General features: G+C 36.9%; 4 protein-coding genes and 1 long non-coding RNA gene across 7 annotated transcripts; 2 read left to right on the top strand and 3 right to left on the bottom strand.

Annotated features, from left to right (window-relative positions):
* Positions 1–11414: 11414 nt before the first annotated feature.
* Positions 11415–24190, bottom strand: LOC132092135 (estrogen-related receptor gamma-like). Its single transcript, XM_059498226.1, has 7 exons — positions 23917–24190; positions 21304–21683; positions 20206–20322; positions 19535–19639; positions 18371–18553; positions 13873–14142; positions 11415–13337 (listed from the first exon to the last, which is right to left on the bottom strand). The coding sequence occupies exons 1-7, from the start codon at positions 23973–23975 to the stop codon at positions 13093–13095; spliced, it is 1359 nt and encodes a 452-aa protein (XP_059354209.1). The 5' UTR covers positions 23976–24190; the 3' UTR covers positions 11415–13092.
* A 4302-nt stretch (positions 24191–28492) lies between these two features.
* LOC132092134 (G patch domain-containing protein 2-like) lies at positions 28493–39020 on the bottom strand. Of its 2 annotated transcripts, none has more exons than XM_059498224.1 (10): positions 38862–39020; positions 36637–37359; positions 35755–35819; positions 35492–35665; positions 34276–34322; positions 34136–34191; positions 32134–32167; positions 31983–32047; positions 30925–31013; positions 28493–29567 (listed from the first exon to the last, which is right to left on the bottom strand). In XM_059498224.1, exons 1-10 carry the CDS (start codon positions 38909–38911, stop codon positions 29398–29400), a joined length of 1473 nt encoding a protein of 490 aa, XP_059354207.1. In that variant the 5' UTR covers positions 38912–39020; the 3' UTR covers positions 28493–29397. The 2 variants fall into 2 exon arrangements, with proteins under 2 accessions (XP_059354207.1, XP_059354208.1); XM_059498225.1 differs by having other exon boundaries at positions 36640–37359.
* Positions 39021–39965: 945 nt separating this feature from the next.
* Positions 39966–52134, top strand: LOC132092132 (phosphatidate phosphatase LPIN1-like). The gene is made up of 20 exons (XM_059498223.1): positions 39966–40011; positions 41712–41912; positions 42015–42110; positions 42943–43157; positions 43496–43582; positions 43776–43890; positions 44408–44675; positions 44760–44853; positions 45734–45894; positions 46037–46130; positions 46220–46289; positions 47162–47254; positions 47350–47405; positions 47486–47621; positions 48398–48546; positions 48619–48705; positions 48788–48940; positions 49816–49930; positions 50045–50148; positions 51495–52134. Exons 2-20 carry the CDS (start codon positions 41721–41723, stop codon positions 51649–51651), a joined length of 2442 nt encoding a protein of 813 aa, XP_059354206.1. The 5' UTR covers positions 39966–40011; positions 41712–41720; the 3' UTR covers positions 51652–52134.
* LOC132092133 (uncharacterized) lies at positions 45736–51610 on the bottom strand. The gene is made up of 3 exons (XR_009422191.1): positions 51487–51610; positions 47011–47377; positions 45736–45866 (listed from the first exon to the last, which is right to left on the bottom strand). It is a non-coding gene; the product is annotated as an uncharacterized LOC132092133 (long non-coding RNA).
* Positions 52135–52941: 807 nt separating the features above from the next.
* On the top strand, positions 52942–62834 carry LOC132092130 (dihydroxyacetone phosphate acyltransferase-like). Of its 2 annotated transcripts, XM_059498221.1 has the most exons (16): positions 52942–53068; positions 54604–54795; positions 54877–55053; positions 55128–55257; positions 55461–55588; positions 56379–56454; positions 56531–56682; positions 56778–56908; positions 58711–58934; positions 59781–60029; positions 60817–60896; positions 60965–61105; positions 61959–62058; positions 62179–62272; positions 62371–62432; positions 62546–62834. In XM_059498221.1, exons 1-16 carry the CDS (start codon positions 53057–53059, stop codon positions 62587–62589), a joined length of 1992 nt encoding a protein of 663 aa, XP_059354204.1. In that variant the 5' UTR covers positions 52942–53056; the 3' UTR covers positions 62590–62834. The 2 variants fall into 2 exon arrangements, with proteins under 2 accessions (XP_059354204.1, XP_059354205.1); XM_059498222.1 differs by lacking the exons at positions 52942–53068; positions 54604–54795 and having other exon boundaries at positions 54889–55053; positions 55128–55261.
* The last annotated feature ends 8264 nt before the right edge of the window (positions 62835–71098 follow it).

The raw sequence follows: 71098 nt of genomic DNA, 5'->3' as shown, positions 1-71098 counted from the left end.
TGATGTTTGGAGACAGTGCTGATAATGAAGGTCAAAGGTTGGTGTCGGTGAACATGGTGTGTTCCTTCCTGACTGTGCTGAAGCCTTTGATGGTGTCCACAAACTCCTCACCTTCAAACTGACAAACATACAACACATCATTAATGTCATATTTCAGGAAAAAAAGAAAAAAATGTTGTCCAGCAGCAGTAAGTGATGTTCTCACCAGGCCGCTGTCGAGGCGTCTGAAGTGTGGCTCCCATGATTCCTCGTCTTTCTTGTCAATGAGCTGACTGACGCTGCGCTGTAAAGGGTTTTGTGTGTACAGACCTGAGACTGTCACCAAACCATCTTCACCTTCATCAGAACGGTCCTCCATCACTTTACTCTCAATCATCTCCTTAACACGTGAGAAGAGGCTTCAGCAATCCTTCAAATGACTTTTAGAGCAACAGCTTCTGAACAAACTAAAATGGAGCTAGTAAAATAAATTTTTTTTAAACGCATTTTAATTTGATTTCATTTTTGCCTTTAAAAAGTGGAATTTCAAATGTATCATATAATGCATTTACAACTATATTAATATTTCAAAAATATTTAAATAAGTCTAAATTAGCTAAAGTTTTAGATTTCTGTCAATTTAGATCTAGTATTTATTTGAGAAATTATATAATCTGTAATAATAATTATATAATAATGGTTATAATACTAAATTTATGATTAACTAAAATTAAATTCATAAAGATATTTTTCCATTACCTAAAATAAAATAAACTTTAAATCATTTCATTATCTCCTTTTAAAACAGTGACAAAAAATCGAAAAAAGCTTAGGCCTACATTTTAGATAGACATTAATTTAGATCTATATTTATGTTGAAAGCAGAGCTACTGTTGACAAACTAAAACCAGTACAAAAAAACGTTGTAATTACCAGAAATAATTAAAATTTAAAAAAACTATAGAAATATTTCAAAAAGAAATGCAAAAAGCACAACAAAATTATGAAAACTTTAAAACTAAAAAGAAAACAGAAAATATATAAAAAAAAATCTATTAAAACATTAACAAAAGGTCAAGTGGGTATTTCTTTTCTTTTTGTATATCAAAATTGCACCTCCTGTTCCCATATTACTGTTTACTCAGAGACAACTTATGTTTGGGGTCATTATTTATTCCACTTGGTGTCGCTAGAGGTGCAGATTTTTTAACAATTTTATTGTTAAAGCTAACAAATATGACTATTTTTGCAACACGTGTATTTAAATAAAATAAATGTCTGACCTCCATGTGCATAGTGAAGGCTTTCAGTGTGACGCTGTTCGGAGAGCCCACGGTTTCTGGAATCGTGTCGAACTGTGAGGAACAAACCTGTCATTAGATAAACCCCTCACCCTCAGGAGGATCAGAGGTGACTTACAGCCTCATCGGTTTAGGACAAAATAGAGAAATGTTGAAGAATTGTTCCAGGACATTGAACAGAATTCCCTAAGGTAGATAAATTATGGGCACAAACACATTTTTTTTTTTTTTAAATAGTTCTACAGAACTAATAACCCCACTCCGACAACATCCATTTATCATGTTTAAATTGAAAGAACGTTGTCCATTGTTTTTCTATGTTATGAACAAACATTCTTCCAGTAGCGTAACATTTATAAAACATTGTTCAAAGTTATCAAGTTCTCAAAACGTTGTTTATACATTGTAAAGGACATTCATCTCATCTAATGTATATGTTATTACTTATAACTTGTTTCAGAACGTTGAGAAAACATTCAAAGGTTCTCATGTTTGCAAAATGATAGATAATAAAACATTCCCTTAATGTTTTCTGTAAAAAAAAAAAATGTAAAATTAAACATAAAAAATTTATTTAATCTAGTAAGGCAACGTTTCTAAAATGAAAAAGCTTTGAACATTTCACATTTGAATGTTTCATTATTGGATTGTTAGCAAAACACTCTTAGAACATTTTTATTTAGTTAACCTGGTTGAAAAATACACAAGCGTCCTTCAGCCACATGTTTACATAGAAAATAAATGGAATTCAAAATCTCTTTCTTTGTGAATGCTCCCCATTTCTCAGACTTTCACCATAGTTTGAATGTTTCCTGTTCATTTATCTCCACACTGTCTGCATGCCTATTAAAACCTGAAAAATGTAAAATAAGGATGTTCTGGCCTCACCAGGTAGGAGTTGCTGGGCGGGTAAACGGCCCTCGGGCTGCGGCGCTGGAGGGGCAGTGGTACGAGGGGCGGCCGTTCCCGGGTGAACGGTGGTTTATTGAGGGCCTTGTGTAAAACTATAGCAAGTATGAGAGCCAACAGCAATAGCGCGACTCCAGCCATCAGCACAATGAACCACAGCTCACGGTAGAACGGCGAACCCCCCGCACCTGCACCGAGCCGACCGCCGGCAGGAGTGGGAGCCTCGACACCTGAGATCACAGACAAGAGAGACAAAACACAACACTGTCTGGTTTAGATTCGATTCGAAAGACCTAAGTTTTACTTCAAGAATTAGTTCACCCAAAAATGACAATTTGACTATAAAATAATCATCCTCAAGTCATCCTAGGTCCATATGACTTTCTTCTTTCAGACTAATCCAGTCTGGGTTATATAAAAATTGTCTTAGATCTTCCAAGCTGTTTAATGTCACTCAGCAGGTGTTGCAGTGCATCAGTCCAAAAGAAGTGAAATAAAAAGCGCCCATCCATAATAAAAAACAGCTCCGGGGGGTGAACAAAGACCTGTATCAAATTGATGCGTTTTTGTAAGAAAAATATCCATATTCAAAACATAATAATCACTTTAATGTAGCTTGCACCAACAGTTATACATGGAAGCAGCTCTGTACTGATGACATATGAGGTCTACTTTTCACATGCGCCGGTGAGTCTTGTGAAAATAAAGTTTGTTAACAGGAGCAAAGGAAACAATGTTTCCTTGCTTTAAAAGTTTCCTTACTTTTTAAAGTTTCCTTACTTTAAAAAAAACATTCTCCTCTTGGTTTATATCGAAATCCTCCGACATTCTTTTTTACAAATCCTTTTGTACTTGTAATTAGTGACTGTTGTTTTGATCTCTCCATCCACTTCTGCGTTCGTTACTTCTGAGCGGGGCAATGCCAACAACTGCTTCTTTTTACAACAGTGAGCACAAGCTAGATTTAATTGATTATTACGCTTTAAATGTTAATATCTTTCTTACAAAAACACATCAATTTGCTACAGGAGGACTTTGTTCACCTCCGGAGCCGTGTGGGAGCCTTTTTTTTTAATGGATGGGCGCTTTTTATTTTACTTCTTTTGGACTGATGCACTGCAAACAGACGCTGAGTGCCATTAACCAGTTTGAAAAATCAAAGACAATTTTTTATATAACTCCGACTGGATTCGTCTGAAAGAAGAAAGTCATATGCACCTACGATGACTTGAGGGTGAGTAATTTATGGGCTAATTAAAATTTTGGGGGGAATTAACCCTTTCAGTTATGAGGCTCAGCGCATGCGTAACCGAACACTGAGCCTTACCACACATGCACAATACAGATGATCAACCTTGTGTCTGCTCTTTTTCTATCCCTAAATTAATCTCACATTCTTTATTCACCATTATCTAGAAGTAAAAAAACAACAACTATATATATATATAGAGAGAGAGAGAGAGAGAGAGAGAAAGATTGTTTTGTTTTGTAGAAATGGTACATCACAATCTTGCTCTGACCAATGACTTGAACTGATGTCCCAATTACAACTTCCCAGGTCTTAAACGCACTAAATACAAGTATAGTGTGTTCATATACGCAGTATGCAACGCTATTATTGAGTGCTGATAAGAGGCTGAATGTCACATTCTCTAGTATCACTGAGGATCCGTTCGGATCTTTCTTAGCAGTACTCATATAACCAGAGATCTCTGTAATGAGACACGTTTGCTCTCTTATCTCTCTCTTCCAGGTGAAGATGTTAGATAGTTGTCCGCATCATGCTCTTTAACATTTAAATATGAAAGCCTATTTTCACCATGGAATAAAAATAAATAAATACAGATAATTACACATTTTTAATTTCACAATTATTATTTTTTTTTAACAATTGCAAGTTTATATCTCATATTACAAAAAATCTGAATTGCGAGATTTAATATCAGAATTAAGAGATTCAAACTCAGAATTGCAAATATATAAACTCGGAATTCTAACAAAAAAAAAAGTGAGATATAAACTCAGAATTGTAAGTTATAAATTTGGAATTTGCAAGGCAAATATAGTTGTGAGATATAAACACAATTTTGAGGGAAAAAGTCATAATTAAGATATATAAAGAATTGCAAGGGGAAAAGAGATAATTGCAAGATATAAGCTCAGAATTCGTAGAAAAATAATCCGATTTGTGAGATATAAACTTGGATGTGCAAGATGTGAACTTCAAAAATTGTGAGATAAACTTATTTAAAAAAAATAAAATAAACTGAATATGAAAAAAAGTCAGAATTCTGAGATATAAACTCAGAACTGAAAGAATAAAATTGCGAGATACAAACTGTATTGTGTGATATTAAGAATTGCAAGTGAAAAAGTCAGGATTGCAAGTTATAAACTCTGAAAAGTCTGAATTTTGAAATATAAAGTTGCAGATATTTTTATTCCCCAGCACAAATAAGTTTTGATATTTAAGTAGTGAACAAATGAAATATTAATGTGATGGACTGATGTTTACTTCTCTTCATTTTAGCCCAAATGACGCAATGCACATGGTTTATTCATTGATGCAAACAGAAACATCAAGCATACGACAAAGCTGCATGCATCTCATCTCTCAGAGGTCAAATGAACACCATAAAACAAAACTGATGGCAGGATAAACGTCACAGAGAGACAGGAGGAGTTTTACTCACCGGTGTCTGTGTCCGTGGTTCCTCTCATGAGGATTCAGAGCCCCCAGAACTGTGTGTGACATGAGACACGGCCCTCGAACATCAACCAAGAGCACTGACCTCAAACATTTTATAGCTGTACATTCAGAAAACACTTCAGTGAAGCTATTTGGTCTGTGTAGTTGCTTCAAGGTGAGTGTGAAAGGGACAGAAACTGTGTCTCTGTGTGTGTGTGTGTGTGTGTGTGTGTGTGTGTGTAAGGTGTCTCTGCAGCTGTAATTGTACTCCAGGGCTCTATGGTAACAGGAGGTGACAGAGAGATCAGTTACCACATCATTATGACCCAGTGAACAAACTCTTTTTACCTGCTACACACTTTCAGTCTCACTCACTCTTTTCATCCCCAGATGGGACCTCGAGTTTAACCCTACTGACATTATGACATTTCAGAATATCAAGGATTAATGTGTGGAGAACATATTTTTTATTGAGCCGACATCTTTTAATCAAATTCATCATGAGTAGAATTCGGTTTGTGATTCTAAATTAACTGAAGTTACGTAACAGTTACATCTCAAATAAATGAACTTAAAAATAAGTATGAAATATGAAACTGATTTATTTGAAAAAGGTTATAAAACCAAGTCAAGCACAGAAATCTATTACCACAAGAAATTTGAGATTTGATTTGAACTGGTGTCAACAGACTTGAATTGAAACTTAAAGCAAAAGTAAAATAAAAAATTAAAAAGTAAAAATAAATTATAATAAAAATATTAACCAAAACTATAATAGTAAAAAGTATAATAGGCTAAAACGATATAGATAAAAAATAAAAAGCCGAATTTACTGAAACAGCCAACTTTAAATGATAACGTAAAAAAAAATTACATTTCAAAATATTAATAAAAACTAATACGTTTTTTTAAGTATATAAAATAATAGGCTACTTTGAGGCCAGTATTTATTATATATTTTTTTATCTAACATGTTATAGAGATTCAAAGTAATTCACGGTTATGCTAGCTAGGTGATTTACAGTGTGCACAGCAGGGTTATTTATTTATTTACTCTCGTTCCAGCAGTGTGTGGATATTGCGGTTTATTGTAATGGCGCATATTGACCACTAGAGGCCAATGCAGACAAACGCGCATATCAGTTCTGGCGCAGTTTAATTCAGTAGAAACTTCGTCAGTTCGCCAAAATACAGATCGTCGACTTAACATATTACTACTACTACTACTACTACTACTACTACTACTACTACTATTTACAAATTTGACAACATTTACAAATCACGTTTACTAGTAACTTCAACAAGTATTAAACTGAAATATTCATGACACATAATCAATCTGCTGAAATATAATCAGATATAGGAGGGCACATTGGATGAGTCAGTTCCTGATGTAAAATGCTCTCTATATCAAACCGAGCGGATTTAATTTATGATGACGCTGAAATGCTAATCCATTAATTCCCTGCTCAGCATTCATGTTTCGCCTGGTCGCGTTTGAGACATCGAGGCTTTATTAGTGAATTAATGCACTCCGGGATAAAATCATCTGCAGATGTAATTAATCACACTAACTCACTTACAGCCTGAAAGAAAGCAGCTCTATGAGCTCCTCTCCTACAGCGGTGCTGTCTGAAATAGCGATGAAAATAATGATGTGCACGCATAAATCATTTATAATGAACACTGAAATATAAAAAAAATAAATAAATAAAAATAAGAATAGTCCAATTTGATTACACGGTGTTTTTATGGTCTCTTGTTATCATAGGCTACTTGTAGAAATGTGCACGTTTTGTCTTACACTGTTGCCAACTCTCGCGAGACAAATAAGCAACCTAAGCTTAATAAATAAATAAAAGCCTAGTAGGCCTATTATTTAACAATTTATTATCATCAATATTATTTGTCAATTATTTCTCACCAAAAAAGAGCCTGCAACACATTAAACCAGGGTACTGTCTGCAAGCTTAAATTTAAGACCTTTTAAGACCTGCACAAATAAAATCAAAAACATATGAGCGGGCACGGTATGTCTATGATAACATATAAACTGTAAAACTGTAAAATGACTGTGAATAACGTGATTTACAGTTCAGATACAGGTTTTTGCAAAAACAGGTTCAGGTGATAAACGTGATAAAATGATATAAAACGGGAAGGCGGCCCCACGTGGGGCCGCCTTCCCGTGGGCTCACCACCTACAGGAGGGACTGTAAGGGGCCGGTGCTTAGAGAATCGGGCAGCAGTCGAAGGCGGGGGCCTCGACAGCCCGATCCCTGGACACGGAAACTAGCTCTAGGGACGTGGAATGTCACCTCACTGGCGGGAAAGGAGCCCGAGATTGTGCGTGAGGTTGAGAGGTTCCGACTAGCGATAGCCGGGATCACCTCTACGCACAGCTTGGGCTCTGGAACCACACTCCTCGAGAGAGGATGGACTCTTCACCACTCTGGAGTTGCCCATGGTGAGAGGCGGCGGGCTGGTGTGGGTCTGCTTATAGCCCCCCAGCTCAGCTGCCATGTGTTGGAGTTTACCCCGGTGAACGAGAGGGTCGCTTCCCTGCGCCTTCGGGTCGGGGATAGGTCTCTCACTGTCGTTTGTGCCTACGGGCCGAACGGCAGTGCAGAGTACCCGGCCTTCTTGGAGTCTCTGGGAGGGGTGCTGGAAAGTGCTCCGACTGGGGACTCCGTCGTTTTACTGGGGGATTTCAACGCCCATGTGGGCAACGACAGTGACACCTGGAGGGGCGTGATTGGGAGGAACGGCCCCCCTGATCTGAACCCGAGTGGTGTTCAGTTATTGGACTTCTGTGCTAGTTACAGTTTGTCCATAACGAACACCATGTTCAAGCATAAGGGTGTCCATCAGTACACGTGGCACCATGACACCCTAGGCCGTAGGTCGATGATCGACTTTGTGGTCGTTTCATCCAACCTCCGGCCGTATGTCTTGGACACTCGGGTGAAGAGAGGGGCGGAGCTGTCAACTGATCACCACCTGGTGGTGAGTTGGATCCGATGGCGGGGGAGGAAGCTGGACAGACTCGGCAGACCCAAACGTACTGTGAGGGTCTGCTGGGAACGTTTGGCAGAGCCTCCTGTCAGAGAGATCTTCAACTCCCACCTCCGGCAGAGCTTCAAACGGATCCCGAGGGAGGCTGGAGATATTGAGTCCGAGTGGACCATGTTCTCCACCTCCATTGTCGAAGCGGCCGCTCGGAGCTGTGGCCGTAAGGTCTCCGGTGCCTGTCGAGGCGGCAATCCCCGAACCCGGTGGTGGACACCGGAAGTAAGGGATGCCGTCAAGCTGAAGAAGGAGTCCTATTGGGCCTGGTTGGCTTGTGGGACTCCTGAGGCAGCTGATAGGTACCGGCAGGCCAAGCGGACTGCAGCCCGGGTGGTTGTGGAGGCAAAAACTCGGGCCTGGGAGGAGTTCGGTGAGGCCATGGAGAAGGACTATCGGTTGGCCTCGAAGAGATTCTGGCAAACCGTCCGGCGCCTCAGGAGAGGGAAGCAGTGCCCTACCAACGCTGTTTACAGTAGAGGTGGGGAGCTGTTGACCTCAACTGGGGATGTCGTTGGACGGTGGAAGGAATACTTCGAGGATCTCCTCAATCCCGCTGTCACGTCTTCCATTGAGGAAGCAGAGGCTGAGGGCTCAGATGTGGACTCGTCCATCACCCAAGCTGAAGTCACCGAGGTAGTCAAGAAACTCCTCGGTGGCAAGGCACCGGGGGTGGATGAGATCCGCCCTGAGTACCTCAAGTCTCTGGATGTTGTGGGGCTGTCTTGGCTGACACGCCTCTGCAGCATCGCGTGGCAGTCGGGGACGGTGCCTCTGGGATGGCAGACCGGGGTGGTGGTCCCTCTTTTTAAGAAGGGGGACCGGAGGGTGTGTTCCAACTACAGGGCGATCACACTTCTCAGCCTCCCTGGGAAAGTCTATGCCAGGGTACTGGAGAGGAGAATCCGGCCGATAGTAGAACCTCGAATTCAGGAGGAACAGTGTGGTTTTCGTCCAGGCCGTGGAACACTGGACCAGCTCTATACCCTCTACGGGGTGCTGGAGGGTTCATGGGAGTTTGCCCAACCAGTCCACATGTGCTTTGTGGATTTGGAGAAGGCATTCGACTGTGTCCCTCGCGGCGGCCTGTGGAGGGTGCTCCGGGAGTATGGGGTCCGGGGCCCTTTGCTAAGGGCTATCCGGTCCCTGTACGACCGGAGCAGGAGCTTGGTTCGTATTGCCAGCAGTAAGTCAGACTTGTTCCCGGTGCGTGTTGGACTCCGGCAGGGCTGCCCTTTGTCGCCGGTTCTGTTCATGATTTTTATGGACAGAATTTCTAGGCGCAGCCAGGGGCCGGAGGGGGTCAGGTTTGGTGACAACACGATTTCGTCTCTGCTCTTTGCGGATGATGTTGTCGTGTTGGCTTCATCAAGCCAGGACCTTCAGCATGCACTGGGACGGTTTGCAGCTGAGTGTGAAGCGGCTGGGATGAGAATCAGCACCTCCAAATCCGAGGCCATGGTCCTCAGTCGGAAAAGGGTGGCTTGCCCACTTCAGGTTGGTGGAGAGTTCCTGCCTCAAGTGGAGGAGTTTAAGTATCTTGGGGTCTTGTTCACGAGTGAGGGAAGGATGGAACGGGAGATTGACAGGCGGATCGGTGCAGCTTCTGCAGTAATGCGGTCGATGTACCGGTCTGTCGTGGTGAAGAAAGAGCTGAGCCGCAAGGCGAAGCTCTCGATTTACCGGTCAATCTACGTTCCTACTCTCACCTATGGTCATGAGCTTTGGGTCATGACCGAAAGGACAAGATCCCGGATACAGGCGGCCGAAATGAGCTTTCTCCGCAGGGTGGCTGGGCGATCCCTTAGAGATAGGGTGAGAAGCTCAGTCACCCGGGAGGAGCTCAGAGTAGAGCCGCTGCTCCTTCACATCGAGAGGGGTCAGCTGAGGTGGCTCGGGCATCTGTTCCGGATGCCTCCTGGACGCCTTCCCGGGAAGGTGTTCCGGGCGCGTCGTCCCACTGGGAGGAGACCCCGGGAAAGACCTAGGACACGCTGGAGAGACTATGTCTCCCGGCTGGCCTGGGAACGCCTCGGTGTCCCCCCAGAAGAGCTGGAGGAAGTGTCTAGGGAGAGGGAAGTCTGGGGTTCTCTGCTTAGACTGCTGCCCCCGCGACCCGGCCCCGGATAAGCGGAAGAAGATGGATACTATTAGTATAAGTCTACTTGTTTTTATTATTATAATTATTATTATTATAGTGTGTGATAATTAATACACTCCAAAACGTTGTAAAAATAAAAAATGTACCTTATAAAATAAATTCATCCCACTCTTCTGTTACATCTAGGGCTACTACTATCATCGCTTGGATTACAGCATCACACACATTCATGAATTGAAGGTGATTTTTCTCCAGTGAGGGGAGGAAAGTTTGACAAATTACGCTACAGCACTTTTATTATTGCACTGATTGGCTATTAACTGAGCAGACAGGGCTTCAATCAATGCATTGGAGAATATGGCAAACATGGGCTAAATGTAAAGAAAGTTGCTCGAGTGATTTTCCTTACAAGCAATCGTATTTGTTTTTCTCCATTCAACAACAACAAAAAAAGAAAAATAGAAGGAAACTGTGTAACATTTGTTATTATAAGCAAGGCTAAAAATTTAACAATCAATACAACAGGGTCCCTAGAGTTTTGGACAGACAAGCACAAATCTTCTTCAGAAAAAAATTATAAAATATGGTACTTCCCAACTAAAGATTGTAATAGTCACAGAAACTGAGAGCGGGATCTGTTCTGCAAGCTCAAAACACACACACACACACACACACGCACGCTCGCACACACACACACACACACACACACACGAGTTTTCAGATTTTAATTCTGTTAGCAGAGCTGTACAGGGTTCTTCCAACATCAGCAACTTTTATCCTTGCCTCATTAATGACTCATGTGGCATCTCTCAATGCAGAGACACTAATGTGTTGATGGTTCCTGACGGCCTGTGAAATGATGCAGGTGGAGCGTCTGACAGCCTGCTAATTTATCTGCATCGATTAGCTTGATTATTCATAGCCATTACAATGATCTCTCTTTCTCAGAGACAAACATTGAAAGAGGAACTTAAGAGGGCTCTACAGACCCTAGCAACCACCTAAAGTACTAATTCACACCCTATAGCAACCATAGCAAAATCACTGTCACTAATAATACATAAATATTTACTAATCTCAGTGTTTGAAGTCAAATGTACACTTCATTTTTATTTTTCATGCAGTTTTTTTTGACAAGTAAACAATCAGACTGCCATAATCCAGAAATAAATAATTTGACATTTTTGTGTTTGAACACAAATTAATGTGAAGCATGCAGCTCATAACTAGAATAATCAGTTTTGTGTATTATATACTGTATATAACCCTGACCGGTGTTTGCTCTCCAAACAGAAGTGCTTTAATTCCTACAGAAAAAAATCACAGATGAAAAACACAGGTGTCACAATGTAAAGACATTTATTTAAAAAAAGTTATTGCATATGATCAAACAGATAACGAGACAAAATTGAGAGCATTGTACAACATCCACAAACCTTTACAAGCAGAAAAACACAGAACCGCAAATAACAGAATTCCTCAGAGACTGAAGGAACATCACCAGAGGATGTGTCTGACTATCACACACAGAAAAGATCAGTCTGCTCCGTTATTCCTATTTACAGACACATTTCTCTGTAGCTCTACTGACTCATTTAAACACTCGTATCTTGTTAGTGTTATTATGGTAAACAAATTAATATTTGATCATCACTACATGTATGAAATGCCTCAGTATTGAATGAGTAAATGACTGAATTTCTCTTTCTGGGTGAACTTTTTCTTTGAGTTGGATTCAATTCAAAGACAAATTCAGTAAAACAGTGTTTCAGCAGCTCAGAAACATTGGGTTATTGCTTCAGAAGATCTCTGTGACTGGCTAAAAAAAACAGATATTGCTATGGCTTTTCCTTTCTGATACGGACTGAGCAAGAACCTTCCAATTTTGCGTGCTGAAATGTTCACAGTAAAACATTGTAAAAATGGAATAAATAAAAGCTGCAATCATCTTTGGTTGTGCAGCTGTGTACAGATCTATTTATGAGTATTAGTACAGTATCTATTATGCTATACTATCAAGTCACTCAGTAAAAGTGCTTTGGTACATCTATATTTGATGTTTGCACACTTAAATGCTGTTCATCTATACTTTATATTTCTGTCTAGACTGCATCTCTGAGCCCTTTAGCTTCAGTTCTGTAGTAGATGTTGTTTAACAGCTTTTTTCTTCATATCTGTGTAAGGAGAGCAATTATTGACTACTATTATTTGGCAAGGATGATGCTCCCTGTAATATGATAAAGCTCTTTTGAAAACTGAATAAAAATAATTACTTGAATAACTTAAGTAAAAATGCAAACAATGAATGCTTTCAATTTGAGATGTCGTTTCTCCAATAATTGAATGATATTCACATCCAGCACTCACTGATACACCACCGTTTAAACGTTTGGGCTTGGTAATTTGTTTGGAGAAAACACTTTAATGCTCACCAAGGCTGCATTTACTTGATAAAAAATACAGCAAAATCAGTAATATTGTGAAATAATATTACAATTAAAAATAACTGTGTTCTATTTGAATATATGTTAAAGTGTAATTTATTTTTGTGATCAAAGCTGAATTTTTAGCATCATTACTCCAGTCTTCAGTGTCACATGACCCTTCAAAAATCATTCTAATATAGTGATTTTGCTGCTCAAGGATGTTGAAAACAGGCAATATTTTTTTGGAAACGATCACATGTGTTGGGGATTCTTTGATGAATAGAAAGTTTAAAAGAACCGCATTCATTTGAAATTGAAATCTCAGCATTATAAATATATTTACTTGACGTTTTGATCAATTTAATCGATCCTTGCTGAATAGACTCATTCATTTCATTAAAAAACCCAAACCTTAAAACGGCAGTGTATATTTGATACTTCATTTTAAGTTATCTTATCATCCTCGACTATATGAAACTGTATTTATCTGAGTATATCCTGTATTATTGTTATATGTCCTGGCAAGTGCCTGTTGTTTCCCCTGGATTTGTGAACAATCCTTCATCCAATCGTGTGCACGAGGGGCGTCACCTCTGTTTGACGGTCCAATCAGGTTAAGGATCAGACATTGGCGTCCAGAAGTTCCAGGAAGAGTTTGTGCATGGGGACGCGTCCGTCCTGCTTGATGCTGCAGAAGTGCCGTACAGCTTTGGTGGAGGTCTGGCGGAGGAGTGGAAGAGTCATGATGAGTTTCCCCGTCCGTCGAGGATCTTCGCTGTGATGGACACACTCGTAATCCAGAAGAGCTTCATGGAGAGAGTCCTGCAGACCCTGAACGGCCTCCACGTCCTCTATATGCATCGAGTCTGAGAGAGGGAATCAAAACATCTGGTCATTCAGGTCAAAAATATTGACTGTGAGTAATGTGTTAAGGTCGATATTAGCCATTTTTGCACCCAAAAATAAAAAAATTCCTCACCTTCAGGCCATCCAAGAGTTTGTTTCTTCATTGCAACAGATTTGGAGAAATTTAGCATTGCATCACTTGCTCACCAATGGATCCTCTGCAGTGAATGGGTGCCGTCAGAATGAGAGTCCAGTGGTGGATTTGTTTCTTACAAACTGACATTAATTGATGGACTGGAGTTGTGTGGATTATTGTGATGTTTTAATCAGCTGTTTGGACTCTCATTCTGACGGCACCCATTCACTGCAAAGGATCCATTGGTGTAGTGATGGAATGCTACATTTCTCCAAATCTGTTCAGATAAGCAAACAAACAAATCTACATGTTGGGTAGCCTGAGGGTTAGTGGATTTTAAGCAACTTTTCCTTTTTAAGTGTGCTATTTCTTTAAATAATCCTTGCAGAAATGTTTTATGGAAGTACCTGTATCTTTACCTGAGTTGGCGAGAGCGATGGCTTTCAGAGTTACGAACTCTTCTCTCTCCAGCCTCATGGATCTGTACCTGCGCACCAGCTGTAATATGGCCTTGTGGAGCTCCAGAAGACCTGCTGATTTAGCCTGTTCAGCATCCATGATGTAATCCTCTGCAAACACCAGCTTGTCCTCACAGAGCAGCGAGCGGAAAGCAACACGCATGATTAGGATCTCCATCCAAGCGCTCTGCAGGAGACTCATCTGATCGGACAGACCGAGGCTGGAGAAACCTGCAAGAGTGACGGAGTGACTGATCAGAGAACTGTGTGTTTAAAAAAACAACACTGAATGAAATAAGCAACTTTTCAAAATAACTGGGTCAAGAAATAATAAAATCACCTAAATATATAAACAAGTCTGAGAAATAAATCATCAATAATCTCCACCTAAATATAGTAAATAGTAAATATTCAGCTAAAGAACTAAAACAACCAATCACCTAAATAACTAATTAATCTACTAAACAAGTAAATAAACAACTGTTTCCCCAAACAACTAAATAAACAAATCATCATGTAAGTAAATAATCAGCTAAATAACTAATCACTTTATTAAATAATCAAATAATGAGCTAAACGAGTAATACAAAACACCTAAGTAAATAATCAGCTAAATAGTTCAATAAATTAAATTACCTAAATATCTAAATAAACAAATCTAATATGATAAACAAACTAAATAAACAGATAAATAAGTACATAATATAACTAAAGCAAGCTGTCAGAGCAGTAACTCAATAGCTAAATAACCAAATAATTTAAATACTAACCAGCTAAAGTAAAAATAGTCTAATTAATCACTTAACTATTTTAAAAAAATCCCTCAAATGTCTAAATAAATTCAACTGATCAGCTTACTCCCTCTGAGATATTGAATCATACAAATGGAAATGACCCTTGAATCTGACAGACAAAACCCACCTAATTTTAAAGCTAATTTCACACTGGACTGTGACCTCTGTTGGGAAAGAAAGGTTCTCTGTGTGTGTGTGTGTGTGTGTGTGACAGAGGTTTGTTCCTGAAGAACAGCATCAATGACGGACGAATCTCTCTCATTCACGTTCTCTCACACTTAATTAAAATGCCAGTGATTAGTTTGGTGTGGTGAAGGAGGAGAGGAGCTTTGATTTGATTTCACCCATCACTGATGTTTATCAGGGGCTGTAATGACTTGTATCTCTCGCTCGCTCTCCTCCTGAGAGACGTTCATTAGCTGATTGGATCTCAGCGCTGATCGATCGCGGGCTGAATGAGACAGTGCTGACGTTCATGATGAGCTCTGGGGACGCGGCCGTATCGACGTCTGTGAAATGTGTTAACGGAATCAAAGGGCCCTCGTGACACTCAAACAACACAAATGAAGCAACCCCAGAGCCATTTAAATCAGCAATGTCCTCTTCTATTGTACGTCCTGCTTCAGACGCCGAGGAAAAAACAATGCTGCTGTCACACACTTCTGACATGAACATACCCAACTGCTCCTGTGTATGTAAAACACACATACACAAACACACACACATGTTGGGTTTTCATGTTTTGCGGGGCCTTTCCATAGACATAATGATTTTTATACTGTATAAACTGTATAGTCAAAGATATATATATATTTTTTTAAATGCATTTTTACATTTAAAAAAATAAAACAATTTAGTATGATTTATAAGATGTTTTCCTCATAGGGATTAAAATAATCCCCACAAGGTCAAAAATTTCATTTTTTTTTCTCATTGTTTCTCACATTTGGTCATCATGACATATGGTTGATCTAGACACATACACATGCACTTTAGTTATACTTTGAGGACAAAACTGTTTGCAGAAGTGAGCTAAACCCCCCCCAAAAAATAATAAGTATATATATATATATATACTGCATACATCACTGCTCCAGTGTGAGTTCACAGTGTGTGTGTGTGTGTGTGTGTGTGTGTGTGTGCACTTTGGATGGGTTAAATGCAGAGCACAAATTCTGAGTATGGGTTACCATACTTGGCTGAATGTCACGTCACACTCACACTTCATTTGAGTCCAGCTGTGTTTGATTATACTGATTGGACTTGATTAGGAAAGCCACACATCTGTCTATACAAGACCTTACAGCTCACAGTGCATGTCAGAGCAAATGAGAATCATGAAGTCAAAGGAACCGCCTGAAGAGCTCAGAGACAGAATTGTGGCAAGGCACAGATCTGGCCCAGGTTACAAAAAAAATTCTGCTGCACTTAAGGTTCCTAAGAGCACAGTGGCCTCCATAATCCTTAAATGGTCCTAAATGGTCCATAATCCTAAATCCTTAGATGGAAGCCTCTCCTCAGTGCAAGACACATGAAAGCCCACGTGGAGTTTGTTAAAAAAACACCTGAAGGATTTTCTGGTCCGATGAGACCAAGACAGAACTTTTTGGCCTTAATTCTAAGCAGTATGTGTGGAGAAAACCAGGCACTGCTCATCACCTGTCCAATACAGTCCCAACAGTGAAGCATGGTGGTGGCAGCATCATGCTGTGGGGTGTTTTTCAGCTGCAGGGACAGGACGACTGGTTGCAATCGAGGAAAAGATGACTGCGGCCAAGTACAGGGATATCCTGGACAAAAACCTTCTCCAGAGTGCTCAGGACCTCAGACTGGGCTGAAGCTTCACCTACCAACAAGACAATGACCCTAAGCACACAGCTAAAATAACGAAGGAGTGGCTTCACAACAACTCTGTGAATGTTCTTGAATGGCCCAGCCAGAGCCCTGACTTAAACCCAATTGAGCATCTCTGGAGAGACATGAAAATGGCTGTCCACCAACGTTTACCATCCAACCTGACAGAACTGGAGAGAATCTGCAAGGAGGAATGGCAGAGGATCCCCAAATCCAGGTGTGAAAAACTTGTTGCATCTTTCCCAAAAAGACTCATGGCTGTATTCGATCAAAAGGTGTGCTTCTACTAAATACTGAGCAAAGGGTCTGAATACTTAAGAACTATGTGATATTTAAGTTTTTCTTTTTTAATAAATGTGCAAAAATGTCAACAATTCTGTGTTTTTCTGTCAATATGGGGTGCTGTGTGTACATTAATGAGGAAAAAAATGAACTTAAATGATTTTAGCAAATGGGTGCAGTTTAACAAAGAGTGAAAAATGTAAGGGGGTCTGAATACTTTCCGTACCCCTTGTGTGTGTGTATATATATATATATATATATATATATATATATATATATATATGTTTTATATATGTTTTTTTAAATAAATTGTTGTTTTGTTGTTCAGTAAAAATTAAAGATTAATATAAAATAAAAATGTTAAAATATATATAAATAATCGAATTATTGAATATCTAACAACTGTAATTGTTATATAAAATTTTAAGATATAATTATATATAATATAAAATGTGTGTACACACACACACACACACACACATACATATATAGTTTTTTAATGAAATTAAATAAAATTAACTATTGTTTTGAGGTACAGACTTCACATATTATTTAAAAATATATTGCAAACATTTATGTAAAAGTGCTGAATAGTCCTTGCACACATTTTCTGAAATTAAATGTCAATTCTTTTATATTATAATGTGTTTTTATTGTACAGCATATACTGAACATGTAAATGAATAAAGACGTATTCTCTGAAAACAAGTTTTAATGTGTTGTACAATTATATTTCCCAAGTTAATTTATCTTAAAATCTTAAAGAAAAAAATCTTTAAGAATGTCTAGATATATTTACTTGAAAACGAAACAAAAAATACTGATTTAAAAGAAATAGATATTTGCATTTCATGGCATAATTAGTGTAGCCAGTATTATTAAACTTTTATAAAAAAACAAAAGAAGTCTGTTGTATGACCTCGTACTTATTCACTCAAATGTGAACTTATTTAGCAAATACTGTAATCCAGTGCCAAAACTATGGCATACAAACAGTCACGTGTTAAAGAGACACATACACACACCTGGTTTTGTGGTTTGTTTTGTAAGCATTACTATAGAGGTCAGTATCAACACAAAAACAGGTGCTGGCCAGTTCTCTGTGTATGTGTGTGTGTGTGTGTGTACTAAGATACTGAGATATAGTTGTAAAAGTGAGCAAAATCTGACAGTACAGTACAGAAGACATCATTGGATAAATGATTCATAAATAAAGCAAATGTTACAATTGGTCTGTAGAATATATATTAACATACTAGCTTTAATACCAACAAAAGACTAAAAGATAACATAAATGTGTGTGTGAATGTGTTTAGAGCTGCTGAAAGGGCTGATGACTTTTCATAATCAAATTCCTCCGAAAGCATCTAATGCATTTGACTTTCCAGTGTGTCACAGAATGTGTGTGTTGTTAGGATACACAGAAGCACATCCGAATTAACAGCACTTTATCTCTGTGTATCCAAAACAAATGGTAGATAATACATGTGTGTGTGTGTGTGGTTAAATTTTCTTTGGTCTGTTAGTACCTGGTATGTGTTTGGCCCAGCTGATGTTCAGCACAAGCTCTCTGTCGGCGAGGTCACACAGGGTCGTCAGGGCTTTGATGTCACTGTCGGGGAGGGCGGGGTCAGGCATGGCACATACCTTCTCTGGCTCCGCCCCCAACAGCAGGGTCACCACCTTATTCTCTTCCTGAGCGCTGCAGGATGCTAACGGAAAGAAACACAGAATATTAGCACTGATATGGTGATCATATATCCTCTTTTCCACCTGCAGGATTTCTAAATTGCCTAAAGTGTACAGGTAATGGCTTTGCTTTCCTGATGACATGCATGACATTGCATAGATTATCTAGTTTTATTACTTTGACCATTCTATGTAGATCCTGCCTAATTGGTTGATTATGAACACTGCCTGCGCACTTACTACTTTTCAGTCATTACCTTCAGCAAGAATGAAGCGGCTCCCAGAAGTATTTTTTCCATTCTTTTTTCTCATAGGCATTAAAAAAATAAGCTATGAACCAAACTAACCACCTATGAGAAGAATCACGATGTTACAAACTTTTAATTGAAGCAAAAAAGCATTTGAAAATTTGACAAAAAGGCGAAGGTTCAAGACTATGTGCTTAACCGGTTTAATAAGGGAAAGAACTACCATCCCATAAGCCATTGCAAATGACAAAATTTAATTAAAAATGATGGAGAAATTAAAACTATATATTTAAAGTTGCTGGTTGTATGAAGCTTATTGCAAAATTTGCATTCGATTATGTCATGGCCAGTGCATCATAGGAGTGGGCGGAGTTGCAATTTTCTTTACAGCATCATGGGTAATGTAGTTTTTCACCAGGGATTCTGCTGTTAAACTAAATTATTAAAAAAAATACTGTAAAATGAAACAATGCAAAAAGATGGCTTGATGGCTTCAACAAAAGCATTTATCATCGATTAACAAGCTCTGTTCATAGTTCATAGCAGGTCTGTCTTTAAAGGTTTAGAAGTTATTGTTAAGAGAAAATGAATTGCATTTTAACTTCCGGAATCCTGACTGTTGCACTGTATATTAAAACCAGGACAAAACCCAGACATTTTAGGCAGTTTAGAATGCTGATGGAAAAAAGAGGACATATGGTAAACACATGCACTGTGATGCAGATGTGTACGGCTGAGATGCAGTATGGTTCTTACGTTGTTTTCTGTGAGGTTCCTGGACACTGAAGTGGACGCTGGAATCAGAGTCGATTCTCCTCTTATATTTCTGCCGTCCTCCTCGAACCCGGTCCAAACGCACACCTGAATCACACACAATAAAAAACATCACATAGATTCTGGGATGATGACTGAAATAAAAAGCTGCATGAAAAGAGAAAACTGTATTTTCTACATTTTTGGCAGTGTTTTAAAAAAGCAGGTGCACTGAAATAAAATCAGGCCAGCAATAATGCGACTCCACACCTGCACTAGTATAACACCCTTTGCCAATTTGCTGACTGCATATAATTATTATTTTTATGGTTGTGTTTATGAAAGCACTTGAGTACACCTGCATATTCCAGAAGCCCATGATATATGTATGTGTGCGTTTAATCTCAGACACTTTCATAGCAAAACAAATCAAAAGAACCCGCATAGAGTGCCATTCATGTTACTTATTGCACTGCATGTAGCGAATCTCACAAAACCTGTCAAGAACACAGCAAAAATGCTGAGTGTAAATGACAATTACACTCATTACATTAGCACTCTAAACATATAAACAACATTATAAAAATAATCAAGTAAAACAGGCTTCATTTTCTTTGGATTCTGTAGTGAAATATGACTGTTTTTATGAGATTCATTAACACACACACACTCACCTTCACGCAGCATTCCCACAGACAGACACTTAGTGAAGCGGCAGGCCTGACAGGATTTTCTCCTCCTTTTAGTGATCTCACAGTCTCTGCTGACCGAACAACTGTACTCGATATTACCTGACAGAGACATATACACCACCATCATCATCAAAATATTAATCTAGCAACAACTGTGTACTAAACATGCACAGACACACTTTCCCTCTGTGCAACTAACTAGACGAGCTGCATTTATTTCAGAAAAAATACGGTAAAAATAGTATTATTGTGAAATATGATTACAATATATTTCAAAATGTAATTGATTTCCGTGATCAAAGCTGAATTTTCAGCATCATTACTGCAGTCTTCAGTGTCACACGATCTTCAGAAATCCTTCTAATATGCTGATTTGCTGCTCAAGAAACATTTATGATTATTATCAATGTTGAGAACAGTTGTGCTGCTGCATGGTTTTGAATATTTTAGTTGTGTTGCTTCATATTATTCATATTTTTGTGGAAACCATGATGCATTTTTCAGGGTTCTCTGATGACTAGAAAGTTGAAAAGAAGAGCATTTATTTGAAACAGAAGTCTTTACTGTGACTTTTGATCAATTTAATTAAATGAAATTGAATTTTAAACACCCGAATCACCCACTATATTTGTCAAAATGTGTGGAATATGAATAAAGCACATCACACTAGATACTGAGCAATGTGTTCACGATGTTCAAGATGGAAATTAACCAGAAGAAAGTTTCACTTACTATGTATTAAATATATTTAATACAGCATTTTCATCATTCACTAAAACTAAAGCCATAAAACATGTTCATTAATTGAAATAAAACAAAATCTAAAAGAATTCAAACTGATTTTATTTCAGCTAGATGACAAGGAAGCATTTTTTTGATAAGTTTAACTTGAGGTACTTAACTAAAACTAAATAAACTAAAAACTAAAACTAAACACACACAAAATAATAATAAAAATGACAAAAACACTCACAAAATAACTTTAACCCAAAAAAAAATGTAGACTCTAATTCAAAATATTAGCAAAAACAATAACAGTGTATCAATGCTCCTAAACAGACATCAGGATGACATTCTGACCTTGAATTGTACGTTTGAAGAACGCTTTGCAGGCCTCGCATGAAGCCACTCCATAGTGAAAACCAGACGCAACGTCTCCACACACCAGACACAAGCGTTTGGGGCCTGAGCTCAGCCCGTATCCACCCTTCACTTGTGTTTCCTCTAGGAGCCTGCAGGGGGCGCCGGGAGGCCTAAGATCCACCTCAGTCGCGGGGTATGAAGCAGGAGAGTCCAGACCTGTTGGGTGCCCTTTAGTTACTGAACTGTAGCTGCTCCCGGCGTCCGACGACGCTCCGGGACTGTGCTGGGTCAGACTGTCCGACAGGGAAGAAGGGCTCGAAGGTTCGGTCTTGATGTTGGCAGGACAGTGACCGTCGATTGACATCATTTCCAGAAAGCTTTGCAAATTAAGAGAATAATGAGAATTAAGACAAATGCATGCCTGCATTATCTTAATATTACATTAAAATTTGATTACTATTATACAGACTGTAAATGTTAGATATTTTAAAAGAAAGAGGTCAAATGCTACATTAAAAACATTTTTACTAAAGAGATAAAATTATAAAAATATTAAAACTTTACATTTCTAGCTGTATAAATGATATAAAACAGATTCAAAAACAATATATGTAATTTTACCGTACCAATGCATTAATTTATAGTCAAATCCATATGAAAGAAAATTTTATAGAAAATTATTTTATTTTGAACACAAAATATTTGTACATTGTTTACATTATCATGTCATAATTAGTACAAATATATATATATATATATATATATATATATATATATATATATTTACCGTTCAAAAAAGGGTTTTGATTTTTTTCACATTAAACTGATTTTGAAATGTTACAATTTACAATGTTAATTTTAAACTTTCTATTCATCAAAGGTTTCCACAAAAATATGAAGCAGCACAATTGTTTTCATCATTGATATTAATATACAATGCAAATCATCATATTATAATGATTTCTGAAGGATCATGTGACACTGAAGACTGGAGTAATGATGCTGAAAATACAGCTTTACATCACAGGAATAAATTACATTTTAAAATATATATAAAACAGAAAACAGTCACTTTAAATTCTAATATTTCACATTATAACTTTTGATCAAATAAATACAGCCGTGGTGAGCAGAAGAGAAAATCATTAAAAAAATCCTACCAACCCCAAGCTTCTGAACAGTACTGTAGGTTTGTTTAATGTTAAAACTAATAGCCATAAAAGTATTATTTTAACATCACGTGTGTCACCCTGATGGTGTTTGTCCTTGTGCAGGTCATGCTGTACACATGGTTGTTTATGTTTATAATGTTTGTATTTTTTCATTAGCCATGGTTCACGGAAAGACTATTTTTACTGTAAATTTACCAGGATTTGTTTTACAGTGCATGAAACCCTGAAATGATCTCCAATCTGACAGAACAGCAAATTAGTGGTTTTCTTTTTATCAGCACAACTATAATTCCCACCAAGTCAGACAAAATGTTTACAGCACACACAGCACCTGAACACACCTGTTTTATCACTCCATCTCTCTCTCTCTCTCACACACACACACACACACACACACACACGCACAGCGGCCAGTCACGTGATCCTAAAGCCCATCAGGGTTTTTGTCTGGGATCCAGAGGAATTACCTGTGACTCCATCACACATCTCAAATCCTTTTGCTGTGAAATGTTCAGTGAATGCTGCATGAAATTATACTAATTAAAAGCGCTCTGCCTCACTTCCATAGTTTCACGAGAAATCACTAGAATTCTTCCTTAAAGTACATCATTTTATCTGTTCAGAACAAAGGTTGGTCAATAGTTGATGGTACATCACGTTCTTCTGATCAACATATTTGTTTCTGGTCCTTTAAAGCATGATGTTTTTGAAAATATCTTGAGGACTATTATGTGTTATGTGTTATGAAGTATAAAAAGTCTTTGTGGGACTTTAACAGGTTCTCTTGTATTATTTTAGCTCTGACTGGAAACTTAGCTCTGACTGGAAATCTAAGTGATCTTAGTCTGATGATGAGGGACAGTTTGCTAGTGTAATGTGCATCTAAAATATTTATAATTGATAACAATTTGCTGATTTATAGAAAAATATGTTTACTATTTTATCTTTTATAGTCAAATTCTAACTGAACATCTATCTATCTATCTAGGGATCAATTTAAAAAACCCTTTTGAAAAATGTACTTTCATAAGCACATGTACATACGGTTTTACTCTCGATCACAACCTCTGTTTATACCAATAGAATAAAACCAATATACATCATGTATAAGTTACTCATGAACAGTATAAGTCACATGTCCCCACACAAATGTAACAGTAGTAAGAATAGTTTACACCAAAATAATTTTTACACATAATATAAATGAATATGGGATCTCCTTTAATCAGTGCAAGAACATTATAGCCTTTTTGATAATTTTTTTCTATATGATCCTGTAAATATATATATATATATATATATATATATATATATATATATATATATATATATATATACACACACACAGACACACACACACAAATCAAGAAAACCAAATAAAGTACAATACAACAGTAAAAGCCTAATTATGCTCATATAAATCAACAAAGTTACTTACGTGTTCTGTTCAGGAGGGAAGGAAAATGATTCCGGGTGATAAAACTGCACTAGATCCATTAGACAGTTGAGAATGAAACTAAAACCTGAGAAAACTCTCACACACAAAACCTCTCACTTAATTTCGTCTTTAATGTTTTATTATAATAACGCTCGTCTGTTTTTACTCACTGCGTTTCTGCAACTGCAGCACAACCGCTAAAACCCCAGCAGTGCTGCTTATTAATATTAAATAGACGTTTCGCATTGTCCCCGCCTTAATGAAGAGGTCAGCAGAAAATCGACCAATGGGAGCGCGCTCTACTGAATATTCATAAACCTCGCGCAGGTGAGGGTGACAGAAGATGATGGCGCTCCAGTTTGAGAATGAAATGAGAGAAAAACGCGAAAACAAATGACAAAGAGTATTTCTAAACGCAAGGAACGCGACAAAAATAAAACCCTGTCTTTAATAAAACTGGCTATAGTGCATGTATTTTAAGGGTAGTATTGAAATTGTAACGCGTCTCTCAGTGTAGACAGTGTATTATTTTCTAACCAGCTTCCAAACCCGTTATACAGGCTTAAAAACAGTACAATGACGGTATTAGATGGTAATACCATGGTACTTTGATAAGCACTACGGATCTTTTATATTAATATAACATGGTATTTACATTGTACTTACATTGCTCTTTCATTCAAACCATGTTACTACCGTGATATAACTTCCATTAAAGTATGAACACACAGTAATGAAGGGTACATAAAGATTTCCACTATAAACAGTATTGCAATTCTTGTCTTCAAAATTGCATTTAAAGCAAGACATTTCTGATCATCTCCTGCACATGAAATTAATGCTCACCAAACTTTTAAGAAAAAATAAAGGTGTTTATGTGAGATCAAGTGTAACTTTGTGTTTGAAATGAGAAAGCCTCCATTATGCAGGAGGTAAACAGACAGTGTTTTCAGTGGTATTAGCCAGAAAAGCCTCTGTGCACTCATGTGCCAAGAGCAAACATACACTGAGCTGAAAAACAAAGGGAGATCTCAACGCTTTCTGTGTCTAAGTCTGGCATTTACTCGATCCTGCAACTCTCTCACCATCATCATTGTCACTGCAGTCTTCACAGCAGGAAACGCTCCTCATTAAACATCCTCCTCATCCCTCCTGATCTCAACTACACCCAGATCAGACAGACAGGTCTGACCGCTGCATTACACATATCAGTTCATAACATCGGGTGAAATATTTCACAAAGAGCAAATATCTCACTGCTGGTGTCTTATAAAACATTTTATAAGCGGTATAGCAGTCCTGGATGCTGCATTAGAGCACAACAGCTTATTTACAGCAACATCGGTTAGGTATCCAAATCTGGCGTCTTAAAGGAACAGTTCACCCAAAAATTAGTTTTTGCTGAAAATCTACTCACCTTCAGGCCATCAATGGTGTCGATGAGTTTGTTTCTTCATTGGAACAGATTTGGAGAAATTTAACATTGCATCACCAATGGATCTGAATGGGTGCCGTCAGAATGAGAGTCCGAACAGCTGATAAAAACATCACAATAATCCACAAGCAACCCACACCACTTCAGTCCATCAGTTAATATCTTGTGAACCGAAAAGCTGCATGTTTGTAAGAAAAAAAGAAGTGTAAATAAAGCTTTACTTACATATAATTAGTAGAAAATGTGTATGATTCTAAATAAGATACAATTCTGCTACTAACTGCTATAAAGTGCCTCAAACAAAACTGAGTATCTTTCATAAATTCGATGCCACTAACCTGGCAAATCCTGTGATTTGGTCTTCTTCAAAAGCTTTTTACCTGGTTTAAGATGAACTAATAGAAATCACCCGTCCGACTTTACTCACTCTGTATAAAATCAGACTACAATGCAAGAGATAAAGAAGTGCTTTCTGGTTTTGTGTGACAGTCATCATGTGGTTAGTAAATGTACTGTATTTTAGGTCACAATTCAATCCTCTCATATTCCTGTTCTACCACAATTGTTATAATGAATTTGTGTGGATATGTGAGTATCTGTGACAGCCATCACCTGTGAACTGAGCCTTACGTAACTCAGGTCTCAAAGTGATGAGCTGAGCAGGATTACATGCTGGATTTCCTGTGACGATTCTCATCTCGCTTGTCTCACGCACATCTGTGAGACAGAGACAGGTGTAGACATGGCTTTTTAACCCTCGTGTTGAGTTCTGGTCACTTTGATCTGGAGAGGACTTTTGTTTTCCTGAAAATGCTATTCAATGTTATCACACTGGATTAAAGTTAGCATGTTATGCTAAGTTATTGCTTAGTTTTTTTTTATGTTGTTCTTATGACCGGCCTACAAAAAATATTGTTATGCTTCATTATTACCAAATACTGGATTGAGTCTTTTTGTAAAATGAGTTGTGATTGATTCAACTCTTTGATCATAAGCTTTACTGATGATCAGTTTATGCAATTCAATTTTTGAGTAAAAATTGGCAAAATGATCCACAAAACCTGTGCTTATTGATAGAAAACAAGTTGACAAAAAGATTGAATCCAAGATTTGGTTATAATATAGCATAGTAAGAGATTTATGAGCAATTTCTGGCAATTTTTGACCGGGAACATCAAATTAGAGAAAATATTTTTATAACAACTATAATGTTTATTTAGAGACGGAACTATTAGAACTACCTTAAAAATTTACATCAGATAAAAGCAGGTACCTTTAAACATGTCATTCTCATTTCTATTCAACAGTTCAAATTATTAACTGTATACAACTATTAATAAAAAAAAATGTTGACACCCATGAAGGGTTTGGGTCTTTTGGACACTTTCTGCAGTAAATTATGCCAATTCTATGTTCTAAGTTTTTTTCGATTATTTTTCAAGTTGTAGCATTGATTGCATTCTATTTCAGAACTAATCAGGATTCCGTTGTTCACACTGACTCTGGATGCTTTGAATGAATATCAGCTGTTAAGCAGAACAGAAAGCCGTTGAGTCTGCTGGTATAATTTTCTGCTAGATTGCACAGTTATAATTACTCTGGAGATCAGCCGGACTGATGAGAGTATATGAGTATTGATCCGTCCACTGATAGTCATCACAACAAACACACACGGAATATGAAATAATTACCAGAAAACAATCAACATGATAATTACGTTTTCTCCAACCCATAGTAAACCCATAGGACTGACAACAAAGACATTTTTAACAGACTGTTTGAGCTGCTCTTTCTATTAAAATAATGACAGGAATTTTGGAGGGAACTAACTAACAATGTAATGAAGACTTTTGCATATAATTCTTATATTTTCTGTTGCCACTTTAGTTTTAGTAACTTATATTGTGTTTTGCCAGTTTTATTTGTCTATATCATTTTATTCATTTTATTTTAACTTTAGTTATTTTAGTACATCAAGTTAAACGAAATGAAATAGAGCTATTTCCTTGGCAACTAGCTGAAATAAAAAAAAAATATTTCAGTTCACATTCAGTTCAGTTTATTTCATTTTCTTAATTTTCATTGTTTGTTTTTAGTCAACTATAAGAACTGTGCTATGTAATGTAATCTGATGGAGGATCATGGGAAAGATTCAAAGATTCAGCCTTGTGCAGAGAACGCTTTAATACTGATCTACAGTATATGAACAATACATCACTTTGACTTCAGAAGACACACGTCGAGACCATATCATCCCCGTTACTAATATGTAAAATGGCAAGAACGGAAAAAAAAAAAGATGCAAACAAATGTGGCATGTTTGTGAGTTTGGCATGTTGTACAAATCGCAGGAAGAGACAAACCTGACATGCTCCACATTCATGTCAACAACCACTTGAAAACTGTTCATTCTGCAATGAAACATGGTAAAATACAATGTGTTCCTGAAAGGGAAGTACAGCTCTGCTCAAACACCAGAGAGGAAGTGATGTCACATTCGGCTCAAAGACTCTTCCCGTCTCATCGACCGGATTCCTAAACATTCTGCCGAGATAATAGCATCTCCAATCATCTAGGATTGTTCGTAAGAGGCATTGAAGTGTTTACCCAACAATGGCATAATCTTCACCTCGTGACAACCAGAAATGACAGTCGTCAGAAGTAAGTGTGCCGCCGCCTTGAACAGTTAATCCATCTCAGCTAAGCCAATTCAGTCAATTAATCCTATTCATTACTCAAACTCTGAGAAACACGTGCATTTCATTGAATTTCGAATCATGCATGCTGGAAATAAACTGAATGGACCCTAAACCCTCATATTTCATCATTAAAACACGCGTGAGTTTACTCAAATAAAAGAGCAGCGGTCACTTGCTTCAGTCTACATCTTTTCAGCATTTCATACATGCAGTTTTTAATGAGTGTGTGATTGGCTCAGGTATTGACATTCCTTATTAGTGCATGATATTTGCACAAACGTCAAAAAACAGGATCCAGAAAAAACAACAAAAAAAAACAACTTAAGTTAATTGAAAAACTAAAATTCCAAATACCAAAAAAAAAGACTAAACAAATATTATCAGCGACATAAGATATACAAATATCAAAAGAATACACGAGACAGACGATAATTTGGACATATCTAATCTGCTAAAACACATTGTTTTTTATGAGGTGAAAATATTTTACAATTATTTTGAAAAAAATTTGAATAATAATACAAATATTTAGCTAATTTTCGCTGGTATTCACTGAGTGCTGGACTGTTGGATTGTAATTAACATCACTGATAACCACCAACAGGCTCACTGAAATATTTCTGCAGGGTGTTGAATTATGGAGTGAAAAATCAACATCAAAATAATAAAATAAATCACATTTTGCATAAAGAAAATGAAGCCTGTTTTTTGTATTTTTTTTTTTTTTTGAAAATTAAGTGCATTTTTTTTCTATTACTGTTGTTGCAATGTGAAAAAATAAAGATGGCCACTATTGTACTGAATAGAATTTATTCTCTTTATAACAAAAATCTAAAGTTTTGCATTACAGTAACACGAATGTTGAGGGAAGTGTGCTTAATTAACATGAAAATAATGTCATAAAATCTTAATGGTCTTACAAACAGGCTTCAGTTTCGTTATGCAAAATATAATTAATTATTTTTTTCCCTATGAATTTTGAAGTTAAATATTTTCCCATGAAATTCTTATTGTACTGTCTGAAAAAATAAATAATTACAAACGACAAATTCTTGACTGTAATGATACATTTTTGGTGAATAATGTTTTTTTTTCTGCAAGTTAATTTGTTTGCTTTAATGGTTGTGTTGAAATGAATCGGTGTGTGTGTGTGTGGGCAGTGAGGCAGCTCTAGAGTCAGTCCTCATCTGGGCTAGTCCAGGTGTCCCATTTCGTTTCATTCTGTCCATCATCTTTCCCCATATCTGTCACCTCAGTGCTGTCCTCTGCTGGCTGGCTGCGGTTAACAGAGAAAGGACCCAGGGCACCGTCTCTGCGTGAGTTCCTTTCTCTTTTTTTAGCTCGAGCTCAGTTGAAGCCCAGTCCAGCTCCCTTCGGCCTCTGAGACGCACGAATGGGCTCCGTGATGCCTCTGCCGTCAGGGCCCAGGCCCGACCCCGGGGTCCAACCCATACTCTGCAGCATACGGTTCCCCAAGTTTGACTCCGGGAGAGGAGCAGCACCCTCACCCACCACACCTGAGAGAGAGACGGAGAGAAAGAGATCATCTGCATTAAACGGTAAAGCTCACTGATCTCTAATGCACTTAATGTGTTGAAAGAGTCCTTACGTAAGATCTTTAAATGAACTCTGATCTGCATGAAATTGACTATTTTTATTACAATTGAGCACATCTACATCTTAAATAATTTGTTTTTTCATAGTGGAAGCTTTACTTCTGAGGATTTTATTTAAATAAAAAATATTAGTTTTTTTTGTTTCAAAACATTTTTTACTTCATATTGTTGTTGAATTAATGCAAACTGTTACACTTTACAATAAGGTTCTATACATTAATCTAAGTTAATGCGATAACTAAAAAGCACTCATAATTAACAATACGAGACTTATTAATCTTGGTTAATGTTAACATTTTAGCATTTCAAGCTGTTTAAATTAACGTGTTAATATGTTAAGAACAAACATATATTGAACAACTAAAATGCCCTTGAATGATTTTTAGAAGTTTATTGGAGTACATTATACACACACACACACACACACAATTAATGAAATGTGTTACTTGCTGATTCTTTATAAATATTTATGAAATTTACTATTAATTTCTGAGTATAATTTGTTTCCACACTCATTTTTGTTCAGGGGGGTAACAGTTTATTTTACAGTGTTTATGTTACATAAATAACATGTTACAATAATTAACCACTAGACCAATAACAAGACCTATTTGTAATTTTCATTACCTTTAAAAATAACAACACAAAGCATTATGTAGTTAACCAGAATGGCACGACAACCATTTATGTAAATACATAATGAACACTGTAAAATAATGTGTGACCAAAATGTTATCCATTTTTAGTTCATGGCATCCAAAAATTTACCTTACTGTAAAGTGTTAGCATTTAAATCAGTGTTTCTGGACATGGTTAAATTGAAAATCTCATAACTCAAGTGGAGAGTGCTTTCCTCAGCTGTGTTTCAAATAATCCTGATGTTACATGTCACAGTTCCTGCTCCTCACAAACTCTGAGTTTCTGAGAAATTGGTAATCTCAGCTCTGTGACCTCTGACCCCTGAGGGCTGCAGCTGTGTGTTCTGCGTCACAGAGATCACGGCAGGAAATTATGTTCTTTAATGAGGAAATGAGATCAACACTGATCTGCCTGCTCAGTTGCCAATCTCATCACATAACCACCAACAAGCCTCTGCCTCTTCCTGATGACACACGGGTCACATGTTTCCATGAAGTGTTGAGTTCGAATCAAGAGGGAATCATTTACATTTACTATCCAGAATGTGGGTCTGACGTCTGTTCACAGAAACATTTCAGATCACCCGACAGCTGTGATGGCAAAAATGAGTGTGTGTTACCTGAGGATGATGGGGCTGCCACAGGTGCAGCTTTCCGTCGTCTCTTTATATCTCCAGTACACAAGGAGCCAAGATGACCACTTGTTTGTCTACAGAGAGAAAGCAAGAGTTTAGGATAGTTACTACTTGGGTAAATATGCTAAAATTACATATTTTGCAATTAGACCATGGCAAAATGATACAGAAGAGCTAATTGGTATCATTTTAATTCCCTTTCACACTGCACATTGGTCCTGGAAAATTGCCGGAGTGCCTTCTGTGTGAACTCAAACACGTCCCAGGATTGCTGGGATCAGTCCTGGAACGAGTCCTGTGTGAACCAAAGCCAGAACCAATGCTGTTAAGGGTGTGTCGTAGTGATGACTCTTTTACCGGGTGTTACAAAGGCAGATCAAGTTTCATGATAAAAAAAATGTGTGCAAATATGGTATGAAGTAGAGATCAGGGAGCTCGAAATGGTACGCGTCACATTACACGTCTCATCATAATGTCACGTGTCTTTACGGGATGTGTGTGAATGCACACACAGATTCCGGAAAATCACTGGCAGTGTGAATGAACCTCAACCAAATGAACCCGCCTCCATCTGTCAGTGGATCATCAGCTTCCTGACAGACAGACAGACAGACAGGCAGAACTCCCATCCAACACCCACACCATCAGCACTGGAGCTCCTCAGGGCTGTGTGCTTTCCCCACTGCTCTTCTCTCTCTACACAAATGACTGCACATCTACTGACCCCTCTGTCAAGCTCCTGACACCAGTCATCGGCCTCATCCAGGACAGTGACAGGTCTGCTTACAGACAAGAGGTTGAGCAGCTGGTGCAGTCACAACAACCTTGAGCTGAACACACTCAAAACTGTGGAGATGATCGTGGACTTCAGGATAAACCCCCCCCCCCCCCCGCTCTCCCCCTACTCACCATCATGGTACAAATCTGTACATAAATCTTCTGTTCCAGATGTGTACCATTTTTCTTTTTTGTCCTTAGTGTACAAATGTTCTTTCTGTTCTCAATGTCATAAATTTTCTTATCTGATTCGTATATATTATTACCTGCTGGCAGTCTTTAAAGAGCAGCTTTTCCTGTGGCTTCTGTCGCTGCGAGCATCCCAAATTAACTGCACATACACAAACATGTTATACACATACGTACACATACAGGCCTGAAACTCAACATGCCATAAATAAAGCATAGACATCTCACTTGATCTCTCCTGGTCCCAGAGCTGAACCACGACCTGCCAAGGACAAACAAACTCTTAAAATAAGCCTGATGTTAAATTATGAATTTGGATATATTACAAAAATATAATTTATAAAAATAATTTATATTACAAATAACTCAATAAAAGTGCATTTCTCATGAAATAATCATTAGGTTAAATTAAAATTATTACATTAAATTAATATAATTTAAAAGATACTTTTTACTTAATGCAATTTAAATGATACATTGAATAGAAATCATTAAACAACAATGTGGTGATATCTATTTTATTTACATTTAGATTTACATTTATTCATTTAGCAGACGCTTTTATCCAAAGCGACTTACAGATGAGGACAGTGCAAGCAATCAAAAACAACAAAAAGAGCAATGATACATAAGTGCTATAACAAGTCTCAGTTAGGTTAACACAGTACACCTAGCATGGGACTTTAAATAATATAATATAAAGAAAACAGATAGAATAAAAAAAGAATAGAGCAAGCTAGTGTTAGAGGTCTTTACACATACACACACACACACATACAATTGCATAATTAATGAAAGGAAAATAGAATATAAAAAGATTAGAAAGGTAGTTAGATTTCTTTAAAGAATAGAATTAGAATAGTGAGTGTTAAAGTTAGAGGGTCAAATAAAGATGGAAGAGATGTGTTTTAAGCCGATTCTTGTAGATGGCTAAGGACTCAGCTGTCCAGATTGAGTTGGGGAGGTCATTCCACCAGAAGGGAACATTTAATTTAAAAGTCCGTAAAAGTGACTTTGTGCTTCTTTGGGATGGCACAATCAAGCGACGTTCACTTGCAGAACGCAAGCTTCTAGAGGGCACATAAGTCTGAAGTAACAAATTTAGGTAAATGGGTGCAGAGCCAGTGGTAGATTTGTAGGCAAACATCAATGCCTTGAATTTAATGCGAGCAGCTATTGGAAGCCAGTGCAAATTGATAAACAGAGGTGTGACATGTATTCTTTTTGGCTCATTAAAAATTAATCTTGCTGCCGCGTTCTGAATTAATTGTAAAGGTTTGATAGAATTGGCTGGAAGACCTGCCAAGAGGGCATTGCAATAGTCCAGCCTGGACAGAACAAGAGCTTGAACAAGGAGTTGTGCAGCATGTTCCGAAAGAAAGGGATTGATGTTCTTGATGTTGAATAAAGCAAATCTGCAGGATCTGACAGTTTTAGCAATGTGGTCTGAGAAAGTCAGCTGATCATCAATCATAACTCCAAGGCTTCTAGCTGTTTTTGAAGGAGTTATGGTTGATGTGCCTAACTTGATGGTGAAATTGTTATGAAACGATGGGTTTGCTGGAATCAAAAGCAGTTCTGTCTTGGCAAGGTTGAGTTGAAGGTGATGGTCCATCATCCAGGAAGAAATGTATGTTAGACAAGCTGAGATGCCAATAGCTACCGTCGGATCATCAGGATGGAATGAGAGGTAGAGTCGAGTCTCATCAGCATAGCAGGGGTATGAAAAGCCATGTTTCTGAATGACAGAACCTAATGATGCCATGTAGACAGAGAAGAGAAGTGGTCCAAGAACTGAGCCCTGAGGCACCCCAGTAGTTAGATGTTGTGACTTGGACACCTCACCTCTCCAAGATACTTTGAAGAACCTATCTGATAGGTAAGACTCAAACCATTGAAGTGTGGTTCCTGAGATGCCTTTTGCCAGTAGGATTGACAGGAGGATCTGGTGGTTAACTGTGTCAAAAGCAGCGGACAGATCAAGCAGGATAAGTACTAAAGATTTGGATTCCGCTCTTGCCAGTCTTAGAGCTTATCTTATTTAGATAAAACAGCAAATTTAGTACTTTATAGATATGAAACTTTTATATTTTATATATATAAAAAAAGATTGAATGCATAAATAAAAAAAATCATATACTTCATAAATGAATAAGTCAGGCATCAGAAACGTTAAAACTAAGGCTCACAGAGCCAATCACTATGTTGATCTGCACCAATCAAGACTTACTCATGAGGATCCTGGGATAATCTGGGCAATCTATCAGAAATTCCTTGAGAGGTTCCCTGTTGGGAAAGAGAATGATAAAAATCACATATACATATATATATATAAAACAATGAGTTCATATTTTAGAAAAGTGCACCTACCTGTGATTGCTGAAGACAGGCCTGTCTCGCGAGCCGCACTTGAAACCCTGAAAAAACAGGAGTTTGTCAAAAACCAGTCACTAACTATTAACACACATGATCCAAGTGAACAGCAATACATTTCTCCAGGTGTAATAAACCTCCTTAGAACATGGACACCTTTACCAGGAAAAAAAAATTGCATTTGAATTTTTCCTGATAAAAAATTGTCAATGCAAAGTGATTTTTAAAATTTTTACTAAATAAAAATATAGAGTTTACTAAGTAAGAACAAATTAAGAGATACTATTGTAACATTTCACTGTAAATAAAAAAGAAAAATGTGCCAACTTTTATACTTTTATTCAGCAATTATAATAATAATAATCATAATAATAGCACTATAATAATTATTATTAGCAGTATTACTGAATAACAATAAGAAGTCTAAATAAATATATTATAATAATATTATATTTCACTGTAAAATAAAGAATTAAGGATTAAAGACTTAAATTTACTTTATTCTATACAAGTACATTTTTATAATAATTAAATAAAAACAAATGTTACTTAAGAAAACCAAAATAAGAATCAATACTATCAATACTATTGAACTATAAAATAAAAATCAGTATTAAAGTAACTTTCATATTTCTATTTCATAATAATAATGATGATAATAATTACTACTATCTGTAGTAGTAATAATAGTAGTAAATATAAAAAATATAAAAGTTACTTAAAAGCAAAATAAGATATTTACTATTGTGATATTTCACTAAAACAGAAAAATTTAGTATTAAAAGGAAAATTTTAGGAGTACTAAAAAATAAAAGTTACTAATTAAAAAATAAGAAATATTACTACTGTAGTTTCTGTTTAAAAAATATTCGATTATTTAAGAATCATTCTGTAACTAACTTTTTTTTATTAATAATAATAATTATTATTATTATAAATAAAAATATGCATGTTACTAAATAGAAACCAAATGAGAGAAAAAAATACTATCGTAAAAAAAAAAAATATTTAAGAAAAATAATAAAAACTGATAAATTAAGTAAAATTACATTATTAATAATACTGTCTTAATTTCATAATTTCTAAATGTTAAACTATCGAACTTTAATTTTTATTTTTAGATAGTGAGATGAAGGTTTATGATGGTCTTTGTTTCCTTCATAGTGGTTTGTAGAGCTCTATCCTCTGGTGGAAGTCGTATGTGAACGCTCACCTCTTTGAGCTCCCTGTGACATTAACGGGAACGCTCCGGTCAGGATGCTGTTGAACACGGGGTCATTGAGGTCCAGTTCAGTAGAGTCTCTCTCCCACCACGGCACCACACCCGCGATTCCACAAGCTCCGCCCGGCTCGCCCTCATAGAACCAATCACTCTGCTCATCGTCACCTGAAACACACACACAACTCTCAAACACCAGCTGCTCATTCTATACATGATATATATATACTGATTCTGAAATATAGGAGTACACACACCTTGTCTTCCCTCGTCGTTTGTGTACAGACCCCCATCACTGCTGTTACTCACGCTGCTCGTATCGCTGTAATAACACACATTACACAGCATTTTAAGCCTTCAGTGTGAAATAAAAGTGAATTAGTGGGAACTAAAAAGGAATTTCACAAAACATGTTCAGGTTTGGACCAACAATATGCTCTTACCTTAGGAATAGTAAGACTTTTAACATTATCACTATTTTCATAACACTTCAGCACATTTCCCCCAAAATCTGCATTATTGTAATGCATCCAAATGCTTTAGATTTGTATGTGTGTGTGTGTGTGTGTAAGTCTCTAAGTGGTGATTCTACTTAATTAAAATACAAAAAATAATTTACATTTGAAAAATTATGAAAATTAATTTGTAACTAATATTTTACTGTAGTACTGATTTTAATATTCAGTAATATTACTTTTATTTATATTTAAATTATTAAAATACTAACATGGCTATAAAATATTATTAGTATTGTTATATTTCACTATAAATTTTCAAATGAGTATTAAAGAAAAATGTAGTAATTTGCATTTTAGTATTTTAATTAAAATCAGCATAATTTAAGGGATTAAAAAAATGACCATAATATAATTTAAAGAAAATGAACATTTAAATAAATAATATTAATAATATGCTATTGTGCTATTCATGTTTTATTTTGGCATTATGCATTTTTGTGCATTAGTTAAATAGTTTGGGTGTAAAACAATTGTCACGAAAAGAACATCGCCGTAGAAAAGTTATTAATGCAAAACAGAATTTCCTATTTTCCTTCTTTTTTTTAGCATTTTGAAAGATCTTATTCTGAAGGAGAGAGTAATGGAAAGAGGAGGGGCTAGACAGGAGAGAAGAACACTAACCACCTGTCACTCATCTCCTCATCTGAGCCTTTCTGCTCCTCAAAGTCCATCTTATCTTTGGTTGCTTGTCCTGCCTCTTCGCTCTCCACCACCACGCCTTCGTCTGCCGTGTCCTGTGTGAGTCTCTGCACCATAAACTTCCTTTTCTTCACCCTGTTTTTGTTTGGGTCGCTCCCTTTGGCCTCCGGACTAAACCCTGTCTCCCTGTTGCAGCCCACCGTTGTCGCTCTGGAAGGCGGAGCCAGCATGGTGGCGACATCTAGTGGCGGGTCCACAGCCATACGCTTGACTTTCCGACGCCTTCGCAAACTGCGTGTTCCCAAAACATCCGCTCCGCTCAAGTCGTCCAGCCACAGCGGTCTCTTCCCCCTTCCGGAGTCAGCAGTGAGTGGTGTACGCCGCTTCGCACCCAGCTGTTCATCCGAGTCGCTGTTGTTGTCACGTGTGTTAGCGCCCCCTGCTGCCGTGGATGAACGGTAGTCTTTCTGCTCCTCTAGACTGGACTCAGAGCCTTCGCTCAGGTGGCAGGTGTCCCACGGCGGGTGAGGGTTATCAGATCGACGTTTACGGCCTCGACGCTTGCGGGCCTGGCGCTTCAGCAGACACCCGACGGCCAGGGCATGATCTCCTCCGTCTCCAAACCCTCCACGGGCTTGTTCTGAACTCTCCTCCAGAGCCGACACCAGGTCATGGACCAGCTCGTCCATCGTCCGCCGAAAGTGCCTGATCAGAATGAGAGAAAATAGGTGAAAAAGAAAATGAAAGAGCAAATGAGAAAGAAAATGTTTTGCTTATAATGAATAGAGATTGTACTATCAGAGCAAATTCTAGTCATGTACATGACAAAAAAAAAAAAAATTGCCATGTAACGTAATTGCCACATAATGATTTATTAATTACCTATGATTCATTTTTGTTAAATTTAATGATTTATCTATTATTTATTTTTTCTATTTTTTTCTATCAGTTATGCAATAATTTATATTAATTTATGCATCATTAACGGGACAGATAAGAATTAGTGAGATAAGGTTAAAAAAAACTAATTTGTTCATATTGACTGAATATATAATTTTATAATATAATTCAATAGAGGTTGTACTAACAGGGCAATTTCTAGTCAATTAAACATTTTAGTACTAAACAACAGAAACATGTATATCTGCTTAAAAAAATATCCATGATTATTTCAAATTAATTGCCATGTCACATAATGGTTTACTGATTTCTATAATTTCTCTTTTATTTATTTTAATACTTTGATTTGCAGAATTTTTCTGTTATTATTAATTAATTAATTAATTTACTTTATTAATTTTAAGGACCAACATCAGGTCATTGACCAGCTTGTCCACATCCACCCGAAAATGTCTGGTCAGAATGAATTAAATTCAAAATTAGAGCAAATGAGAAAACATATATACATTTATTTATAAGTAGGTAAGGATTATTAAATATAATTTAATAGAGGTTGTACCAATAGGGTCATTTCTAGTCAATGAAATATTTTTAGAGCTAAATGCAGAAAATATAAATTTTGCTTAGAAAAATCATGATTTGAAAAAATTATTTGGTTTGTTAATTCTATATTTTTTATATTATTCTACTATAATAGATAGAAGACTTTTCTGTTATTTCATATTTAGTTAATTGTTACACTACTGCTATTCCAATATTTAAAGTACATTTTTTAATTAATACAATTAAATTAAATGCTCGGAAATAACAGTTTTCTCTGTTATTTACGAGTTGTACATTACAGGGAATTTATAAACTCGATATATAAATGCAATTCTCAGGATTTAAGGTCCCCACAGATTGTGGTGATAATATCAGATGATATTACCATGGTTTGACCTTCTCAATGGCAGTGTCCATACATAATCTTGGTAACGATAATAATACCATTTATTGGTTTAATAATTAATCTGGATAATCAGTTGATCGATGGTTTCAAGCGCTGTCTTTGAATAATACACCGGAGTAAATAAACGTAAAGGTCCAGTGATGGTCATGCCATGGAAACGTTAGTTGTGGTAATGTATTATTATCATAATCATATATTGTGGTATTTGCTTTTAAAGAAAACATAGTAAAATAATAAAATCTACATGATAACACAACGGTAACGGTAGTTTATTGAAAGTATGATCGGGTCGGATATCCACACATCAAATAATAATCAGCTCTGAATAAACAGACGGGACAACACGTGAGACACATACCAGCCGGTTCCCGCTTTACCGAAGCTCTTGATCTCGGCGGCGCGGAACATGAAACCCGCAGAACGACACAAAAACTCACGGGAAAAGATCGAGGCCGCGCCGACATACCATAGTGCTTCAACGACAACACCACCGCCGCGCCGGAAACGGACTAAGAGAAATAAAAGACACGCATCCGGCGACGAAAATACGGTTGCTTTCAAAGTAAAAGCCGATAATAAATAAATAAATAAATAAAAACTTTCTTTATTAATCCACTTAGCTATCTATTTATCTCCATCAGTTAGGTTTATTATACATTTTTATTGTTTTTAGGTATTAGGTTTATTTTTTACATTACCAATATTCTCCATCCTTTTGTTGTCTGAAAGCCTTTTATCTGGCCCATCACTTTCCCATCACTTCTTCATCATCATTTACAATTTGATTAAGCTTAATATCCGAAGGTTTTAAACAAACAAATTCAAATTTCAGAATCTAAATAAAAACATTTTATAAACAAAAAACTACTTATTTTCCAATGACTTTTTCATTTAGTATTTTATCTTATTATTTTATTTAACTGCATAATTAAAATGTAAGACAAAAAATAAAATAAAAATACTTAATATTGTATGTTTTTATTTATTTGGTTTATTGTTTATATAATCAGTGTCTTTTTGCTGATTTGAAAGTCCTTTTATTAACTGACCTTATGTTTCCCATCACTTACCTATCATTTTATAAAGCTTATAATATTAATATTATGTTATTCAACTTGCCTATGCATTTAATCTTTCTACATGCAAAATGCTAAAAACAGCAGACACTGAACGACAGTGAAAGCGGCTCACTGATTGGACAAGAGGATCACCTTATTAGAGCCACTCGGAAACGATGAGAGCTGCGCGTTGATTGGTCAGCAAAATCGTCTCACAGCCGCAACTATGTGTCATGAAAGCTGTGCGCTGATTGGACAGCAGAATCAACTCACAGCTTTCACTCAGCAGCGGGTACCTGCAAGAGCGGCTAATTTCTTTGATGTTTTTTTTTCCAGTGTTCGTGACGTCACTCACACCGTCCGCTGACGACACGCAAAATATGACAGCGAGAGTAGCCTATGAATGTCCTTCACTCCTCTGAAAACACGATGAGCTGAGCGAAGCTAGAGGTGAGAGAGACTTTTTTTTACGAACATACAGACATCTAACCTAACGTTAGTATAAACCACTACAGCAAGCTATTGATGATGGTTTGGGATGTGAAATTAAATTGTGTTGTTGATATTCTTAAATGACGTCTGTAAACATTGTTTTCGTATTTATTCTGATTGCATAACTCATATAATGACAGCTGTTGATGAGTCACTATTTTCCTTTACACTTTCAAAGCTGATATTTTATCCTGTTTAAGTGTTCATATCTATCCTTAATCTTTTAGTCTTTTTCCAAGTATCCTATCGTTTAATATCTGAGTCGAAAATACATTCAGTTTGCTACAATATAACATTTTATAATTTATTTATTAATATTAAATAAGACATTAATATAAATAAATAATAAAAATATTATAAATTATACTGTTATATATCACATTATATATTCTAATTATTAATTAATGCATATTATATTATTATTTTACATTATTAATTATATACGCTTAATATTATTATTCTAATTTTAAAATAATATTGTTATAATATAATTTTATGTTGTTAATGATTACATTTTAATTACTGAATACAAATAACTCAAATATATTCTGACAGATTGTCTCTCTCTCTCTCTCATTTTTGCATTGACTCCACTTAAAGCTTAATGCTTCAGTGAGAAACCGATGGCTTCATAGCCCTCCTCTCTGGATATTTCTGGATTCATCTGTTCTCTTAACTCAGTTAGCATGTCTGGGGCTGACATTATTAACTTATGGAGGAATATGACACCAGGAGGTGTACAGCAGTGATAATATCACATGAGCACATTGACATTGTGTATGTAAGTACAGGACAGATTCTGAAATCTGATCCTGTTGCGTTTAACAGACGGGTGGTCTTTAATAGAGTCTGTAAACATGTATGTTATGGTCAGATCATTAACCTTCAGCTGAGGACTGAATGTTTCATATCGTCCAGACAGTATTTGATAAAAGCATCATGTCTGTTCGATCAAGTGTAGAAGTAACAGTGACAGAATTCCTGCTTGTACACTGATATACTGTCATGACCTTCACTAGAGATTATGACAGAAAATCAATAATTAATTTGCCTTTGTTATGAATTAGAATTTAATGTCCTTCATTATATACTGCAGTATATACAATGCTTAATATATTAGATTATTTAAACGCAGGTTGTCACGTTAGGTTGTCACGGTTGTCAGGTTGTCTCAGGTTACTTATTCAGTGTATGTCTGAAAGCAATAGATCACACTAAAATGACAATTTCCTCACCCTCAGGCCAGCCGAGATGCACATAGATGAGTTTGTTTCTTCATAGGACCAGATTTGGAAAAATTTATCATTACATAATTTTCTTACCAATGGATGCTCTGCAGTGAATGGGTGCCGTCAGAATGAGTCCAAACAACTGATAAAAAGTATTCCACAAGTAATCCACACCACTCCAGTCCATCAGTTAATGTCTCGAGAAGTGAAAAGCTGGCTGTTGGTAATGAACAAATCCATCGTTAAGAAACTTCCAAAGTTCAAACCATTGCCAAAAATACAAGTGTCATTCTGACGGCACCCATTCACATTGGTGAGCAAATGATGGACTGCTAAATTACTCCAAAAATGTTCCATAGAGTTCATACTGACCATACTTCATGATGTACATGGTCCATAAATGATGTCTCTCCTCCGTTCTCCATTTAGACTCAGACCATGAATTACGTAGGTCAGCTGGCGGGGCAGGTGTTTGTGCAGGTGAAGGAGCTCTACAGAGGTCTGAATCCTGCCACTCTGTCCGGCTGCATAGATGTCATTGTTGTCCGGCAGCCAGATGGAGCTCTGATCTGCTCTCCATTTCATGTACGCTTCGGAAAAATGGGTGTCCTGAGATCACGAGAGAAAGTGGTGAGTGATACACTTCTGATATGACTTCTGACCTCTCTATGACATCTGGTTGTTGATCCAGAATGTATTGACTTCTCTTCTCTCTCTCTCTCTGTCGATCAGGTGGACATTGAGATCAATGGGGAACCTGTGGATTTGCACATGAAGCTGGGCGAGAACGGAGAAGCTTTTTTTGTCAAGGAGACAGAAGGCGATCAGGTGCAGAACATGCAATCCCTCACATTATGTATATTATATGTAATATTCATGCTAGTTTCCTTTCCAAAAGTTTGGTCACACTAAACATGTGCTCCATTCACTTCTATTCATATTAAGCACTGGAGACCAGAGAACGCAAGCTCAAGTTTGGTGACCTAAACATAACAGATCTCGATTACATAAATGTAAAACTGCATGGAAGTCTGAAGTATTTTCAGATGCTCAAAGCCTACTCTGATCCTGCTGTGATCTTGATCCAGTTTTCTGAAACAGATCAGAGCAGTGATTCTGGAACACAATGTAATACTTATAGAATTTAGAATGTTTTCAAAGTATTCTAAGCTCTTAAATTCTAAAAAAAACAGTGCCATATTCTAGAACAGTACAGTGATTTTAGAACATAGAACAGCATTTTGGAACAGAATAGTATACTAAAACAGATTCGTTTTCTGAGTGGGATCATATTGAAAGGAATACAGGAAGTAAATTGAGGCCTCTGTGAATCTGACATTCTTTGAGAAAAGAAAAGAAAAGAAAAGAAAGAAGATGTTTTGTTTATAAGAATCAGACTTTGTGGTTCTAAGATCAGCTAAGTGAATGAACATCCTCTTTTTATTCCCACAGAGTCTTATTTTCCTCAGTTATGTTGTAATTTAACACTGCAGCTTACTACATCACATTTTATATTTACTCAATAAAGTTACCTGACCTCATTTAGAGCCTAAACAAACGTCGCACTAATGTCTGATGATAGCACACTGCGTTTACAGTACAAACTGTAAGTCTCATGTTAACTTTTCTTTTTTGACTTTCCCTTTGTGATTCCTTACAGGAAGTGATTCCATCTTACCTGGCCACTTCTCCCATTCCGTCTGACGGGGGGCTACTGATGGGCCCCAGCCGCGAGAATGCAGCGATGAAGAAGAGGAGGAAGAGGAGAAGGAAGTGCAGAGTGGAGGATGTGAAGGTGGAGGAGAGTGTGGAGTTCTCAGAGGAAGAACTGTTCAACATCGACATCAATGACAGCGAGGAGCCCGATCAAAACAGGTCAGCTGATCTGTTTAAGCCATTTCATAGGAAATACATACATATCAAAATAGCTGATTGTGTATTGTCATAAATGACTCTAATATCATTTCTGAAAGATCACGTGACACTGACGACTGGAGTTATGATGCTTAAAAATTCAGCTTTGATCACATAAATTACATTTTAAAGTATATTCATATAGAAAACAGTTATTTAAAATTGTAATAGTAGTTCACATTTTTACTGTATTTTGATCAAATAAATGCAGCCTAGGTGAGCATAAAAGACTTCTTTTAAAAAACGTTTTTAACTATATTGCTTAACATAGGTATCTTCTTATGTATCTCTGTGTGTAGAGACTTGATGAATGGAGGTTCATCCACTGAAAACAAACAAAACACAATTCATGCCTGTTCAGATGGAGAGTGGAGTCCTGTTCACAGGTGGTGTACAAATACACAGACTTGCTCTCACGCACCACTATTCAACACAGAACATTTTTCTGCTAAAAATATTGAGAAAAATCTCTGTCAGTGCTCTCTCTGCATTTTTTTTTGCTTTATTAGCATAGTTTTAATGAGTTTTGCATATAAATATCTAGTTTGTGCAATAAAGGAACCTGTTTTTTCTCTCCAGTGCTAATGTGTCTCGTCCGTGCACACCTAAAAGTGACTCTGAGCTTCTTAGTAAAGATCAGCAGGAGGATTCGGCCATGTTGTGGTCCTGGGGGGAGTTACCGCAAGCTGCCAAGGTCTGAGTTATCCTAAAAACCTCACTGACACATTAATCCATCTAACATCAACTATAACATCCACATCAGTAAGTATGAGTTTAATATGGGGGGAAGTCGTGGCCTAATGGTTAGAGAGTCGGACTCCCAATCAAAAGGTTGTGAGTTCGAGTCCCGGGCCGGCAGGAATTGTGGGTGGGGGGAGTGCATGAACAGTTCTCTCTCCACCTTCAATACCACGACTTAGGTGCCCTTGAGCAAGGCATCGAATCCCCAACTGCCGCAGCATAAATGGCTGCCCACTGCTCCGGGTGTGTGCTCACAGTGTGTGTGTGTGTGTGTGTGTTCACTGCTCTGTGTGTGTGCATTTCGGATGGGTTAAATGCAGAGCACAAATTCTGAGTATGGGTCACCATATTGGCTGAATGTCACTTCACTTTCACTTTCAATATATGAGGGGTATTTCAAATCACATATTTGAAATACCCCTCATATATTAAACTCATACTTACTCCATAACAAAATTATGTATTTACAGCCATCGTTTCTGTCAACGAAACCAGATGTTTTGCCTGCGTGTCCACTGTCAATCCCGGTCTCTGACAACACACATTTCAGAGTCATCCCTGAGATGGCCACCCATGGCCATGACAGAAACGGGACATTACATTCTGATGGCCAATCAAACAGAGCCAAAGAGCAGGATGTGACACCAGCGGCTTGGGTGATGTCAGAGGTTGAGGAGGGCGGAGCAAAGGCTGGACCCCGCCCACAAAACAAGACTGATTCCCCTTCTAAAAGAAAAGGTTATTGTGCATTGTTTTTTGGTTACAAATTCAGCTTGTTTTGTGCATTATGTAATTCATAGTGATGCATGTGTTCTCTTGCAGATAAGAAAAGCCGCCATCTGGGTTCTGATGGCGTGTATTTGGATGATATAAAAGATCTGGAGCCAGAAGTGGCGGCACTTTACTTCCCTAAAAGGTGTGTTATCATAATGTCACCTCTCTGTAAAGCTGCCCTAACTCTTTAAAGCCTTAAAAAGGTAATAGTCATAATTTTCAGAATTGAATGATTTCATGAAATAAATCTAAGAATAGCATTAATATTTCAAGATGAACGCTTACTGAATCAACTTAGCTTAACTTGAATGTACATGCATAATTTTTTTTTTGAAATGTGTGTATCAAATATTATATATTAGGCTTTTGAGGAATGTTTATTTGAGTATCTTGAACCTTCAGACAAAATATTTATAATCTATAATTGTATCTATAATTGTGTAATTGTATTTTGAAATCGAAAAAAAGCTTATGTGTTTTATGTTTTCTATCATATTTGATACATCAGGCTTTCAAGGATTACATAGTATGATATTGTAAGAATATGAAGCTCATACTAGAAGAGGAAACAGTTAAATAAATTAGGCTATATTCTGAGCACCACTGAGCAAAAATATGCTGTTTGGTGCAGATGCTGATACTTACATGATCAAATATTAAGATAAAACTTTGATAGTATGTAATGTAAATCAGTAAGATTTTGCTTCAGTCCAGTGAGTGTACATTTTGAAATATTACTAACTATATAAGAGTTATTCTTACATTCAGTTTATAAAAATCAGTAAAGAATTTAGAGCAAAGACATGTGTACCATGACCTGAAGCGGGATGTTTACTTGCTAAAAAGTATAAACTATCAATCAGACAACAGAAGGCAGTAAAGTTTTGATCACATTGATCATTTAGAGGGCTTAGAAGTTTGCATATTGAATATGATACAGCAGGCTTTATAGGGTTGAATATCCTAGAATGGCTTAGATCGCTTACAGCAACAATTAAAGAGGGTATTTTGTGTTTTCTCAGTGGTTCAGAGCATTGTGGTGAGAACAGCGTCCGCAGTGAGACTGTGTCTCCTCAGTCCATGTGCAGCTCGGGAGCCGACAGCGGCGTGGACAGTGAAGACATTCCCTCTATGGCCATCTCTCTGTGTGGAGGACTCACAGAAGACAGGGAGATCACTAAAGGTGCACAGACCCAATCAGCTCTGCTCATTAATTATGTACAGCAGGACTACATGCTTGAAATGCATTCGTTAAGCATCTGTGTCTGTTACATTCACTGTTTATGCATCATTATTGATTTACTGTCCCTCTATTTATCATTCAGAGCATTTCCAGCAGAAGTCTGTGTCATTTCAGCAGTTTGCTGATAATCCATCCATCATTGATGACCCTAATCTGGTGGTGAAGATCGGCTCTAAGTGAGTTCATGTTACAGTTATCGATTCTCATCTCATTTGTCTTGGACTAAAATAACAGCTGCTATATTTGTTTCCTTTTATCTGTGCAGGTATTATAACTGGAGCACCGCTGCTCCTATTATGTTGGCTATGCAAGCATTCCAGAAACCATTGTCTAAGGTACACACACACACACACACACACACTCTTACACATCAGTGCTTTCATTTTCATTTTATTTCACTGATTCGAGTCACTCACATTTTGGGGGTCGGTAAGATTTCTCTTTTTTTAGCAAATACTTTTATTTTGGTAAGATGCATTGAAATGATCAAAAGTGACAGTAAAGATATTATAATGTTACAAAAGATTTCTATTTACAAATAAATGCTGTTCGTTTTAACTTTCTATTCATCGAATAATCAAAAAAAAAAGTTTCAAGGTTTACACAAAAATATGAAGCAGCACAACTGTTCTCAACATTGATAATAATAATAAATGTTTCTTGAGCACTAAAATCAGAATGATTTCTAAAGGATCATGTGACATTGAAGACGGGAGTAATGATGCTGAAAATTAAACTTTGATCACAGGAATAAATTACACTTTAAAATATATTCAAATAGGAAACACAAACTGTAGTATTTCATAATATTACTGTTCATATTGTGTTTTTGATCAAATAAATGTAACCTTGGCAAACAAACACAAGACGTTTGTAGTTTGACACCTTTATATATGTAAGATGACTCTGGGATAAAGTTTTCCCATGTGTTTTCTTGTCCTGTGTATCACCTCCCTGTGTGTGTATGTGTGTGTGTGTGTGTGTGTGTGTGTGTGTTTTAGTTTGCAAGGCTCGGTCATGTGTGTTCTGTGCTGGAGTTTGTCTTCTGTCACGTACCTCGTTTCTTTACTTCTTCAGTTCGTTGCACTAGTTTCTATCAATCCTCTTCCCTGCATGAGAGCCCAGCATTTGTTTGATTCTTTGTGGCTTCGGTGTCTGAGAGTTTTTCAGTTGTTGAGCATTACGCCTGTGCGCATGTCCCTCACAGGCCACCATAGAGAGACTTATGAAGGAGAAAATGCCCAGAAATCAAGGAAAATGGTGGTTTTCATGGCGAGGAAGAACAAACAGCACTAAACCGGTACTCAGATATGTACACCTCATCACCATGGGCTTTGTTTCAAGGGTTTGTGTCTTTATGTGAAGTCCTTAAGTGTGAGTCCTTTGTGTTTGCAGGATTTAGTCTCAGGCGGTTCAGCATGTCCTGCAGGAGATGAGACCATCAAGAACAGGTTCATATCTGACAGAATAATATCATTTGATTATTGCAGTCTGTAATCATTCATATGCCTGATCAAACATTTGTTTACAGGCGGAAAGACGAATCCTCCTCCAGCGATGAAGACTTAACTGCAAAACAAATCCCTGTCCCTGTTCACACAGACCCCGCCCCTGCAGGAGGGGGCGTGTCCTATCAGAAAACACTTCGCCTATCTTCAGAACAACTCGTAAGATTATTCAATTAAGAAACATTTACAATCTTAATCTTAATTTATTAGATAAACTTGGAACGGATTTGATGTCAGACTGAATACTAGTAAAACCTAATTTAGCCCAAAATAGTAATATTTAGCTAAATATTTAATTATAAAACAAATGCTCTGGAATCCCATACAGAACTTGAATCAGTGACTCATTCAAATGAACCAGTTCACTAGAATGATTCAGATTGTACACAAATACATACGAGAAGAGGCAAGGATGCATTAAAGTCAAAATCAAAAGTGACAGTAAAGACATTTATAATATTACTAAAGATTTATATTTTAAATAAATGCTGCTCTTTTGAATTTTATATTCATCAAAGAATCCTGAATTTGTGCACAAAAATACTAAGCAGCACAACTGTTTTCAACAGTCATAGTAAGATAGTACTAAGATTTCCTGAACAGCGAATATTCAGCATATTAGAATGATTTCTGAAAGGATCATGTGACACTGAAGACTGGAGTAATGATGCTGAAAATACAGCTTTGCATCACAGGAATAAATTACTTTTTAAAATATATTCAAATAGAAAATAGTTATTTGAAATGGTAATAATATTTCACAATATTACTGTTTTTTTGATCAAATAAATGCAACTATGGTACACATTAGAGAATTTTGAATGGCAGTGTACATGGCTGCAAAAGATGCTTGTAGTCCACCAGTTCGCTAGAATGATTCAGACTTTCCAAAACTACCTGTGAGAAAAGTGTCTCTGATTGTTTGTTTGCTGTAGGTCAGTCTGCAGTTAAAGGATGGTCCTAATGACGTGGTGTTTAGTGTGACGACTCAGTATCAGGGCACGTGTCGCTGTGAGGGAATCATCTACCTGTGGAACTGGGATGATAAAATCATCATATCAGACATCGACGGCACAATCACCAGGTACATAATCGCAATCGTAACCTTAAGTAATAATTTATCTTTTTGTTTAACGTTGTTGATCTTCTTTCACAGGTCAGATAAGCTGGGGCACATTCTGCCCACGCTGGGTAAAGACTGGACCCATCAGGGCATCGCAAGCCTGTATCACAGCATCAGCCAGTAAGAGACCACAGACACTTTCTTTGATTCTCTGATAGATCAGCAGGATGAGGAGTGAAATGCATCTGTGTATGTTTCATAGGAATGGTTATAAGTTTCTGTATTGCTCTGCGAGGGCGATCGGTATGGCTGACATGACGCGGGGTTACCTGCACTGGGTCAATGAGAGAGGAACCATGTTACCCCAGGGACCCGTTTTACTGAGTCCCAGCAGCCTGATATCAGCACTGCACAGGTGATTACTCTCACACAAACACGCTGAAAAAAAAAGGATTGTAGCTGTAGGATTTTCTTTGATACTAAATAAATTACAAGTAAATTTCACAAATAATCACAAGAAAATATCAAGTGACACATTGAATTAAATGTGAATTTTTGAAGCAGGAAGACTGAAATAGTAGTTTCTTGTCAAATGTTTATTTACTACTTGCAGTGCATACTAACACACACTGATTTAGTTAACTATTTGGGCTGTCAAATGATTAATCGCAATTAATCACATCCAAAATAAAAGTTTTTGTTTACATAATATATGTATGTGTACTGTGTATATTTATATATATATATATACGCACAAAGTATATATTTAGAAAATATTTACATGTGTATATATTTATATATATATAAATATATTTAATATATAAACATAACATATTTTACTTAAATATATACATGCATGTGTTTGTATTTATATATACATGATAAATATACACAGTACACACAAATAAATTATGTAAATAAAATGTTTTATTTTGGATGCCATTAATCGTTTGACAGCACTATGTTTCTGAAGGCATCTCGTGGCCTTCTATTGCTTTTATATTAAGCCAGATTCCATTTTCATGTAATCAATTCAAAATAAAATAGCAAAACCTAAAATAAAAGAATTTGAGTTACATGATTTTTTTTTGATATTCTATAGATATGTTCTGCATGGATATACAGAATTGATTTTCATCTTTTTTTTATGTTAAAAACTCTAAAGATATCCTAGTATTTTGACCCAAATAAAGGATTTAATGCATGACAACTTTGACTGACATTATAAAGTGTAAGAAAAGTAAATATAGTAAAACAAATACATACACGCCATCTCTTTCTGTTTTTCAGGGAGGTAATCGAGAAGAGGCCGGAGAAGTTTAAGGTGGCATGTTTGACAGACATTAAGAATCTGTACCTCCCAAACACTGAGCCTTTCTACGCAGCGTTTGGGAACAGAAACACTGTGAGTGAACGCAGAGAGACGATGAGATTGCAAGAAATGCAGTAGAATATTGGCCTAATAAAGATGCCTGGAGGTGATCTGTGTTTGTAATCACCCTGTCTGTTGCGTTTGTAGGATGTGTTTTCCTATAAGGAAGTTGGTGTTCCCTTAAACAGAATCTTCACTGTCAATCCTAAAGGAGAACTGATCCAGGAACATGCAAAGACCAACATCTCATCGTGAGTAAAAACTACTGACCAGTGTTGGGGAAGCGCCTTTGAAACTGTAGTTTGTCAGGCTACAAGCTACTCATAATGTCTAGTTCAACTACACACAAGCTACCTTTCTGAAAAAAAGAAGGATTAAAATTGTTAGCTGTTAATTTTGTTAGTAAGCTTTTAATATATACTATATACTAAGCATTGGGGCTCTCAAAATGTTTATTTTTCAGTCAAACCCCTTAGAAATCAAATATTTACTTTAAATACCCTGAGATATAAGCTAATGTTTAAATAATTTAATGACACTGAATCACAAATTCACGGTTCTCTTATGATATTTGTATGACATGCAAGAAAACATGTTTGTTTTTTCTATTCTTCTTTGTTTTTATTTTCAAAATATTTAGTTTATTTTGAAATTATTATTATTAGTATATACTATAACTATAAAAATGAAGACATAAATATAGTACTGATGTAAATAAAAATTGTACTGCAAAGTAAAAATAATAATATTTGATAATAATTATAGCATTATTAAGTTTTTACACCACAAATTATAGTACCAATGATTATGTCTGAAATTCTTCATTTCAATTCCTTTTAACATTTCAAACCCTCAAACTTTTATTTTGGAGGAATACTAATACAATTCTGATTTCTGTCTGATTGTAAATAAAGAGAATCTAGCACAAATTGCATTGCCAGAAAATCTGAAGACAGGAAATGAATCAGGGGCACAGTTTTTGAAATGGTTCATTTAAATGAAGTTTCCAAAAAAAAAATTCTCACTAAGAGCCTGTTTACATTTGACAGATTTGGTTCTTTTAGATCAAACTCTGGCGCATTTTCTTTGTAAATATAATTTGTTTAATAAAAATACCACCATATGACCATACATACATCGAATGCATTTAGCCCAGAATGCAATGCACTCAGATGTTTTTGATGTTTAGTAAGTTCAGGTTGTAACCAGTAAAATCAGGTTGTAACCATATCCTTATGCCTTTTGTTTTGTATTTCTAGGCTTGATATTAAAAATGATAAAAATGATAGTGTGAATGTATCAGCTAGTCCAGACCAAAATAACCGAGAGAACCATACTACAAGTGTAAGCAGCCTAAAATCTATCAGACATTCTAATGCTTTATATCATATGTAGCACTCACTGAACCACTAGCATTCCTGGAAAGATGATATTGTTTAGAAAAGAGCTGAACTGTCGTCATGCTACTGATAAATGTAGTTAAGTCTGTTGTGTTGCTACTTTAAGTTAGTTACTCTTGCAGTTACCACTGCTACTGATTGTGTGTTCGTAAACACTTGATATGAATGAGTGTGTCAGCTGTGCTTTACCTGTGCAGGTACGTGCGTCTAGGTGAGGTCGTGGATCATGTTTTCCCGCTCCTGAAGCGCAGAGGTTCTTGTGATTTCCCCTGCAGTGACACCTTCAGCCAGTTCACCTTCTGGAGAGAACAGCTCCCCCTCTTGGATGGACAGATAGTGAACACCACTCGCTGAACAGCTGCACTGACCTACACACAACATCACGTGTGGATGGACAGACGCTTGCATAAACTGAACACAGAATGAAATCAGTGTGATTATATGAAAATCACACATAATATACATGTGTGCATCTGAACTTCAGAAAAAATTGCACTTTCTTTCAAAGAAGTCTTCCCATGTCACTTGTGATTTAGAATATATTGTTAGTTGATTTGTAAAAATTAGCTTAGATTCAATCATTTTTCAGTTTTGCTTGTGGCGATCACAAGCTTTTGTTGTGAAAAGCATCTGTTAATATATTCATTTACTGCAAGAACAATCCATCATATCAGGACAGTGAGTTTGTTGATATAGATTTCCACAAATTATCAAAAGAGTCCTGAAACTGAATGTTACATTTCACATAATTTAAAATGCCCAGGTCATATTTCACCCCAGAATCAATATTTTACCATTTTCTGATCATCAAACACGTTTATTTGTTATTTTTATTACAATTAGTATAAATAAAGTTAAATTAAATTTCCATAAATACAATTCATTTTCTTAATGCAAAATATGACCAAGAAATATATTTTTCAGAGATGTACTCATTCATTCTCAAATAAATTTTTGTTGGAGTACTAAGTAATATTTCTTCTATCATATCACTGCCTTATTCTGATATTCCTGCACTTTAAGTTTCTGAAGAATTACATGCGGTCATATCTTCTTATGAACTGATAATCATTTCCCTATTTGGGTTTATTCCATTTATTCCTAAATAGGGTTTCAGTGGGTTTTAATGATTTATGATATAATGCCATGATATAACTAGTGTTTTTTTTTTGTGTGCCTTTTTTTTTTTTCAGTCAGTAGTTCTAAAGAATGATATGATTGTATTGATGGAGGTTTTTGATTTTTTTTATATTCTTTCAGTGAAAGAACAGTAGATCAGAATCTTAGCTGGAAATGTATCAGTTTTGCTCTTCAATAAAACATAACATTAAATATACTGTCATTCTGATTTAATGCTTCAGTTATTTAATTTATACATAGTGGAAACTGTTTATCAATTTTCAGTCGATACAGGTGCTAAAATTCTTCACCATAATTTGAGAATGACTTAAAACACAATCTATGCTCTGCCAAAAGAAATAGTTTTAAAGCTCACCAATGCTACAATAATTTTATTAATTCTAATTTTAATAAAAATAATTTTACTGTAATATTTGGAATTTTATTAAACTCTGTTAAATGTTATAATCTTTGACACATTGTTTAAAGTTGGAGATCATTGGGGGTAACAGGTCACTCGACAGGAGGCGTTCCCGCGGTGCGCGCGCTCATTGGTGCACGAGCATCGGTCCGAGTGTCGGCAGGTTCGCAGTCAGTCACCTCAGAGCAGGAGAAAACACCTGCTGCTTCTGTATGGGACATGGAGCGACTGGTATGAACAAGATCTGTCTGTTGTTTAGTTGTCTTTTTTTATTTATTTGTTTGTTACGTATGCGCATTATAATGAAGAGTGTAGAGCGATACAACGCGACGCGCCAGAACTTTTTTTATACATTGTAAATACTTTTGTTATAATAAACGAAGAATGCTTTGAAGTGTAACGTTACACCGCTGTGGTGTTTATAATAGCTAACTAATTTAAAGTACCTTTGCAGTATGAACACGGTGAGAAAAGCGGTTTTGTTTCACTTTTTGTTTCGCTTTTGTACCACTTTTTGTTCCTTTATTGAAAAAGACGTTGCGTTAAATAAACAGGAAACTTTAGAAACTCGTTTTGAGCTTTTTCATAATAATTCACCTTTCTGAATTTATTATATAATTTTATTTTTTATTATAATTAGAAACAAGAAAAATGTGTTATTTCTGAGCTTGAGAAGTTGACAAATAAAAATATAATTTGCAAGTCCTAGGCCTCCCTTCGGGGTTAGTTAAATTGCAATATTGGAAATATTTCTGTTTTAATCCATGAAGGCTGTCTGTTTTTATATTGTTTGTCAGCACACATAGACTAAGTTACTATGTATCTGCATCAACTTGCCATATAAATGGTTATTCGTAACCATGCTGAAAATAAGTCAATATTGTTAGCCGATGCTAACTGTCTAGCTTACGAGCTTGCTGGTGCTAAATTGAAGTACTTAATTTTTTTTTTTAAAAATAAAGTCCAAATATTTTTATTCAACCACCTAGATATATTACATCAAAAAATGGTAACTACACTAATTATCAAAGTGGAAGTGATGGCCTCTGGGGGCATCAGACAAGGTTTGAGAAGAATAAAAACATGATGAAAATTTTACTTTATAAATATTAATTATTTACTTATTGTTTTTTTGGGGGAAAAGATTATAATATATATATATATATATATATATATATATATATATATATATATATATATATATGCTAATATAAAATTAAATGATAAATAAACATTAAAATATCTGTACTTTTTACATAAGTACATAAAAAATCAAGTACTTTTGTGAGTACTTTTACTGGAGTAATATTTTATTACACGGATCTGTACCTTTACTCAAGTCCTTCATTTATGTACTTCGTCCACCACTGCGGATGAGCTTGTGTTATCAGCTTTTACCTGTGGTAATCGAGGAATGTTGCGTCTGACCAATCAGAATCTAGTATTCCACAGCGCTGTGTAATAAAGACCAGATAACTTAAATTAATGTTCTATTAACATTACTGGAACATAACTTTGACCTTTATGTTCCATTGTTATTTCCGTATGTATTAAAGTGTTATATTGTGGCTTTGAGTCTACTTATTTACATAATTTCACAATGTTTTATTTTGGTTGTATAAAATTAAGATATAATTATTAATATGGATTTTTGGCTGTTCAGGTATGTAAACCTAAAAGCAATCAAAATATGTTTTGTGCTTGCTGGTGTGAGACTGTTAATGCATGAACTACTAGATTCTGGCTTTACTGAACATGTGTATTAGAGCGCTGATTCGCTGGGTGCTGAAGCCGATGGCTTCTTTGACATGCTGGAGGAGAGGAGGCGGAGCAGTGACTTAAGTTACGCCTTCCGGACCTTCAACCCTCAGCCGTACCGTGGAGCCACGCCCATTTCAGCTAGCACTCTCAAGACGATGGTGCTTGAATCACAGCACCTGAGCTACATCATACAGGAGGTGAGAGCCAGAGAGCCATGGTTATTAAAGGAAGATGTCATACAGAAAAAGTTTTTCTCACCGCCTCTCGCTCACACACAGATCACGCTTGAGAGTGACGAACCACATGAAGCGCTTCTACAGGAAGCTTCTGCGCTGCTGGATGAGATGAGTCAAAACCTACAGTTGGGATTCATTCGTCTGCTGGGCTTCGCAATGAACAAAGTTTTTAAGAGCGTCTTCAGCTCTATACGCGTCAATGAGGATGGACTCACACGGGTTAGAGTTTCTGTCCTTTTAAAAATGTATTCTCTTTTAAAAGGAATGGTTCACTGAATTCTGTTATCATTCAGCTCCAGCAAGCCATTCAGGAGTATCCCGTCATCCTGTTGCCCAATCACAGGAGCTACATGGACTTCCTTGTTCTGTCTTACATCATGTTCACTTATGACCTTTCTATCCCCGTCATTGCAGCTGGAATTCGCAAGTATCTATTGATTTTGAATGTAATTGTAGGTGGTCAGGATGCACCAATTATTGAGCGTCATTTCAACAAATGTTTGGAATGCCACTAAAACAAATACATATAATTAAAGGTGGATTTAATAACTTTATTCCAGCTGTGGGAGTAAATGATTTCTCTCATCAAAACTACCCAAATCTGTCCATGTTTACTCCTCTTACAGCTCTGATGGGGATGAAGCTGTTTGGTGAGGTCTTTCGGCGGTCAGGAGCGTTCTTTATCCGTCGTGCCATTGGCTCAGACAAGCTGTACTGGGCGGTGCTGTCCGAGTACGTCAGAACCATTGTGCGGGTGAGAAAATAGTCTGTACTTTATCATTAGAAATTATTTTTCTAGAAATTACTGTACACTACCACTGTATACTAAAATATGTCTGGTATGCTTACAAAGGCTGCATTTTTTGTTAACAAATACAGGATAAACACTAATATTGTGCAATATTATTACAATTTAAAATGCAATATTTGACTATATTTTAAAATGTAACTTATTGCTGTGATCAAAGTTAAATTTTCAGCATCATCTCCAGTCTTCAGTGTCACATGATCCTTCAGAAATCAATCTAATATTCTGATTTATTCTTATTATCAATGTTGAAAACAGTTGTGCTGCTTCATATTTTTATGGAAACCTTGAAACATTGTTTTCAAGATTCTTTGATGAATAGAAGGTTCAGCATGTATTTGCAATAGACTTTTTTAGTCAAATTAGAAATGCATTTAGTATCACTTTTAAAAATAAAAATATTTTTTTAATTGAATATATTTAATATTATATATTTTATAACTTAAAACTTTACACTGTTGAATGTAATTTTAAACAAGTCTCAAAATTAATATCAATTTTCATACTGTATATTATAAATTAACTTGTGGAATATTAATTTCAGTTGTAGTGGTGCATCAACAATATTGCATGATCCTAGTCCTATTTTGCACAATTAATCAGTGCACATTATTAAAGAGCCCTAAAATACTCCTGAATTATTAATATGGAAATAGCTACTGTATATTGTACTGCTAATGTTTTAGTCCCCAGAATATAATTAGTGTTGACACTCACAGTAGTTGTTTTTCTGCAGACAGGTTATGCTCCATTAGAGTTTTATATTGAAGGATTACGTAGCAGAACGCTGAAATCTCTCACACCAAAACTAGGTAAGCTTGTGTTTAAGATGGTGATCTGGAAATGCGGGGTTCTACATGTTCTCAAGCTGTGTTTGGATCCCCACAGGAATGCTGCACATGGTGCTAGAGCCTTTTTTTAAAGGAGAGGTGTCTGACATCAGTCTGGTGCCCATCAGCATCAGTTACGAGCGCGTGTTGGAGGAGTCGCTCCTCGTTCATGAGCTGCTGGGTGTGCCTAAGCCAAAAGAGACCACAGGGGTACAGTCTGTGAAAAACACAAAGAGAGTCGAAGTATAATGCATTTCAAAATACAGGAATGAACTTGGTTCTGAGCTCTTGCTATGCATCTGCAGGCTTTGCTGAAGGCCAGGACTGTGCTGAAGGAGAATTATGGCTGCATGCATGTGTTCTTTGGCAACCCTGTGTCAGTCAGAGACCTGGTGAATGGAAAAATAAACCTCAGACAGTATAATCTGGTGCCCAGGTAATAAACACTCTAGGGTTAGTAAACTAAACTAAACCTAAAAACATAAAAATAACTTTCATTACTTGAAATGAAATACATTTTAATTGAAATAAAATATACAAACTTAAGCATATTTTATTTCAACTACTTGTCTAGACAACACTTCTCATTTTTATGAAATTTAACTGGATGTAATAAAATTGTTAAAACTGAAATAAAACTTAATAAAATCTAAATAAACATAAAAAAGTAATAAAAATGACAAAACAAACTACATTAAAGGTGACCTATTATGCCGCTTTTTACAAGTTAAATACCCCAGAGATCATTTTTAATAGCTCACTTTTAGTGTATGAGCAAAAACGTTTTTGCCATTTTTGTGTTTGTCACTTTAAATGCAAATGAGCTGGTGCTCCTGCCTCCATTTTCAGAAGAAGGCGGAGGTTCAAGTGCTCATGTTCTGCCAAAACAGGAAAATATCACAATCTGACTGTAGCTACTGTGCAATAAATTTACTTTTATGAATACAGACAGAGAGCATGGCATGATAAAAATAACGACATATGAGGTCAAAACATTTAAGAAGTCGCCTTCACATTTCCTTCCATATGCAAGTTTTAACTACCACATTCCTATTTACGATCATTCTGGTAGCACGTGAAGGCAGCATCAATTAAAAAAAGCAGAAAAAGTGGTAGCTTTTAGCAACATTAGCCTTACAGATTGCCAAGAAGCTCTTTTGGAAAACAAAATATGAGGCATGATGCTTACTTTGTCTGGACGTTTGTGCACATAGCATTGGTGTCGATCCCTCTTTCAAATGCAACCTTTGCACAACTCAAGTGCTGAACTGACTGTTTTTTTTTGAGGCAGGTGTAAAATGATTAGCAAAAACATATAGGACTTTTCCGGGTTTATTTTCTGGGACATTTCCTTCGAAATTTCAATTTAACTGCCGTGTCCTCAGTGGTCTAAGGATGTCTATAAAGGGGGAAATCTGGAACCTTTATGATTTATTGGGATTATAAAAAAATGAGTGGGTGGATTTTTACCTTTATAGGCTGGTTGTTTGCACACTCTGTGGCCATACAACTGTTTTTTTAACACCTTATGAAAGTGATTTTTGCATAATAGGTCACCTTTAAAAACTACTATGAAAACAGAAAATATAAAAATGAAAACTAAAACTAATTGAAAATATGAATACAAATTATAATAGTATCTCTGTGATATTAAAATAACACTCACACACTTGTCTATTTAAAAATAAAATACTAGGTGAAATTGCAGTAAAGCTGAGGTATTTATTATGAATCAATATAAGTATTAAAGTATTTATGTACGTATTTAAATATTACTAAATAAAAACAACAAAATTTTAACTTATAAATTTGTTTAATTTTTAAGTGTTTTTGAAGCTTTATTATGCTTTATGTTTATGTTGTTTTCCAAAGATTTTGCCAAAATAGATTTTGACTCTTTTTATGTTAGTTATTTTAAATAGCATTTTTGATCATATTCACAAATCTCTCATGACACATTATTCTGTTGTATGAAATATTGTATAGCCAGAAAAAATTTGATTTTTGAAAACAAGGATTGGCAGAATAACTCGTCAATAATGGAGAAGTGTTGTGCAATAAAGGATAGAAAATATCATCAGTGGTGGGGAAAGTAAAAAATCATGATGCAAAAAAATCTTGCTTGTTTTTTGCATCTTGGTATTCCATGCAAACAGACGCATACTACACAAAGTATACATACTCCATACTGCTGAAGTAATGGTATGCACACTCTTTTTGCTTCCGTCTCTTTGACAGAGACCTGCCTATGAAGCCCAGTAAGGAGATGCAGGAGTTTGTATCTGGTCTAGCCCACATGATCGTCCGTTTGCAGGAGAGAAATGTGGTCCTGAGTGCCTGGAACCTGATGGCCGTGGTTCTCCTTCAGAACCTCCAGGGCATTGATTTGGACCTGCTGACCCATAAAACCCTGTGGCTGAGGAGACTTGCCCTGCGGTGTGGAGCTCACCTCACATGGCCCGGTAAGGACATGTGGAGAGATGATGCTCTATAAGTAAAAGTGGGATCACATTACACAGTACTATAAAAATACAATCAGCTAGTGGCTTCAGTGTTTTATATAGACTGCTTTTGCTGCATGCATCAGCTGGCATAGGAAGTTTTTTTTTTTATTTGTCAGTTTGAATAAGAAAAATCCTATTTGTACTGATGTACTTACAATACACCTTTATAAGGCAAGACGTTAAAATACTAGCCAAAACTGAAGATCATAAAAAAAAAAAATTAAAATCCAAATTATATCTCACATTTGCATTTATACGGTCTGACTGTTTGGACCATGTAAATGCAGTTATTTCTGATTGATGCACTTAAATACCAGAGAAAGTAAAAAAAAACTTGATCAACAAACTATTTCTCTATTTTCCCAATACCCCCCCCCCCCCCAGTTAGAATATTCATGAGCTTTCCAAGGGACTCTAACTAGTTTAGTTTTCTGTGTATTGTGAACATCTTGTGAAGGCTCTTTGTGATTGGGATCAACAATGAACGAAAGCCACAGAACTCCCATTCAGTGCTGTTCCTTCAGCAACCGCACAGATTGACCATTCAATAAGGGGCAAATGGGACAGAAGTTCTTAAATTTGTGTCTTTTGGAAACAGAAGATGTTATTTTAAGTCCCTTTTAATTCCAATAATAACCCTCTTAATAGCAAAAATAATAGCAACCATCAACTCATCACAAAACACCACTCACATTTTCATTAGAAAATAAAAAAAACTCTATTTTTACAGTGTTTATTTATCATTTAAAAGTATATTTGTACATATCAAAACATACCATTTTCCCCTCTTTTTTTTATTTGAAGAGAATGTTTCAGATTCTGAGGTGATGTCATCGAGCTTGAGCCTACATCACTCAGTTGTACGCTGTGAGAGGGGGCGTGTCTATTTAGTGGAGGAGGAAGGGCCAGGGCCTGTCACTCAAGAGGAGGGCGTGTTCAGACAAGCTGCTGCTGTGCTCATGTGTGCGTCCTACAGGAATCAAGCAGTACATGTATTCACAAGACCAGCTATGGTGGCAGTTGCTATGACAACAGCTGCAAGCCATAGGACAGGTGAGTGGTATAACAGCAAGTCAACTACGTAGGGCCCTATGATATCTGCAATGTGGACAGAATCCTGGAATCCAGTCACAAAATGGAATTTATCATATAATGCAGAATTTTATAATACAGTTGTATTAAATCATAAAACAAACAAACCATAAAGATTCAAACTGTTCTGTAAATTCAATTAAACATCCTTTTTTATAATTAAAATGTATATAAACTATTAAAACATAATCCAGAAAGCTGAAATAAAATTTGGGAAATATAATAAAATGGATCTATATGATAAAATATATTTTATTTGGGGGAAATAAAATTAAATGGGTTTCATATGGCCCAAACTATATCCCAGATGCTGACTTTTTTCTTTTGTGGGATATTTAGAGGAATTTCAAAGAAGTTATTTTTCATACATGGAAAGTCTTATTGATTTTAAAGCACAATAATCATGTTGCATATGCCTATTCAAACTTGCAACAGAAGATTTTCAGTGAATAAATTACTTAAATGTCTGTTTGATCCTTACACAGAGCGGTTGTTCGACTCAAGAGCAGTTAGGATAAAGCACAAAAATAATATTTGCTATCTCTATTGTTCTTTTGGTACTTTTGTGTCATTTTTTTTTAACTCAACAGCCTCAGTCCCCATTCACTTTAAATGTAAAAAGAGCAGTGTGCTTAAGTTTTGTTTTTTTCAGAAGAAAGAAGTCAAACAGGTTTGGAATGACATGAGGGTGAATTAATTATTATTGTCAAACATTTGAACCAATGTGACTCTGTTGTTTGCTTTCTAGATGACATCTTTCATAATTTTACGTTCCTGCTGGAGCTCTTTTCCAGAGAGTTTGTTGTAATTCCTGGTCAAGCTGTTCAGGTGAGTCACACTGTTTAAATAAAGCTGTTAAACATATGACATCCAGCTAAACATCCATTCTCCCTCAGGACTTTGAGGAGGGCTGTTCATTGCTACAGGAGTCTGGTGTAATCGGCCGCTCTGATGAAGAGATCCATGTTAGAGACAATGGCCAAGAAACCATCATCTTCCTCAGAGCGATTCTGCAGCCCTTCATTGAGAGCTACCAGGTGATTGTTGGTGTCTACACAATTATACAGGCAGTTCACCATCTTCAGTGGCAAGTGTGAATGTTTGAATGCACCAGAATTAAAGGAATAGTTCACCCAATAATGGAAATTAGCTGAAAATGTTTTCACCCTCAGGCCATCCAAGATGTAGATGATTTTGCTTCTTTATCGGATTTGAAGAAATGCAGCATCACTTGTTCACCAGTGGATCCTCTGCAGTGAATGGGTGCCGTCAGAATGAGAGTCCAAGCTGATAAAAACATCATAATAATCCACAATCACTCCAGTCCATCAGTTAACATCTTGTGTTGTGAAAAGCTGTGTGTTTGTAAAAAACAAACCGTTTTGACTTCAAATCTTTGCTTTTGGCTAAATATAATTGCATAATCCATATTAATGTGTTCTCCAGTGAAAATGTACATACCCTGTTGTTCTCCCACATCAAAATCCACCAACACATTTCGTTCAGATCTGTTTTCACTCGTAAACATTGCTTGACATGTCCATATTTCTCTCCTGATTCAGACAAGACGACTTTTTCACTGGAGAAAACAATGTTATGGATAGTGGACTCCTCTATTTTAGTCATAAGACATTAACTGATGGACCGAAGTGGTGTGGGTTGCTTGTGGATTATTGTGATGTTCTTATCAGCTGTTTAGACTCTCATTCTGACGGCACCCATTCACTGCACAATATCCATTGGTGAGCAAGTGATGTAAAGCTACATTTCTCCAAATCTGTTCCCATGAAGAAACAAATTTGCATACAGCTTGGATGGCCTGACATTTTTCGAAATGTTCATTTTTGGCTGAACTAATCCTTTAATATAAACGAAGCTGTGTGTGTTTAGGTGGTGTTTAGGTACCTGTGTGAAGAGAGTTCACAGACATTGAGAGAGAAGACGTTTTCAACCAACAGCCGCAGTTTCATCATGAAGCTCCTTATTTCAGGTGTGGGTCATTTCCAGCAATATCTGTGAAATAATCTTGTGAATTATGTAACAGATTAATGTAATCAGTTAATGCTATAATTAAAAACAGATTATTATTGTCAATATGTCTCTCTTTCAGGTGAAGTTCAGTCGTATGAGTGTTTATCGTCTGACCTACAGAAGAATGTTCTCTCAGCTTTGCTCAGGATGGATGCTGTGACCAAAACTAAAGTGTAAACAGCTTCAACACACATCTAAGATATTACATTTGAAACTGGAATGGATTTACGAGCACAGAAATTAGGATAATTATAACGTCTTTGTTTTTCAGTGATGACCAGAATGAGTTTAGAGTGAATAAATCTGCAGTGAAGAAAATATGGGACATGCTGAGTAAGATTATCAATAGTTTTTTGTTCTTATCTACTGCTTTCTATTCCAAATTAAAGGGTATTCATGCTCCATTGTGTAGAGTAATGTGCTATACATATCCTTCTTCATTACAGGTAATGGATGGACCTGTCAGATCAGTGTAGACGCCAGACTGTGATGAGAAGAATCGGACAACAGCAACTCTTGATTCTTTTATTGTAGAATGGCAAATATGTATAAGTACTGTATGAGTTTTTAGTGTCAAACACAGAAAAAACCTGCAGTAGCTGCTCTACATGTAGAACATCATTTATTTTCAACTGTTATTGCAGTAAAGATGATTTAATTTCATAGATGATGTGAAAATCATACAGATATTAAAGGGTTAGTTCACCCAAAAATGAAAATTATGTAATTAATAACTTACCCTCATGTCGTTTCAAACCCGTGAGATCTCTGTTCATCTTCGGAACATAGTTTAAGATATTTTAGATTTAGTCCGAGAGCTTCATTGAAAACGTCCCTCAGTCCCTCCATTGAAAACGTATGTACGGTCTACTGTCCATGTCCAGAAAGGTAATAAAAACAACATCAAAGTAGTCCATGTGATATCAGAGGGTCACTTAGAATTTGTTGAAGCATCAAAAATACCTTTTGGTCCAAAAATAACAAAAAGTACGACTTTATGAACGGAGGTCTTACGGGTTTGGAACGACATGAGGGTGAGTCATTAATGACATAATTTTCAATTTTGGGTGAACTAACCCTTTAATGGGACTGGTAACAGCAAAAATCACAAAGATATTAAGTTGTGCTTATCTTCTATATATTAATGTAAAAATGCATCAGGTTTTTAATCTTGATGACTGATTATTTAAATAATTTTCTAATTGCGTAAATGTTAACAAAAAATATATTTTTGTATGATATTGTAATATGTTGATTACTGCTGCATGTAAAGAAACATGAAAATAACAGTTTTACAAGATGAGAACAGAAAGCCTTCAGCCATAATTCTTATAAACACAGATATGTTAAGATAAGTGAACATTAACACAAAAAATAAAAAGTGCCATGGTATATACCAGCAGAGTACTTTTTGTGTTCATCTAAAAGTGGAGTTTCAGAAAGTGTGGTCTAATACAGTGCCTAATTCACATGCAAGGAAATGATTGGCAGAATGGTTAAATCATATATAGCACTTTTCAAGTAATATTTCCCAAAAATAAAGATTTTTCCCCCAATTATTTGGTTGATCCAGATTACAAAACTATTTGAATAATTCACAAAACAGAATGATTTTCTCAAGTTCAACTCAGTGTGTGTTCCTCACAGAGCTCACGTGGCTTCAGAAGCTACTTTTTGTGGTGAATTGTTCCTTGTAATTGTCAACTGTTCTGTTTTCAGAGGTAGTAATAATCAACAACCACTTTTTGTCTTGCAAAGTGAAGGGATGAGCTCAACAGCGTTTAGGTATTCCTCCACCTGTTTTCTTTGATCCTGTAATTCCTTTCTGTCTTTCTTCTGTTCTTTCTCCCATTCATCCAAATCCTCTTTAGAAAGCAGCATCTTCTGCGGCCAGCGCACCGTGGACGCAATGAGAAACAGCGCCGCCTGCAGGACGTGTCTGACAGCGACACACAGAGTCGACGCGACCGCCAGAAACAGAGAGAGAGACTCCCAGAGCAAACACACTCCTTCCAGGAAATAAACAAAGGCTTTTCTACTACTCTTAGAAATATACTCGGGCTGAGAACTATGCCATAACAAATTTTTATTAATGCAATCAGTGGTCAAATGAATACGCCAAGCTGTAGCCAAGTGTTGACCAGCACGACGCAAGTGTAACAGCACCAGATACAGCTGACACACGGCTGTGGTCAACACATGAAGAACCAAACGACACTCGCCAATAGATTTTCCTGCGAATTAGAAAGAATCGCATATAAAACACTCAGATGTTAATGTTTTAAAAGTTTACACATAGCCTAACGTACTGCTCTCTCGTTTCTAAAGAGTAGCTACAAAATAAAAAAGAAAACTAATTGATTGTGATCAGAGCTTTGAAAAAAAGCCACAATTGTGAAATAAAGTAACTAAAAATTACAATAATCAGAAATAGTTTTAATTTGTGAGAAATACCTCTCACCCTACATTTTTACTTCCGAGACAGCGCCGAGTAAATATAAGAAGGGATATTTAAAATCCATTTTCAGTAGCCTATACTACGATATAAAGTGTCATATTTACCATCCGCGAAAAATATAATCCAAATAAGCAGCAGAATCCACATTCTGACGATGGCTGTGATCCTCGGACAGACGTGAATATGGAATGAGTTCGTGAGAAATGAAACTCAAGACACGCCACATACCCGCGGTATCCTCCCACAGTAGGCCTGCGAATTATTTTGAGGCAGTTGTGAGTTAGTAAATGTCATAATAACATTGTTATGCTAGGCATTTTTTGTTTTCACACTGTATCGGTGTCCGAAATCGGCACTCGTGCATGCATGGTCGGTTTCTTCTTTAGGGCAACCCACCACCAAAATCCAAAATGAGAACGGATTTTTTTTTTTATTAAGGTATTTTTTATTTATTTTTTTGATCACATTCCACCACAGCTGTCACTAGACTGCTTGATCTCCCTCTGTAGTATATATAATCCAATCAGAGTCTTTGGAGCACTGCCCCCTTTTGGTCGATTTCACTGGCTGGGTACTTTTCGCTTGCTGTTTTTCGACTAGTTCTGACATACTACCAGTGTTGGGAAGGTTACTTTGGAAATGTAATAGGTTACAGATTACAAGTTACCCTGTTTAAAATGTAATAGTAGTGTAACCTTTTCAATTACTTTATTAAAGTAATGTAACTAATTACTTTTGAGTACTTTTTGATTACTTTCTAAATTTGTGAAAATTAAAGAATAATAAATAAAAGCATATACATCAACTTAAATACAGTTATCTAATAAGCATGTGACGTATTTTTTGTAATAAACTCCTGAAATATTGGTATTTTTTTGAAACTGCTGTCTCTGTATATGATGATAGTTTTCTCAAAATAAGTAAAATGCTCATTAAGTGACACAAAGCAGTTCTAGAAATTATGTTTATGTGCTCGTGTACTCCTATATTGAGATGGCAGAGGTTGAAAACACTGCGAGCTTCAGTAGGCCTCTGTGTAGTAAATGAAACCATGTCTTTGCCATTAATTTACAGGAGGGGCGGACTGGGAAAAAAATTCAGACTGGGAAATCCAAACTCACACAAACAAATTCATGGACAAAACTATTTTTTTGTATGGACCTGACATAAAACAAGTTTAAATCTTTAATTTGGGCACATGCAAAATAATTAAAAGTTCTCTCCTGAACTGCACCTTCTCTTCAGTCTCTTTATTTTGCCCTGTTATCCATCTCTTTCATGACTTTAATACTCAAGATTGAACAAAAATATACTTTACAATACAATACTCTACAATACTACAATATCTTTATAGAAAAATCCTAATACTGTACACGAGTCATGTTTTTCCCTTACAAAAAATTAACCATGCTTTTATTAGCCTATATAAAAGTAAAATAACCTTGTTTTTTTTGCAAATGGATTTGTATTTATTTTTAAATAAATACATTTGTAAAATAATTGTACATTTTTGGTTATCACAGTTAAACAATAGTAGGCTAACCATTTTCTCTGGATTTATAGTTAAATATTAAAATGTTAATTTTCGTAAGGGTTGTGTTGTTGTTCAGTTGCTTTGACGCAATGTATTTTGTTTAAAGCGCTATATAAATAAAGGTGACATTGACATTGTTGTTGTCTGTCGTAGCTCCCCCTAAACCTATAAAAAAAATCTGTTTTTTTTTCAGCTAAATTACTACTGTAACATTACAACAGATAATAATGATGTCCTTTATATAGTATTTTGAGTGATGACTGATGAGCAACGTGCTGCTGCTTGATTAAATAAATAAAAAAACAAAGACAAAAAAGCATCTTTACAGATGAAACTGACCTGAAACCCTGAACAGTAGTTCTGCTTCTCTCTCTCTCTCTCTCTCTCTCTCTCTCCCCGAGTCTGATCCAAACCGTTTGGCGGAGGCGCGGAGAGCTCTCTCTCTCTCTCTCTCCCTCTCTCTCTCTCTCTCTCTCCCTCCATCTCTCTCTCTTTCTCTCCATCTCTCTCTCTCTCTCACTCTCTCGCATTGATTACTCTGAGTCTGATCCAAAACGTTTAGCGGAGGCGCGGAGAGCGCGCGAGTCATGACTAACACTACATGATTTATTAGAGATTTAATTATCAAATGGCGGATTCGCAAATGATCGCTTTAGTACATTCGGCAGGCAATTATACAATAATGATAATAAATAGTGGGGCAAAATCGTCTGCCAGGCCACCGGGAATTGTCCCGTTTCTCCCGGTGTCCAGTCCGCGCCTGATTTCCACAGAAACGCAGAATGTGCAAGTCATATATTGCATTTTTGGGGCTTTATATTCACAGACACCAGTCGATGTCATGTTTTGATTCAAGTGTACTGACCTACTTTTGATTTAGTCATCCAAAATGTGGCATATTCCGTCCGCGTTAGGCATTTCGTTTTTATGAATGACTGTATTTCCGCATCCCGGAAATTATTAGGGCGGTATGTCTCAGAATAGTCAGTGCAATTTGGGAAAGAAATCAGTTAAATCTGTATGTGGATGTGTGTAAATATTCAAATGTAATCCCCTTTGTAATCGTAAAAAATTTCATAAGTAACTGTAATTTAATTACTCATTTTTTCTTAGTAACAGTAACTAATTACAGTTACAATAATTTTGTAATTAAATTACGTAACGCCGTTACATGTAACTAGTTACTCCCCAACACTGCATACTACCAAAGTAACTCAAACTCAGTACCAGGAGGGCTAAAGCCCAGTAGTGTCTAAATTAAACACTAATTAAAACACAACTGATCCAACTAATCAAGTCCCTCAGGCTTATTTGAAAAAACTACATGGTATATGTTTTGAAGCAGGGTTGGAACAAAACTCTGCAGGGCTCTGGCCCTCCAGGAATTGAGTTTGATGCTACTGCTTTAAAGGTGGGGTAAGTGATTTCTGGTAGCCAATGGTGATATTTCAAATCACCAAAACATGCCCCTACCACAAAAGGCTCTCGCCCCTATTTTAATAACTCCGCCCCACCAGGGGCGTAGCGGGGGTGGCTAATGTTTTGTCAAAAGCCCCGAATCGTTTAGTTTTTTTTAAATAACTTCAACTTTGTTTCATTTCCTCTAAGTCTTTCAGACTGGAGCAGCGAAAAATGAAGCAAGCTCTATTACCGTTGGTGGTGGCGGACGGCAATGTATCGCACATCACTCAGCTTGTTTGCCAACTGCCAATAAAAGCTAACGAAGAAGAATATAAATCTTCTTCTTCGTCATTGTCATCAGGAGCTGGCAGGCTTTTTTATTTCACTGGCGTCAATAGCTCTTCAATAGCTAGCTTATTTCAATAGCGAGCTACCTGGCTAACCGGCTAAATTTAACATTATGGACATAACAAAATTTTTTAAAAGGAACACTAACAGTAAAGGGTTAAGTTAGGGTTAGGGTTTATTTCACTTGAGGAGTGCTGTTGAGTGAAGAGTCACGTGCCAATTTGGGTTGATTTGGGAGGGGTCTGAGCCGGTCTGCCATGGTGGTAGGAAACGCTATCGGTTGCCAGGGGCAACGCCTTCAGAACTTCACAGAGGCGCGACTAAACATTTCAGAGCTCTAATCTTATCTTTCCTAAACTCACGCAATTGTTTCATTTTGAAAAGATGTCTACAAAATAATCAGTTCACAGAAACCATGGTCTCCTTAGTATTCACTAGGTTTATAGAGCAGCAAAGGAAACCATTCCACAATGTGCATGTTTTGAAAACATTTTCTATGCTACTACTTTCAAGTAGGCTATATATAAAGAGTTCAGATGCAAAAGCCTCTAAGTGCCATCTGAAATTTTCTTATGAGCTTTTTTTTTTCAAGCTCGTATTTAAGTTCAGTAATTTAACTTAAATGACAATTAATAGGTAATTTTCATTGCCAGTAATGTGAAATAAGTGAACATAAACATACAAGCTTGATAAAAATTATCATTATTGAAGGAAATTTCAGATGGTGTTACAGATGAGGTAGTGCCAAACGTAAAACAAAGGGAGAGAAGAGGATCTGGCACAAATAAGGAGTTTACTGATGACAAAGGAGGTACAGACTATATTAACAAGATTACATTTAGCATACATTCAACAACGATACATCAACAACGATCAACAATCACGGACGAGGAGGAACTGAACAGAACGGGTATTTATACACACAGAAGGTAATGAGGGAACAGGAGACAGGTGAGGATCAATCAATTAACTAAAACAAGAAAAGGAAGATGACCAAATAAGGAAACAAGTTCATAAACGTGACAGTTCGCCCCCTCCCAGAACGGTGTGTCCTCGCACCGCAAGAGGACTACCAGCGGAGGGAGGGTGGGGGTTCTGGAGGTGGGCGAGGAGCAGGTGACGAGGGAGCATGGAGGTAGGGACCAGGGTGGAGTGGATGGAGGGAGGAGCCCGGAGCAGGAGGAGCCAGATGGTCCACCAGAGACCAGCCAGGACGGAGATCCATGGTGGAGTCGACGGCGGGAGGAGCCATGGTGAAGGGGCCGCCGACAGGCGGAGACTGCACCGGTGGGTTAGGATCCCAAGATGGAGCAGCACAGCCGCAGAGCCAGGGTGACGTCGAGGATCTGGAGGGCCTAGGTGGAGCAGAAGGCTCAGGCGACCAAAGCGGAGGCAGGGTCCTGGAAGACCGCTGTGGAGCCGGAGTGACTGAGGATGACGGTGGAACCAGAGGGAAGGAGGAGCCTGACAGAGCCGGAGGGATGGAGGGACGAGGTGAAACTAGAGGAATGGAGTCCCAAGGCGGCGGATGGTCGACGACTGACCAAGGTGGAGCCGGAGGGACGAGGGAGCCCGGTGGAGCAGGTGGGATGACAGGCCACGGTGGAGCAGGTGGGATGACAGGCCACGGTGGAGACGAGGGAGCTAAGAGCCAAGGCGAAGCCGCTGGGTCGAAGGACCTAGGAGGAGTCCAGGGCTCGGAGGCTGGAGGCGGAGACAGGGCCTTAACACGCCAAGGCGGAGCTGGAGACTGGCAGTCCAACGGCGAACCATCGCGCCCAGATGGCGCGGACTGAGGGTGAGCTGCGGGACTGACTGGCACCAGCGGAGATGAGGTCGATGAACGGGCTGGTTTAGGAGGAGGAGAGAGAGGAAGGATGGGAGGAAACACAGGAGGATCAGGTCTGGACGGAACCAGCGGAAGTAGAGCATAGGGACTGGGAGGTTTAGGAGGAGGTGGGAGAGGGAGGCTGGGAGGGAGTACAGGAGACACAGAAAATTCAGAGCTGGGTGGAACCAGCGGGGACACAGGAAATTCAGAGCTGGGCGGAACCAGCGGAGCGACAGGAAATTCAGAGCTGGACGGAACCAGCGGAGAGACAGGAAATTCATAGCTGGGCGGAACCAGCGGAGAGACAGAAAATTCATAGCTGGGCGGAACCAGCGGAGAAACAGAAAATTCAGGGCTGGGCCGAACCAGCGGAGAAACAGAAAACTCAGGGCTGGGCGGAACCAGCGGAGAAACAGAAAATTCAGGGCTGGGCGGAACCAGCGGAGAAACGAGAAAAGGGGGTACAGACTATATTAACAAGATTACATTCAACAACGATACATCAACAACGATCAACAATCACGGACGAGGAGGAACTGAACAGAACAGGTATTTATACTCACAGAAGGTAATGAGGGAACAGGAGACAGGTGAGGATCAATCAATTAACTAAAACAAGAAAAGGAAGATGACCAAATAAGGAAACAAGTTCATAAACGTGACAGATGGCACTTAGAGGATTTTTCATCTGAACTCTTCATATTTAGAATAACCTAAATAACTGCATCAAACAGAGGGGCGTGTTTTACTAATAATTTGTTTATTTTTGCACAAGGCACTACATCGTTTGAATTATTCTGGTGTTATCAGAATACATAACACTTTAAAATTAAACTTACCAAAATAATTGAGTAAAAATTCAATAAAAGCCAATGTCATGTATGTATTTGTGGTGGTATGGAATAATATTTTATAAAGGTTTCGAGGAAATAAAAAAAGTTAAATTACTTAAATAGTTAATTTATAAATATTATTATTTTTAAAGTTTAATGTTAACTTATTTCTACTCAGTTTTATTTATTAATACATTTTTTAGAGTGTATCCTCCATCTGTTTGCATCTGTAGATTTCTTCTAAATTCACCAATTTAGGTTTCTAAATTTCAGGGGGAAAGACTCTTGATGTAAGTCAGTAACTGGGGACGTTCTGTATGCAAATTAGGCGTCAACTAGTTAAAATGCGCACATTTGCATCTAATTGACAGGGAAATGCAGGTAAATAGGATAAACAAAAGAACTAAAGCATATTACCTGGTGGTGATATATGCTTATTTTATTAACTTATATTATTACATGGCTTGGTTGAATTCCAATGTAGAATGCGGTCTGTTATAACCAACAGACCGCTGTGCGGAGTATAACAGACCGTTGCCATGGAAAACAGAGCGTTGCTATGGACTCACAGGATTCTAACGGATCGGACTATTT

This window comes from Carassius carassius, chromosome 18 (genome assembly GCF_963082965.1).
Source record: "Carassius carassius chromosome 18, fCarCar2.1, whole genome shotgun sequence".
Classification (NCBI taxonomy): Eukaryota; Metazoa; Chordata; class Actinopteri; order Cypriniformes; family Cyprinidae; genus Carassius; species Carassius carassius.
This window is presented reverse-complemented; position numbering and strand designations above follow the sequence as displayed.

Coding starts and splice junctions, on each gene's coding strand:
- LOC132092130 (XM_059498221.1), top strand. Junction 54,796..54,876: donor TGAGCTACATCATACAGGAG/GTGAGAGCCAGA, acceptor GCTCACACACAG/ATCACGCTTGAGAGTGACGA. Junction 55,054..55,127: donor ATGAGGATGGACTCACACGG/GTTAGAGTTTCT, acceptor GTTATCATTCAG/CTCCAGCAAGCCATTCAGGA.
- LOC132092132 (XM_059498223.1), top strand. CDS start 41,721: ATGAATTACGTAGGTCAGCTGGCGGGGCAGGTGTTTGTGCAGGTGAAG. Junction 43,158..43,495: donor GAGGAGCCCGATCAAAACAG/GTCAGCTGATCT, acceptor CTCTGTGTGTAG/AGACTTGATGAATGGAGGTT. Junction 46,290..47,161: donor TCCAGAAACCATTGTCTAAG/GTACACACACAC, acceptor TGTCCCTCACAG/GCCACCATAGAGAGACTTAT.
- LOC132092134 (XM_059498224.1), bottom strand. CDS start 38,911: ATGTTCCGCGCCGCCGAGATCAAGAGCTTCGGTAAAGCGGGAACCGGC. Junction 34,323..35,491: donor GTCACAGGGAGCTCAAAGAG/GTGAGCGTTCAC, acceptor CTGTTTTTTCAG/GGTTTCAAGTGCGGCTCGCG. Junction 32,168..34,135: donor TTATCCCAGGATCCTCATGA/GTAAGTCTTGAT, acceptor TGTCCTTGGCAG/GTCGTGGTTCAGCTCTGGGA.
- LOC132092135 (XM_059498226.1), bottom strand. CDS start 23,975: ATGGATCTAGTGCAGTTTTATCACCCGGAATCATTTTCCTTCCCTCCT. Junction 21,684..23,916: donor TTCCCTCCTGAACAGAACAC/GTAAGTAACTTT, acceptor TAATTTGCAAAG/CTTTCTGGAAATGATGTCAA. Junction 13,338..13,872: donor CATCGCTCTCGCCAACTCAG/GTAAAGATACAG, acceptor TCCCTCTCTCAG/ACTCGATGCATATAGAGGAC.